This window comes from Sminthopsis crassicaudata, chromosome 2, assembly GCF_048593235.1.
Source record: "Sminthopsis crassicaudata isolate SCR6 chromosome 2, ASM4859323v1, whole genome shotgun sequence".
In the NCBI taxonomy this organism is placed as follows: domain Eukaryota; kingdom Metazoa; phylum Chordata; class Mammalia; order Dasyuromorphia; family Dasyuridae; genus Sminthopsis; species Sminthopsis crassicaudata.
In genome coordinates this window covers 22,148,021-22,220,109 of record NC_133618.1, presented here as the reverse complement: position 1 = coordinate 22,220,109, position 72,089 = coordinate 22,148,021, and positions in this window count along the sequence as shown.

Sequence of the window (72,089 nt, the reverse complement as noted above, 5' to 3'; positions counted from 1 at the left end):
TAACAGAAATAACTACATTATTTTCCTGTTTGAGACCTGAATTTATGGACATAGGAAACTTCTAGTAGGGAGTTGTTATTTATTCCTAATTGCAGATCTAGAATAGCTTTTCAATTCTGTTATCTGGATCACTGAAAGATGAATTAATTTGCACAACACTATTGTAAACTGCCAAAATGTTGGTAGTGAAACAAACTTAAAAGGGTATATGTATTAAAAATGGATATCAGAAACAACTGTATTTTGGACAACCATGTCCCTCTCCTCAGGAATCATTGCCCCTCTAGGTCCCAGCTGCAACTGGCTAAGGCAGGGGGAAAGGGGAAGTAGTTTTCATGGCCGATAAATATTTTTAATACATATTTGACTTTTCCAATTATTACTAAATTAAGAATTCATTATGCAGTGGAAGTTGACTTAATCCAGAATAAAAACAACCATAGTATTGGCATCTCAGTAAATGCAATTGTAAGCAGACAAAAATCCTCTCCTCAGCATATCTGCCCAACAGTATGACTTTGCTTGAATTCTCCCAAGTAAAAGAGGGCTCATTGTGTCTTAAGTTCATTATCTGTTTAGAAAATTCCAGTTATCAGCAGGTGATTTATTTTGTCAACCCTAAATTCATCCATTCTCAACATCCACTCATTACTCCCACTTCTTATCCTTGCAACAAAATCTCACCATCCAGAGCCCTCTTCCATGAGGTAATCATTCAAGACTTTTTTCCCTTTACCAGGTAAAACATGACATATGCTTCAATAGATCATTATATTCATGACCTTGAATATTTCCCTCATCTTGGCTGCACTTCCATGTATTCTCTCCAAATTTTCAATAACCTTCCTAATATGTAGTGCTCAGAACTGAAAGTCCTCTTGATATGGTCAAATTAAAAAGAGAGTAATAGAGAAATGACATCCAAAAATATTAAAAGCATTAGAAAACTGGTATCTATCTTGAATTTGATGAAAATAACTTATTTCAATAAACTGTGTATGTAGTAGGTTATTATTAAATGTTTATTTAGATGAATAAACTATTTCTCTTTCACTCCTTAGTCCATATAGGCCAGATCCTCAAAATTTGGAATAAAAACGTGGGTAGTAAGATGTATAATCTCTATCATTTGTATTTGGAAATCTCCATTCTACATATGCTATTGAATTTCTGTTTTGGGAGATTACTGTGTACAACTCTGTCACCATCACAGAGTAAGATGTATTATCAATTATAAAGACAAACAATTCAAATGGAAGAGGTAATAAAATATGTTGTTTTAAGATTTAGAAAGAATTTCATGGACTACATACTCCAAAATGTATTTGCAGCAGGATACAGCTGGAAGAATGTTGAATGTGAGGTCAAGAATAATCTTCTTTAAAACCTACCCTCTAATGTTTGATATTTATCTTATCACGCGAAAGACATAATTTCTTTGAACTCCAGTTTTCTTATTTGTATATTTGGCCATGTTATTGCCATGGAGTTGCCCCATTTTACCCTTCATTTTCTAGTACTGTTTTAGTTCCCATCCTGGAGCATTCTGAATGATAAAAGTTTACCACTTCTAGTTAGTTTCAAACATACTATATTATAATTTAGTCATCTTCTTACCTCATTACAATATAGTTTCTCTCCCTTGATCCTCCATCTTTTACTATTTAAATAGTAATAGAAGGGAAAGGGACCTGTATGTGCAAGAATGTTTGTGACAGCCCTCTTTGTGGTGGCTAGAAACTGGAAACTACGTGGATGCCCATCAGTTAGAGAATGGCTGAATAAATTGTGCTATATGAATGTTATGGAATATTATTGTTCTGTAAGACATGACCAGCAGGATGATTTCAGAGAGACCTGGAGAGACTGACACGAACTGATGCTGAGTGAAATGAGCAGGACCAGTAGATTGTCGTATACTTCAACAACAATACTATACAATGATCAGTTCTGATGGACGAGGCCATTTTCAACAAGGAGATGAACCAAATCAACTCCAATAGAGCAATAATGAACTGAATCAGCTATAGCCAGTGAAAGAACTCTGGGAGACGACTATGAACCACTACATAGAATTCCTAATCCCTCTATTTTTGTCTGCCTGCCTTTTGGATTTCCTTCACAGGCTAATTGTACACTATTTCAAAGTCCGATTCTTTTAGTATAGCAAAACAACTGTTTGGTCATGTATACATATATTGTATTTAATTTATACTCTAGCATATTTGACATGTATTGGTCAACCTGCACTCTGGGGAGGGGGAGGGAGGGGAAAAATTGGAACAAGGGGTGTGGCAATTGTCAATGTTGTAAAATTACCCATGCATATATATCTGGTAAATAAAAAAAAAAAATAAAAAAAGAAAAGTAAAGATGTATATGTTTTGAAAAAAAAAAAAAAAAAAAAACTTAAAATAAATAAATAAATAAATAAATAGTAATCACAATAGCATTCTTCTTATGGAAAACTATGTCAATTTGTGATTCTAAGGCCCTAATCACAAACTCTGTGTTTTCTCAGGGCAACATACCTCTCCCTTGCCAGTACTCTCCTAGATATATTTCATTCTTTTAATAGAATGCAGACTCTTTTCTGTATTTAAATTTAAAGTATTTAGCACAGCACCTGGCACACATTAAGCATTTAAACATATAGTACCTAATTTACAAGATTGAAATGAACATAACATGAAAAGATGGCTATAAAGCTCTTTGTAAACTTCAAAGTACAACATAAATGTCAGTTTTTATGTATATGTTTGGAAATTAAATGAATTCACAATGTGACAGAATTGCCAAATGTTCATGACCTGTGAGGTTGAGGGAGTCATGAAAGTCTTGAAAATGTTAAGAAAGGATGATAGGAGGCCAATCAAGTTCTTGAAATTCTTAATTTGAAAGGAAGTGAAGTAGAAGTAGGAAGATTTTATGTGTATATGTGAATAAGGGACGTGTGTTTCATTTCTTTTGCCCCTTTAAAAGCATCTGTCTCTTTCCCAAGATAGATTACTTGCAGCCAAAACAGAAGCAGGGAAGAGTGTGCTTTTTATTTATTTTTTTACCTTGACACCTAGAGATTGAGTCATTTTACTAAAAATTCTTTGGGAAAGAAACAGATCCAGGTGATATTGATTCATGGTACACTAATATGGCTGGCTTCACTGAAGTCTTAGCAACTTTATCTTTTAAGATGTGTATTTTAATGTTTGCAAAGTTTGCATTCCCTTAGGTGCTAAGTGTCCTGAAAGAACTCTGCTGATACTAGATGTGAGCTAATCAATATCTTGATACAAAAACAATGAAGAAGTCTGCAGTGACAGTCCTGACTTCTAAGAGCAGTGACAGGTATATGCTTAACATCATCTGAGCAAATCCTGGAAGTCAGAGGGCCTAGAGATCAGAGAATCTCATTTTCAAAGATTTGACCTAGAAGGAAATTTACTTCATCCAGTCCAAGCTACTTGTAAAAATGAGAAAACTAAGTCCTACGGAGTAGAAGTGAATTACTCACCGTTATATTAATGATAAGTAACAGGGGCAAAAAGTGGTAAGACATCTAGCATTGGAATACACTCCCCCAAAGACCTAATATGAATTTTGCTGCATTACTGACAATGAAAGCCTTGGCAAGTGATTTAATTTCATTTTCTTCACCTGGAATAAAGATAATAAGAACAACAAGAACAATAAGAATACATAGTATTGTTGTGAAAATAAAAAAAAATGTATATATAAGTGCTTTAGCTAGGCTTGGTGATGCAAGCCTGTAAGACTTGCATTTGGTAGAGAGAAGCTTGTGCTTTATTTGAGTTTTGGAATTTTTAGCTACAGAATCATTAAATCTGACCGGGTAACTATTCTCAATTTACCACTAAAATGATAAAACCCTGGGATTCAAGGTTCACCAGGTTGTCTAAGGAGAGGCAAATCAGCCTAGGTGGGAAACAGAATAGCCTAAAACACCAGTGGGATTAATATTGGGAAGAGGCTAATGAGTGACCAATGAATTTCCAGGCTGGTTGAGAGAGCAACACAGTTTTTAAAAAAATATAAAATTCAGTGGTGATAGTAGTAGTAGTAGTTGTTGTTGTGATAGTAGTAATAGTTGTTGTAATAGTAGTAGTAGTATTTGTAGTTGAAATAGTAGTAGTGGTTGTTATTGAAATAATAGTAGGAGCAGGAGGAGTTGTTATGATAGTAGTTGTAGTAGTAGTAGCTGTTGTAGTAGTAGTATTAGTAACAGAAGTTGTTGTTGTTGTAGTAGTAGTAGTAGTAGTAGTAGTAGTAGTAGTAGTAGTAGTAGTAGTAGTAGTAGTAGTTGTTATAATAGTAGTAGTGGTTGTTGTAACAGTAATAATTGTAACAATTTCAAAAACTATTAAATTAGGTAGTCATAGTGATAGCAACATTAGGAATGACTATAAAATATTACTAATTTTATTAGCACCAACAGAAATAATAAAAGGAGAAGAAGAAGGGGAAGAATAACAGCAACATAAAATTTGAACCCAGACATTCTCACTTCAAATCTAATTGTCTACTATACTAAATGAAATTAGATTAAATAGACCCTGACGGTTATCATAAGTGTATTTCATGAAGAAAATAGATTCTACAAATAAATATTCCTTCTCCACTAAGTAAACTCTTACAATGAAGTCTAAAAATAATGAAATAATAGTTCATATTATTTTTGTTGTTTTTTGTTGTTGCTGTTGTTGTTTTCTCCAAAGAAATAGCGCCTTACATTTCTACCATTTTCTTTGAGTAAATAACCATTTTGTCTTTGTCTCTTTCTCTGGAAAATTTCTTTGTTCAGCAGAGAAGTCATCCAAGCACAACTTATCACATTCATGAATTCACATTGACAAACATTCCAGCAGAGACCCATATTAATATCCTGACTTTTCTATTAAGAGAAAGCATCACCTGAATTTCTGAAAATGATCCTGAAATAAGATGCTCACTTATCATATGCCCTTATCAGGGAAAATCAGATACATGACTTGTGTTAGAGCTTAAAACAAATGCAACAAAACAAACTGCACAAATCTCTTGTAGTTCTTTAGATGAAGCCTTCCTAAACTCAGGGCAAGATTCATTAAAACAAACTCCTACTTCTCAGTAGGCTGTTTGCAGGCACAGGGAAAGTAGTAGGCTACTGTTGGGTAACTATACAGATTTTAATGTTCAAAATATCATGATGATAATGATAATTGACATTATCACAAAGTTTTATAATTTGTTTTCCATAGAACATGATTTGTTATTTTTCTTCCCATTTCACAGATGAGGAAAGTCAGATTTAATTAACTAGGTAAATAGCAGAGTACATATGTATCACTGGCAAAACTTAAATTCAAGTCCTCCTGACTATTCTATTACCCTTTCCAAAAACTCTACATTGCTTTAAATGTGTCATCTTCTGTACAAGATTGTCAAAAATTGTGTATTATCTATGGAACATAAGAAAATAAATCAAGAAATCAGTTTCTGTGATTAAGGCCTAGTATTGTAGGAATATTGATTTAGAGAATTAGAAGGAACCTAAGAATTTTAATTATCTTATTTAATGGATAAGGAAACTGAGGCTGAGAGAAGTCAATGATTTGCCCAAAGTCACAAAGTTGGTAAATTGTCTGAGGTAGGACTCAAAGCAAGATCTTTTTAACTTCTAATCTGAGGCATACTATATGCCTTGATCTTATAAAAAGATAAAATGAAATAGTCATGATCTTTCTGAAATTAAAGATTTCAATTATATTTGGTCTTGAGGTCATATGGCTAAGTCAAGAAATGGCATCAACAATTTTGATGTATCCAACTCAAGATAACCAGAAAACATCTGGTCCGGCTGCCAACCTTCACATGTAAAGACTAGGAGCTAGCTATTCATGCTTCATAACTGGTAGATTTAGAACAAGAAGGAACAGAGGTTATCTAATCTAACATTTTTACAAGTGAGAGAAGACATAGGAAAAATGCCTTCTTCAAAATCTCATGTGTAATATTTCAATTTGGGAATCAAATTCAGGCCCTGGGACTTCAAATCTAACATTGCCTATAGAAAGCTGTCTTGCAGAAATATCTATATTCATTAATAATTCATTAAGGAACTATGCAGCATGAATCTGTCTGTATCCATTCAATCTGGAGCATCAACCACCTTTCAAGGTAATGAATATAATACGTCAAATGAGATTATGCACCATATGTTCAAGCACTTTGCAACATAAAAGTGTAAACAGTAATGTTTTGAAAGATCAGTGTTTTGATAAAAGTGGGAAACCTCTCCAACTATCATAGATATGAACACAGATCCATCTGTTCCAATGACCCAAAATCCCATCATTCCTTAATGATATCTTTTCCCCTTGATGAGTCTCTGAATATTTAGCTAAGCTGACTAATGGTAGACAAATGATGGACAGATAATCATAAATGAGAATTTTCATCGAAGAGTTCTTTGTCTTAATATATAATGATTCTGACCCTATTATCTACAGTGATATATCTGTGTAAATACTAGTTTTTCCTACAGTTTTAGAATATTTTTTTTTTCAGAAAAAAGACTTTTAGCTTATGAAAGTATTTCATATTTTTTTTTTATTGTGAAAATTTATTTTCTTTAAGTTACCTAGAAAATTACTATAGCATAGGTGATAAAGAGCTAGCTCTTGAGACAGGAAGATTTGGATTTAAATCTTATCTTTGACAAAAATTGTCATTGTGACTTTAATAGTCTCAAACTCTCTGGGACCTCTCAGTCAGGTCTCTGGGAATATTAAGTTATAAGCCAGAGATAAAACTGAACTAATAGAGAGAGCTTTATTTTTGAGAGTAAAATATCAGGTTTAAACTCCAGCCTAAAATGTATAATGCTAGACAGATAGGTAGGTAAGTTGGTATAGATTTATCTATTTAATATATAGATAGACATAAATTTATCAATCTTTATTATACTATACTATATTACATTATATTATATATTAAAGAAGGCTTTATGTTCTATAATATAATGTGATAGGAAAAAACAACATAAATAACCTATTTTATAATAGCTCATATCAAAATATGGTCTAAATGTATATAAAATTTAAAGCCATCTGTTACCATATACATATTATTCCATCTTATACTCTTAATAGCAAAAGGAGGGAGTTACTATTTTTCTTCTTCTTTTAGAAATGAGCATCCTGAGAGTTGGAACTCATAGGTGTATTGCCCAAGGTCAGATAGCAATGATGATGATAATGATAAAAGTAATGTTCACAAAGCCCTTCAAGATTTGCAAAGCATTTTATTTATTTAATCTCACCTGATCCTCACAGGTGAAATAGTTGCTACTATTAGGTTCTGATTAAGTGACTTGACTAGCATCACAAAACTTTTAAGTATCTGAGATAGGATTTATCTGTTATATCCATGCCTTATTGAAATCCAGTTCTAAACAATTCAAGGTATCATCTCTGTGAAGTCATTGATTATCTTTTGAAAATGAAGCATAAGTAACCATAATTTCAATATCTATGAATGTTACACACACAGAGGCAGAAGGACAGACAGATACATGTGCACATGCATGCCTATATATGCCTTCACATGTATTTGAAGATGTCTAAAATCATTACAAATATATGCATATAGACACATATACAATATGTATCTACAATGTACAAACACACACATGTTCATATGTGAATACACAAGTATATGTGCATGGTTACATTCATATAATGGCTTTAGATATCCACATGTGTGAATAGAAACATTTGTGTAAATATGTACATATATATTTACATGTAAATATGTTTATTATAAACATATGTACAGGTATAAATGTGTGTAGAAGTGTAAAGGGCTGAAACTCTTAAAAAGTGTGCTTGAATCACACAACTGAGCACTTAAGGCTAATTACCTATTGGACAATGATTCTATTAGCATATGTTTGGGAAAATGGCCCTTCTCACTGTTTCATGCTGGCTCCATGTTTGGTATATACAGATAATCATAGGAGGGATTTGACGATGGGGTGAGACAAGCCAGACTCACTTTTCGACAGGATGAGGAGGCGAAAGGTTGGTGGCGACCCTGTGGCAGTTTGTCTGTCTTCTTCACTTCTTCCCCTAAAGACCAAGGACTTTTACTCATCCTGACTCCAGCTGTTCCTGAGGCCTTCAGGGAGATAGTCCGGACTTTACATATAAGTATATGTGCAGGCATGTGTTGTGTATCTTTACAATTGAGGCAGATATTTATTTACAAGATCCACAAAATACCATATTTTACTTGCATAGCCAAGGTTGTCCAAAAGTATTAAGAGCTATAAGCTATGAAATGTACATACTATATTTGTTAATTATTTATCTATGTACATGATACTTTCTTCTATCTCTTGGTAGAATTCCAATTTTTTTAAGACGGGGACTTTTTTTTTTAAATTTTTGATTTGTTCCCACAATATAGAGAACAGTGTTTTTTTTAATGATTTAAAAAACTAAATATTTATATATTTAAATATTTATTCAAGATATTGTTCTCAAATTCTTGATCTTTTATTTTATTTTTCAGTCTTTCTAGATTGAAGAAAAAGCCCAGTTTTTTAGCTTGTCCTCATCTACTTGGTCATTTTCATAGTAATACTCTCTAACAATTATGGTCCAAACTACCAAGCTAAAGAAACAAAATAAAATAGACATTTTTTTGGTCTCTAGGCATTTTCTTCCTTATATTTCCATTTAAATTTAGAGCACTTCCTGTTTAGAGTGAATGATGTTTTCTTAAGCTAGAATGTATTCTGTACTCATCTCCATCTATCTATCCTTTAAGACCCAGCTTCATTTTTCCCCTTTCAGAAAACTTTTCCTTGCTACTGCAGTCCTCATTAACCCTTCTCTTCTCTGAACATCTATAATGACCCTGCCAATACTTTTTTTATTTTTAAATTTTTTTATTAAAGCTTTTTATTTTCAATACATATGCATAGGTAATTTTCAATATTCACCTTTGCAAAACCTTGTCTTCCATTTTTTTCTCCTTCCTTCCTCACACCCTCTCCTCTAGATGGCAAGTAATCCAATATTTTAAACATATGCAATACTTCTATACACATTTCCATACTTTTCATGATGCAGAAAAAAATCAGATCAAAAAGGTAAAAATGAGAAAGAAAGAAAAATGTAAGTAAACACTAAAGAAAAAGGTGAAAATACTATGATGTGTTCCACACTCAGTCCCTCAGTCCTCTCCCTGGGTGAAGATGGCTTTCTCCATCATAAAACCATTGGAACTGGCCTGAATCGCCTTGTTGTTAAAAAGAGCCACATCTGTCAGAATTGATAATCATATAAACTTCTTGTTGCTGTGTACAATATTCTCCAGGTTCTACTCACCTCACTCAGCATCAGTTCATGTAAGTCTCTGCAGGCCTCTCTGAAATCATCCTGCTGATTGTTTCTTATCGAACAATAATATTCCATAACATCCACATACCATAACTTACTCAGCCATTCTCCAACTGATCCAACAGAATGATCCATTCAGTTTCCAGTTACCACTACAAAAAAGGCTGCTACAAACATTTTTGAATTTGTGGATTCTTTTCCATTTTTATGATCTCTTTGGGATATAATCCCAGTAGAAACATTGTTGGATCAAAGAGTATGGATAGTTTTATGGAAAGTTTTATATTCCTTTGTGTATAGTTCCAGATTGCTCTCCAGAAGTGTTGGATCAGTTCCCAACTCCACCAACAATGTATTAGTGTTCCAGTTTTCCCACATCCTCTCCAATATTCATTATCATCTTTTTCTGCCTTCTTCACTAATTTGAAAACACCTCAAAGGTGTCTAAATTTGCAGTTCCCTAATCAATTGTGATATAGAACATTTTTTTCATATGACTAGACCGTTTTAATTTTTCCATCTTAAAGTTGTTCATATCCTTTTACCATTTATCTATTACTAATAATACTTCACATAGTCAATGTTTTTCTATAGCCATTAAAAACTATTCATTCCTTTGTTCAACAAGCATTGATAAAAGTGCTAAATAGTGAGTATTTTATTCACCAAATGGGGCAAAATGGACTTGAAGAAATTGTTCTCCTACCTCTTTACAAAGTCTTTTATTTACATATAATATCATCAGTGATAATTCCAACAATGCAATGAGAGGATTAGGGAACTTATGATTCTTCTCATTTGATATATGAGAAAACTCAGGTATAGAGTGGGAAAGTTAGTTTCACATGATTACCCAGTGGGATTCTGCCAATATATTACTTACAATCTTACTTCAATTCCAAAGTTCTTTTTCTTAGTCATATGTTATTTTACCTAAATCCACCAATCACGTAAGGGGCCAACCTGAAATAAGATCATAGGCCATTTGACTCTAAATCCAATCCTCCTTTCAATGATCACAGCTACCTCCCACTATAATTATTGATTGCTTGGCACTTAACAATCTATAACTTGGATTGTAGCAAGAGAATCATATCAGGGTATGATAGAGGTCTGATTTTTGAGAGAGCTCTGTGTTCATGTCCTGCCTCAAACAAAACTGAACTATTTGAGCATGTTCAAGTTGCTTTACTTCTCAAGAAAAGGCACTTGAAGTTTTGAAGACAGAAATGATACTTGCCAAAGATGGGATTTGAGAAGCCTTTTAAGAATGTCAGAGATACCAAAAGGCAGAGGTTGGGAGAGAGAGTCTCCGGTAAATAAAAAGGCAAAAAAATTGGAATTTTTCAGTTATTATATATAGATCAGGGCATGGACAAATCAGAAAGTGAGAGGACTAAAAAGTTAGAAAGGCAGGTTGCAAGGGCTTTTAAAATCCAAGAAGAGGATTTTATATTTGGTCTGGGATTCAATAGGGAAAAACAGATTTATTAAAAATATGACTTACACAGACCTGTAATTTAGGGACATCTCTTTGGGAGCCAAATAGAGTGGTTTGAAGTGGGCAAAGAAAGGAACTAGAAAAGTATTGGTATAATCAGACTTCATATTATGAGCTAGATAATATATGGAAATGATGAATGAAAGAGATGACATGAAAGAAAATAACTCATCTTTTGCCAATCATATTAATTTATGTTGAGTAGTGTGACTGAATTGTTGTGCATGATGCCAATATTTTGAACCTGAATGATCCAAAGATGTTATTTTCTAATTAATTATAGAAAAATTTGGAAGAGGAGAAATATAAAGAATAAAGAAAATGAGTTCTCTTCTGGACATTTGAAGTTTGATTCATATATAAGCATAATGGGGGTATAAACCCAATAAAAATCCATTCCTTTAAGCAGGGTCTGGCAGTTGCCAGCTATTGTTAGTATACCTGGAAACTTTGAAAAACCAGTTTTAGACCATGCTGGTTCAGGATTAGTAATATTCAATAATGCAGATTTTTCTAATTAGCTACAATACTGGAAAAACAAATGACTCAGGAGTGACAACTTTCTGGTGATACCAAAAATTAATATATATTTGCAAAAACCTTCTTTCAAATGATTTCAGGAATGCTAATAACTTGATTTTCTCAGAAAAAAAACTGCAATTTCTGTGTAATTTCTAAATGGAAACTGCTGCCTGAAAGTGAGGGGGTTATGTTTCTGGACCTAATACATAATTGTATTGATGTAATTCTTTTTAGAGAGAAAGAGAGGATATTTTTAAAATATGGGTCCATATGTGAACTTGTCAAAGTGATTCTCCATGAATAGCCCCCAAATACATTGAAATCTCAACCCAATTCTGACTTCTTTTTGTGATGAATCCCTTCCAGGTATTGCTTCAGAATGGCAAGGCCTTGACTGCATTCAACTGAGGTTTCTGACAGCCAGAATATGTGTCAATTTAATTAGCAATTTGCTTTGACCTTTTTGAAATGTGCAAGTGCATGTAGAATTTTTGAAAGCTATATTGAAGTTCAACAAATAGGATGTCTGCTTATTTATGTGGGTGGATTTTAAATGATCTGGAGAATTTGATTATAAGGAAGGAGAAGTAGATGGGAAAAGAGTTTTGAATGTCAGATTTTTGTGGTGGTAAAGAAATGGAAAAAAGGGTAAATGTCCATCAATTGGAGATTAGTTAACAAGTTATAGAATATAAGAGTAATGCAATATTTTTTCTATACAAATGATGAAAAACAATTTTTGGAAAGGCCTAGAAAGATTTATATGAACTGATACTGAGGAAAACAAGCAGAACTAGGAATACATTGTACATAGTAACAGCAAAATTGCTTGATTATCAATTATGAAAGACTTGGGGCTTCTGAGCACTTCAGTGATACAAGGGAATACCAATAAATTATGGATGGAAAATGCATTTAGAAAGAGAACTCTGGAGGTTGTAAATCAACACATGATACATTCATTGTTTTTTTTTTTCTTTTCTTTTATGTATTTTCCCTTTTGTTCTGATTTTTATTTCCTAACATGATTTGTAAAGAAATGTGTATTTAAAAAGTTAGCATACATCTATAACCAGAAAAAATAAAACAATTAATTAAAAAAAGAAATTCTTCATAGAAAAAAATACAATCATAAAAAAACAATTTTGTCATTATGGGGCAGTTAGAAGGAATACTTTTAAACGGAACATACAGTTGTGAGTTAAATACGAAAGAATGATATTTAAATTAAATTAAGTTCAATTAATGGGTGACAGTAGAATGCATTTGGGTTAAGGGAATGAGCAAAGTAGGATGGAATAAATTATCTCATATAAAATGGGGGATGCAAGGCGAAATAAGTGAACCCTACTCTCATCAGAATTGGCTCAAAGAAGGAATAGCATTTACATTCAATTGAGTGTAGAAATCTATTCTACTCAAAAGAAAGTAGGAAAAAGGAGGTAAGAAAAGGGGCGATAGATTTTGGGAGAGGGCAGTAAGAAGCAAACCACTTTTGAGGATGGGCAGAATAAAAGGAAAAGAGAATGGAATAGCCCAGAGAAATGTTAAATAAAATGAGACAAGCTTCTCTGATAAAGGCTTATATTCTCAAAAATATTGAGTCAAACTTATGAAAACCATATACATTCCTCCATTGATAAATGATCAAAAGGTATGTTTTCAGATGCAACAATTAATGCTAACTATAATAGTTATATGAAAAAAATTCTGTGATTATTGATTGGAGAAATGCAAATTAAAATAATTCTCAATCACTACCTCTTACCTATCTGATTGGCTAATAGGATAGAAAAGGAAAATGACAAATGTTGGAGGACAATGGGGAAAATGAGACTTGAATACCCATTGATGGAGTTGTGAACTGATTCTACCTTCTGTAGAACAATTTGGGATTATGTTCCCAGTGCTATCAAACCATGGGTACCTTTTCACCTAGGGGAAGCAGGAGAGCTACCACGAAGCTGATGAAGATGGAATGACTCTGAGTCCCAGAGCTTGAGCTCCAGCTTATGTACTCTATTACAATTACATCCTTACAGCATACTGAGCATAAAGCAATCATTATATCATGAGGGAATCATTATTTGTTGCAAGATGCAATCAGTCATACTGGACTAGGAGAATTCACATGCTAAATTAGATAATCATTGTATTATCAATTCCACTGAGTTAACACCTTGTTTAAATCAATCATACTGAGCCTTAAATATATTTCTCCAAAGTTCCTGCCCTTCACAGGTATATACATACGGAAACATACATAACCATTTTTTTTTCTGGTGGCAAAGAATGGAAAATAAAGAGAATTCTTATCACTTGGGGAATGGCTGAAAAAAAATTGTGCTGAGCGATTATGATGGAACAATATTAGGCTATAAGAAATGATAAGTAGAATATTCTCAGAAGAAACCTGAAAAGACTTCCATAAGATGAAGTGAAATGTACTTTGTACAAAGTAACAGAAATATTAGAAGATGATCAGATATGAATGATTTAGCTGTTCTAAGCAGTAAAATGATCCAAGACAACTCTGATGGATTTATTATGAAAAATTGTATCCATACGCAGAGAAAGATAAGGTGTTGTATGAAAACACAGTTTGAATTTACTTTTTTACACTTCCTTTTTTAAAAGTATTTTTTGGTTTATGTTTTCTTTCACAATGTGACAGATTGGAGGAAAGTTTTTTTGAAAAAGGCTAATATAAAATTTTTTTTTCATGAATATATATATATTAATCCTATATCAAATTGTTTGCATTTTCAATGAGGGGACAAGAAGAGGGAGGAAACGAGAAAATTTGGAACTCAAAATTTCAAAAATGCATGATAAAAGTTATTTTTACAGTAATTGGGCAGTATAATATTAATTTTAATTAATGAAATTAATATCCTCTCCCTCTTCCCCTTTACTGTAAAATATTTTTCTTGTCTCTTTTTTATGGCAGGTAATTTGCACTATTTCATTTTTCTCCTTCCTTATCTTCTAGTGCATACCTTTCTCACCCCTTAATTTCATCTTTTAAAAAATGATATTAGATCTTTATATTCAATCTATACCCATGTCCTTTATCTTTGTTTCTGTCTCTGTCTCTGTCTGTGTGTGTATACTCCTTCTAATTGCTATAATAATGAGAATATTTTAATGAATTCCAAGTATAATCTTCCTATGTAGGAATGTAAACAGATAAATGATAAACATGAACTCCTTTATGATGTCTCCTTATCATCTCCTCATATTTCTCTATAGTCCTACATTTGAAAATCAAAATTTCCATTCAGTTCTGATCTTTTTCTCATGCATTCTTGAAAATCCTCTCTTTTTTGAATGACCACCTTTTCTTCTAAAGGATTATATTTACTTTTACTGGGTAGGTGATTTTTGATAACAATACTAACTCCATTGCTCTCCAGATCATCATATTTCACGCCCTCTGGTCCTTTAATGTAGAATCTACTATATCTTGTGTTATCTTGATTTTGACTCCACTATACTTTCATTTTTCTGTAATATTTTTGCCTTGACCTGAGAGTTCCAGAATTTGGCTATACTATTTCTGGGAGAATTTTTTGTTTTGTTTTGTTTTGGTTTTGTTTTGTTTTGTTTTGTTTTTGTTGTTTTTTGTTTATTTATTTATTTATTTATTTATTTACTTACTTATTTTTGATTTCTTTAAATTTCCATTTAACCCCTTGATTCTACAATAAAAAGACAGTTTTCCTTGATAATTTCTTGAAAAACAATATTCAGGCTTTTTTTTTTAAATTTTGATTTTCAGGTAGACCAAGAATTTTAAAATTCTCTCTTTTGTATCTATTTTCCAGGTCAAATGTTTTTCCAAAATTTCACATTTTTTCCTAATTTTTTTTTTCTTTTTCTTCATTGTATCTTGATTTCTCATTAAGTCATTAGCTTTCATTTGCTCAATTCTATTTTTTAAGGAATTATTTTCCTGAGTTGGCTTGTATATCTCCTTTCTCATTTGGCCAGTTTTGCTTTTTAAGGCATTCTCCTCCACTTTAGCTTTTTGTATTTCCATTTGTACCTCTTTCAATTCTTCTCTTAGTTTTTCCTTTCCCTTTCATACTTGATTTGCAAAATTCCTTTGAGCTCTTCCATGACCTGGACCCAATTCTTATTTTTCTGGGAGGTTTTGAATGTAGGAAGTTTGATTTAGTTATAATCTTCTGAGTGTGTTTTGATCCTCCTTGTCACCATAATAATTTTCAATGATCAAAAACTTTTTTTTCTGCTCATTTCCCTACCCTAATACTCTGCTTTTAACTCTTTGTAAAGTAGGGCTCTGTTTTCAGGGTAGAGGGTGCATTATACCAAAATTCAGAGGTTTTCTATAATGATTTTCAGAAATCCTTCAAGTAATCTTACCACAAGCACTCTTTTCCACCATGGAGCTGTTAAGTGTATCTCCACTGTTGCTGTCAGATCTAGAGTGCTGGCTGGGGCTGGGGCTTTACCAAACATTGACTGGAGATGCACTGGGATTCCCAACCCATTGCCACAAACCCCTGCCATTGATCTTCTGAATCCTCCCTGGTGTCTCTGGGCAGAGAGGTCCAAAAGCCTAGAATTGCTGCAGATTCAGAGGTCCCACCTCGCTATTGCTGGGGCTTTGTTTGAATTTGGGGCTATGTCTAGACCTGCACTGATATTGTGTGCCAGGTTCCCACTCTTGTTCCATAGATCTTTTCTGTTGATTTTCCAATTCCCTTTTGGTGTCTCTGATCTGAGAGGTCTGGAAGTCAATAATATTGCTGATTCAGAGGTCCTCCAGGTTGGGCCTAAGGGCTGGACCCAGGGATGAATGCTAGACTCCCAACTTTTCTATTGACATTCTAAATTGCCTTCAGCTGGAAAGTGTTCTACTCCATCTTTTTCAGTGTTTTGATGCTCTAAAATTTGTTTAGAATGATAATTTAAAGGAACTTGGAGCACTTTGGGGGAGAGATTGGGCAAGTTTCTGCCTATACTCTTCCGTCTTGACTCTGTCTCTGGAGTTTTTCTTATAGGGGTATTTTTAGTCTTGGTTTCTTTCTCTAAATATTGCGTACTCATATCTTTTGATTATCAATTGAGAAATGGCTCTTATTTTTGTAAGTTTGACTTAATTTGCCCATATTTTGCAACTTTATAATAGAAACTTACTAATCTCTTGATTTCCTGATTTTTTTTCTGATTTTAGCTGCAGTTGCTTTCTTTGTGCAAAAGCTTTTGTTCCTGTTTTTAACTTTATATAATCAAAGTTATCCATTTTATCTTATATGAATCTTTCCTCTCTTGTTCTCTTACTTACAAATCTATCTCCCCCATGTTCTACTGACTGTTTTATTATATCACCCTTTATTTTTATTTCTAAATTATGCACCCATTATTTTATTTTTATCATATGATATGAGATAGTTGTCTATGCCTTGTTTCTACTTTAGTGCTTTCCAATGTTCTTAGCAATATTTGTAAAACCTGAGTTCTTGCCACAATAACTGAAATCTTTCATTTTATTAAATAGTAAATTATTCTATTTCTTTGCTTCTGTATATTGTAACCCAGTCTGTTCCACTGACAATATATAAATGGAAAGAAATCCCCTCTGCAATACTTTAGTGACTATGATACTTCTATTTATTACCCATACTGATGTGAAATTCATTATCTCATGCAAAATGTTTAAATTGTTTGGAAGATTTTACTTCTACAAATATGAAAATTGTTTTGCAAACAACTTATAAACAATAGTTTGAGTTCAATTTCTAGTTCTGCCTTCCAGAGCTAAGCACAGAAAATATAATCTCTCTGCAAGATTGAAATATTTGAACATAGCTACCATGATCCTTCTGAAGTATTCTTTTCTTCAGAGTAAATATTAAAAGTCCCTTTGGTAGATCATCCTATGGCACATTTTTGTAGATCCCTCAATTACAAGTTTAACAAACTTGTGTTCCTAAAGATAATATTAATGTCTATTCTTTAATGTGATCCTTACAGGTCAATAGAAAACTTCAAATTTATTTGAAAAGGCAGAATTTGTATAGGACAATACTAATTTTTATCATTTTATACTAATAATTGATATAAAAGTTTATTCATCTACATATGTGTATATATGTACATCTAACATATTATAGAATACAAAATAGTATCTAAACCAAAAAATCCCAGGCTAAGAGAAAAACAAAACTATTTTCATACACACACATATACCTCTTTATACATACATTAATATATTTGTATTTGTATTGTAATTAGATTATATATTAGATTAGAAAATGGTATATTCCGATATACGCATATATTTGTATATTGAGCAGTTAGTGGATAGAGTGCCAGGTCTAGAAGCAAGAAAGCTTATATTTCTAAAAGTTCAAAGCTGGTCTCAGATACTTTCTATGTGGTCATGGGCAAGTCACTTGACCTCATTTGCTTGTTTCTTCTTTAAAAAAAGACATCTGCATCTAGAGAGAGGATTGTGAATTACAACATAGCATTTTCACTTTTGTGCTGTTGTTTGCTTGTATTTTGTGTTCTTTTTCATTTTTATCTGATTTTTCTTGGGCAGCATCATAATTGTAGAAATATGGAAGACAGAGCTACACACGTTTAACATATAGTGGAATATATTGGATTACTTGATGTCTAGGAGAGGGAGTAGAAGGAAGGAAGGAAGGGAAAATTTGGAACACAAGATTTTGCAAGGGTGAATGCTGAAAATTATCTATGCATATGTTTTTAAAATAAAAATCTCTAAAGATAAAAAATAAAAATAACTGACTTTGAAAATAGATATAGGAGATATCATTTAAAAATTAATAATAAAAGCCTAGACATAAACTTTCAAGAAATTATCAAGAAAACTATCCTAATATTCTATAACAAAAGTGTAAAATAGGCATTAAAAATCCATTTATCACCTTCTGAAGTAGATCTCAAGGTGAAAACTCCCCAGAATGTTATGGTCAAATTCTAGAACTCCCAGGTCAAGGAGAAAATGTTGTACACATCCAGAAACAAACAGTTCAAGCATAGTGAAGCCAGAATAAGGATCCCAGAAGATTGGCTCAAAGATGAAATAACAAACGCATTCAAAAGGGGTGTAAATGAGAAAAAGGGGGTATGAGAAGGGGAGAGAGTCATAGCAGAGGGCATATTGTGGCATGGCATGGTTGGGAAAAAAACCATTGTTGGAACGTTTTCAATGATATATCTCTGGTTTTCATTATTAACAATTCTCTACCGAATTGAATATTAATAATAAGTATTAATAATACTGGATTTAATATAAGTGTATAGCCAGTTCCTTAAACAACCTTATTGTATTATAAATGGAGACAAGGGGCAGCAAGGGGGCATAGTGGAGAGAGCACTAGCCCTAAAGTCAGGAGGAACTGAGTTTAAATCTGGTCTCAGACACTTAATACTTCCTGTGACCTTGGGCAAGTCCTTTAACTGAAGTTGCCACAGCAAAAATAATAATAATAATAATAATAATAAGCAAACAAACAAACAAATAAGTAAGTAAATAAATAAAATAAAATAAAATAAATCAAGACAACACTCCTCTATCATCTCCACAAAAATATAAGAAAATTTATAAAATGCCTTACTTGCAAGCCCACTAAGTCCATGGAATTCTTCTGACCCACCATCCCAGCAATATTTTTACAAGGAAATGAGATAAGTAGAACATTATCTATTCTTTATGAAACTGTGTTATCCCTATGTGTTCATCACTTTCTTTTCTAAATGCTGACAAAACATCCTTTTAAATAATGCATTCTTGAATTCTGCCAAAATCTCAACTCAATTTCATTGACCTATATACTATTTAAAGAAATCCTTTTTTTAAAAAAAATATGAAAATCAGAAAACTAGCCCTGTTTTAATCTTATGGCACCACTCCTATTCTTCGTAGTTTGTCAAATATCATTCACCCCAGTTCAGTAATCACATTTGCAGAGAGTTTCATTGTACTGTGATATAGCCATCCTTTTATCACCAAGTTTCACCATGTATCTAATAATTTGGATTCTTTGTGTGTAAGCTCTTTTTGCTTCCTTCTTTTTGAAGAGTATCAATGTCCAATTATTTTACATGATATTTCTAAGACTGAATGTAATTCTCTTCATAATCTTCATCCTCCAATATCAGCATTCCATAAAGATCTATGGAATTGTGTAATGTTCTGATCGTCTCTCAGTTGTGATCCTTCTTTGGGAGGAGGTTTCTTTTCTGTATAATCTTTTCCTCTATGAGCAGATTTCTTGGGAGGTTTCTGGAGCCTCCAGCCAACCTCTTCTTCTTCCTGAATCCTGGCTCTGAATCTCCTCCAGCTCTTGTCCTTCCCCAGTCCAGACTGCTTGTCCAGGCCCAATGTTGTCTTCTTTTATCCTCCCAGAGAATGGGCATGGGATAATGCAAGGGCTTCTGGGAAGAACCACTTCAACCAATGAGCTTGCTCCTCCTAAGCACTCAAGCTCTTCCTTAGGAATTCACAAGTCAAACTACCAGGAAAGGCCTGAACTAGAGAATTGTTAAGTACCGATTTAGCACTTAGTAAGAACCTAATATCTCATTATCTCATTAGCACTTAGTAAGAATCTAACAGGATTGAAAATTAATTTCATTCCTTTTTAAAAATTACCATCTTTTAAAAATAGCTTTGAAAAGGTATCTCCTTGCTTTGTTTTGCTTTTAGCATTGTTTGCTTCAGTTGCTTTCTAAGATTTAGAACATCTCTAATATTTTAAAGAAATATTATTAGTTATTTCTTTAAGCATCAATCATCTGGTCTTATTTCCTCTTTCTGAGTGTAACTATACAAACATGTGGATTATACACACACACACACACACACACACACACACACACACATATATATATATATAAACACTTGCATATTTATTTGTCTATGCCATTCTCTGATTGATAGTCAAAGGATAGGAACAGTTTTCTTTTTTCTTTTTTTTTCCCCTGAGGTAATTGGGGTTAAGTGATATGCCCAGGGTCACACAGCTAGGAAGTGTTAAGAGTCTGAGACTTGATTTGAACTCAGGTCCTCCTGAATTCAGGGCTGGTGCTCTATCCACTGTGCCATCTAGCTGCCCCCCATGAACAATTTTATTTTTATTTTTTTATATTTTTGACAGTATATATGCATGAGTAATTTTTTTTATAACATTATCCCTTGTATTCATTTTTCCAAATTTTCCCCTCCCTCCCTCTACTCCCTCCCCCCGATTACAGTCAATCCCATACATTTTACATGTGTTACAATATCACCTAGATATAATATATGTGTGTAAATCCCATTTTCTTGTTGCACATTAAGTATTAGATTCCGAAGGTATAAGTAACCTGGGTAGATAGAGAGTAGTGCTAACAATTTACATTCACTTCCCAGTGTTTCTTCTCTGGGTGTAGTTATTTCTGTCCATCATTGATCAACTGGAAGTGAGTTGGATCTTCTTTATGTTGAAGATTTCCACTTCCATCAGAATACATCCTCATACAGTATCGTTGTTGAAGTGTATAACGATCTCCTGGTTCTGCTCATTTCACTCAGCATCAGTTGATTTAAGTCTCTCCAGGCCTCTCTGTATTCCTCCTGCTGGTCATTTCTTACCGAGCAATAATATTCCATAACCTTCATATACCATAATTTACCCAACCATTCTCCAATTGATGGGCATCCATTCATCTTCCAGTTTCTAGCTACAACAAAAAGAGCTGCCACAAACATTTTGGCACATACAGGTCCCTTTCCCCTCCTCAGTATTTCTTTGGGATATAAGCTCAATAACAGCAATGCTGGGTCAAAGGGGATGCACAGTTTGATAACTTTTTGGGCATAGTTCCAAATTGCTCTCCAGAATGGCCGCATTCTTTCACAACTCCACCAACAATGTATCAGTGTCCCAGTTTTCCCACATCCCCTCCAACATTCATCATTATTTGTTCCTGCTCATGAATAATTTTATAAGAAAGAAACTTAAAGTATCAATAGCTCTTCTCTCTCTCTCTCTCTCTCTCTCTCTCTCTCTCTCTCTCTCTCTCTCTCTCTCTCTCTTATATATATACATACATACATATATATATATATATGAAATCAGTTATGATTAGAATAATGCAGAATAAAAAATGATTTTCCATCTCACACCCATTAGATTGGCAAAGTTGATTGGAAAAGAGAAAGAAAAAGAATTACAAATGCTGGAAGGGCCTTTGGAAAATGAGTAGGTAAAGGCACTGTTATTGAAACTCCAAACTATTTCAACCATTCTGGAAATAATTTTGGAACTATGATCAAAAAATTTGAAACTGTTGGACAACATCCAGGGATATCATTACAAAGAAATATACTCTAAATATATCAAAGAAAGAAAAAAACAGGATCCAAATATACAACAATAAATTATTTTTCCTGTAGTGGCAAAGAATTGAAAATTGATTAGATACACTTCAGCTTGGAAATGACTGAATGAGTATGATATGTATTGTTAAGTACCATTGTGTTTAAGAAATGATAAAGAGGATGGTTTCAGAGTTATGTGAAAAGTTTTATATGAAATGATTATAGAACTAATAGGGCTATTTGTGTAATAACATTATAAGGACAAACAAATTTGGCAAATTTAGGAGCACTGATAAATGATGGGAATAGTTACAATTTCAAAGAATCTGTAATGAAGCATGATCCCCACCTTATGCTAAAGAAGTGAGGAATCAAAGTACAGATGGAGACCAAGACGTTCTGTTGTTGATAATCGTGATGATGGTAGCAATTTAAAGTAGGAATTTATTTTGCTTGACTATATATTTTTGTAGCTAGTTTTTATTGCTTTATCAATGAGTAGTAGAGATATAGAATGTTGAAGATGAATTCTCATGTAAAATTACAAAATAATGTAAAAACATCTCAAGTGCCTCACTGAATTTCATGTTCATTAATAAGGATGCATGATATATTTAAACAGGTTGTCATTTTCTTCTTCATTGTGTTTGCTTATACCTTGGGTGTTTTGAAATTCATTCCTTTAAGCTAAAAAAGGAAAGAAAGACAGAAAGAAAGAAAGAAAGAAAGAAAGAAAGAAAGAAAGAAAGAAAGAAAGAAAGAAAGAAAGAAAGAAAGAAAGAAAGAAAGAAAGAAAGAAAGAAAGAAAGAAAGAAATGGAAAGGGAGGAGGGAGGGAGGGAGAGAGGAAGGAAGGAAGGAAGGAAGGAAGGAAGGAAGGAAGGAAAGAAGGAAGGAAGGAAGGAAGGAAGGAAGAAAGAAAGGAAGGAAGGAAGAAAGGAAGGAAAGAAAGAAGGGAAGGTAGGAAGGAAAGGATTTTTGAAAGATGCTCATTAAATAGAAAGGTTTCTGAATTAGTTGTCAAAAAACCTAGACTGACTCTACTAGGTAATAATTATGTGACATTGGACAATTTACTTAATCCTTCTGGGACTTTTTTTCATTTTTGTATTACATCATCATGATGATCATTTACTTCTTTAAATCTGAGCTCTTTTATTACTAATTCATTGATTTATTGATTGAATTGATAGACATCACTTTTTTCAGCTTACCAAATGTTTTTTGGATTTCTACATTATGTCCAGCATTTGAGGAGAAAAATCTGGAACCATGCTAAGAAGCCTGATCTATATTTTTAGAGAAATATCTTTTAAAGTAATTTGTCATCTAGTGATGTTAATTTATTTTTATTGTTCCTTTATTACTGATTATATCATCATTGGTAATGGGGTGAAAATATTCAAATCATCTTAGAATTATAGCAATGTTTTCTATTTTCAGCCCCCTTAATATGGGGAGACTGGTATGAGAAATATATCCTTTGCAGATATATCAATATATATTATTATGTTAAAATAATATTCAGATATGTGTGTGTTAGGTATATAAGGACATGACATATATTATTTCACTGTTTGCTTAGATATCATTGAAAATAATTTGACAAAAGATTGAATTACCATTTTATCCTTTTTCTTAAAGGCATAAAATAATAAAATGTTTGTCCCATTATATGTCTACTTTTACCAAAAGTGAAATGGTTTCTATGCATGGTGATTAGAAATGTTACATTCATGCAGCAACCAATTTCACACATTATTATTAAATATAATTTTATACCAATGTTTTATTTACTATTAGGTATTTGGCTTCAGAGTCAGGAAAACATGAATTCAAATTTGACTTGTGAGGTTTCTGCTTGACTTACCCTAGTGATAACTCCCAGTATTCCAGAGAATTACCTTAGGCAATGAATTTATAGTATATATAGATCAGTAATCTACATGGGAGAAGAGATTCTCTCAATGGGAGTTTCACATATGTATGAAAATAGAATTTATTCCAACGTATAAGATATTGCATCAGATGAAGCTATATTGTACATAGGCCCTGATCTCAAGGAGGTTGTAATCAAAGTCTAATCACATAAACATGATGAAAGGAAGAGTAGATGGTAAGGAGATATATTGGCCAAGGTCTATGATAAACATAAAAAAGGTTACTTAAACGAAGAAAGGACTGATATTCATATCAAATTTCATGGATGTGGAGGCATTTTGGTTTAGTAGAATGACTACCTGTGCTAATATGGCATTTTTTGGTTTTTGTTTTTTAAAATCCAAACAAAGTGACTCACAATGATTATTAAGAGCAACAAGTTCTGGTTTGATCAGAAATAGGAAGTTTTTCCCTCATACCTCTGTGGAAACAAAGGAACATATCACTGGAAAAATCACCAAGGGGATCGTTTTTTTTTTTGTTTTTTTTTTTTTTTTGTTTGTTTGTTTGTTTGTTTGTTTGTTTTTGCTTAAATTTCATATGTGTGTGTGTGTGTGTGTGTGTGAGAGAGAGAGAGAGAGAGAAAGAGAGAGAGAGAGAGAGAGAGAGAGAGAGAGAGAGAGAGAGAGAGAGAGAGACAAAGAGAGAGAGAGAGAGAGAAAGAGACAGAGACAGACAGAGAGAGAGAGACCACTAGATAGATTAGCTGGGGGGGGGGCGGAATAGAGAACATATTCATGTAAATACTTCCTTTATTCTGTGTTGCTCCAAGAAAAAGCCCCATTTCTACCTTCTCTGTCCTTTTCTCTATTTACCAACCTGCCACTTATTTTGAATATCTTAATTAGACAATATAACTTGCTTTTCCATTTATGAACTTATGTGTTTTTATATATAGGATCAAATTCAAAGAGTTACTTCTTGAATTTTTATTTTTTTATAAATCAGTAAAATACATATGCATTTTTTTCTTTTTTGTTGTTATTAAGTAGTTTTCAATCATATCTGAGTCTTTGAAATCACATATTATTTTTGTTGTCAAAGATACTAGAGTGCTTTGTCATTTCCTTTTGTAGCTCATTTTACTGATGAGGAAATTGAAGCAAACAGGGTCATATGATGTGCCCAGCTTGTAAGTATCTGAAGCTGGATTTGAAGTCAGGTCTTCCTGACTCCAGACTTAGAATTCAATTTATTTTTTCATTGATCTATTTCAAAATTGCTATGAATAAACATGTAATTTGAACCCAAATATGCAGAGCATAATGGATTAGTAGTCAATTATCTTAAGCAGTTGGCTTTTATGGCATAATAATAAATAGCCTTGCCATCTTCTAATAGGATATTATGTTGTGGAAATTAAGTGCATCCTCAGCTAAGTAATTCACAAGACCTGCCTGTCTGGGAAAACTGTTCAGAAACTGAAATAATTTCTTCATTTATGGGGTAAATCCATACCTACAATATTAGTGTTACATCTGAGAGTTCTACTTAGGATCATAAATCCAAAGCTCTAAAGAAGGACTAGCCTTTCCTTTTCTCTTTCTAACAAAATGTTGGGGAGATCTTTGATCCGGTTTTTCATAGACCAAAGATATAGTTCTAATTATAGTTATAGTTTAACTATAGAACTATAATTTTAGCCTGTTACTATTTTATCTCATTATGACAAAGAATTTAACATCCACAGAGGCATAAAATAAAAGCTGCTTTTCTCTTTTATCTGCTTCAACATAGTCTTTTAATGGGACAAAGAAACAGAATATGTGGTTTTGAGGAAAGGAGAAGATAGGCTGTGATCAGGCTTCTCAGTGGTTTTAAGTTGGACATAATAGAGAGAGAGACAAAGAAAGAGAAAAAAAAACAGGATGATAAGCAGAGAGAGAGAGAAGAGAGACAGGGACAGATACAGAGAGAAATAGGCAGAGAGAGACAGAGACAGAGAAAGACAGAGAAAGAGACAGAGTTAAAGAGACAGAGATGGAGGGAAATGATGTTACCAAAAAGTAATATATCTACTGAGAGATTATTTTTTTCTTCATGAGGCCTCCTTATTGGTCAAGAAATAACTAATTGAAATGAATTGTTAGATAACAATGGTGGATCAATTTCCAGACTATTGGTGGTTCTAGCATTGCAAATACAAATGGGAGAATTAGGGTTTGACCTCACATGGGGTCAGTGATGGATTGAGTCAAAGATTACTTTTTGAGCCAATTAATTTACCTCTTTACAATAGTTTTACTAATTGTTACATGTCTGTATTTTATGTTGTGTTTTTTTTAATCTCGTGCAAGATAAGACTTATTAATAGTCATTAAGAAGCATCCTTCACCTAGATACAATGGGAGTTAATTTTAGTTTAATTTAAAAATCAAAAACAATTATCAACAATATTGTATGAATAATCTTATATGTAAGAAGAAAATGGGTTAAATATTTTTAATTACTTAATGGCCAAAAAAGGTATTGGAGAAATCCACTTTTGGTGAACACAGGCATCCTCATTTAAAACAAGGAATCATTCAAGAGGAATGGATAATGTCTATTCCTAGAAAACCCCAATAGTGGGGAAAATACTCTCCGTGATGAAACTATGTCAGGATATGAGTAAGTCTCATATGATGGCAATATATGAATGGTTATGAATGGTCACAGCAATGTTGTCATATACCAAAATGATTAAGTGGATTTTTATCCATTCCCAGTGTTTTTTTTTTTTTTTTTACTCCCAGTAAACTTTTAGCTTTTATAATTTTTTACATATACATGATAGCAATAACCTCTGAAACCTGTTTCTTGATCCCTATTGGGCAAATGAGGAAGCTTGGGCCAAAGTGTGAGGTAAAAAGCTCAATGTCATTTGGTGAATCAGACTACAATAGCTCCTGTATCCTGCCTTACGTTACTCTTCCATGCCACAAGTATAAAACAAAACAAAATAAAAAAATCAATATCACAATCTGAATTTGACAATCACAGAATTTCAAAAAATGGAATAAAATATAGAGGTGAAATCTAATCTAATAGTTTAAAAACTTTTTTTCATAAGTGTCCTCTTTAGAAAAATAAGTCCCATCACAATATATATTCACTGAAAATACTTAAATGCTTATAATGTATGTAGATTTATTTTATATTTGCTACTTTACTAAGGGACATGTAGATATTACAGTGAATGGAGTACTAGGCCTGGAGTCAGTAAGACTCATCTTTTTATTATAAATCTAGCCTCAGATATTCACTAGATATATGACCCTGGATAAGACATTTAACCTTGTTTGCTTCAATGCTTCATCTATAAAATTGAACTAGAGAAGTAAATGAAAACCAATATAGTAACAGTGCCAAGAAAACCTCACATGGGGTCATAAAAAGTCAGACAAAACTGAACAATGAAAACAACAAATTTTGTTCAAATTATTGTTTAAATATTTTTGTTGCTCTCTAAAGCTCTCTATGTAAATCATTTCATCTGAAAAAATCCTATTTGTCTATCATTATTTATTCATTTTTTCTTATCTATTTCAGCTATCATTGATAACACTGCATATGGTATTGATGATGATTGATGGATATTCTTGTTTCAGACTTATTCTTACTGGACAGGCTTCTAGTTTATCTTCATTTTATAGATTTTTGGCTTTTAATTTTACATAGATAATACTTAAAGTAGTAAGGAGGTGTCTATTAGATTGTTTTTCTCCCTGAACTGAGTGTTACATTTTGTTAGAAACTTTTTTTCTGAATATAATAATATATGTGTGATTTTAATTGTTCTTGTTTAATGAAAAGCAGAATCAAAAAAATACATACTTTAATAGTAGCATTATATAAATAAACAACTAAGAAAGACTTAAACACTGATTACCCCAATGATCAACCATTATTTTAGAGTATTGATTATGACATATGAGAAATACATATAAACATGTACACATACACACAAAGGAAATTATGAAGATGGACAAAATACATAAAATGTGACATGTTTTCTAGGTATGGCCAATGAGGGAATTTGCTTACTATTTCCATGTTTGTTACTAGATTTTTGTTTAGTTAATTAATTTATTTTGCTTTATTTTGCATGGAGGCAGTGGAAAGAAGAGAAAATATTATCTTGCTAACTGAAAATAAAGTCAAATTAAAATGCCACAAACTTGCCCATTATTTTAAAAAAGGGGAAAAAAGGGGCAGCTAGGTGGCACAGTGGGTAGAGCACCAGCCCTGAATTCAGGAGGACTGGAGTTTAAATCTGGTCTCAGACACTTAACACTTCCTAGCCCTAGCTTTCCCTGATCAAATCACTTAACCCCAGCCTCAAAAAAAAAAAAAAAAAAAAAAAAGCTCTTTGATATTGGGAATTTTGTTTTTCCTTTTGTCTTTATATTCCTAGAGCCTCCCAAATAATGTGACATATAGCAAACTGTATGAATGCTGATAAATGATTCATTCAGAAACATATTTAAATGTATTCATATTTTATTAATTATAGAATTTACATATTCATTACAATTAACAATAAATATTCATCCTATGGAATATATATTTGCTATTTTGTTGTACTATTTTGTGGTTTTAACTCCTTGAAATACTTAGGTACCTTGGTCTTTGGAAAACAATGATATATAGACATAGTTCATTTTATTGTACTTTATTTTATTATTCTTCACAGATATTTTTCCCCATTTTAACATTGAAAGTTTGTGTCAACTGTCTTTTAAGCAAATATCTATCAATATCATTTTTCCTTATGCACACATGGTATCTCCATGTCACATTTTTGTAATTCTTATTCTTCAGATAGTTTCATTATTATTAGATTTGTTGCTGTGATCTTTGATCAGTGATACTACCATGAACCATACTTATATCAGGAAATTTAATGATAAATGTGTGTTCTTACTGCTCCAATGATCTACTCCTCTTCCTTAGGCCTCTCTATTCCCTGAGATGCAACAATAATGAAATTACTGCAGTTAATAACCCTAAAATGGCTTGTAAGTGCTTAAGTGAAAAAATGTCAATTAATGCATCAACCTTCATTGTTGTTTCATTTTAAGCAATTTTCAAAGCCACATCAACTTTCAGCAACCTCCACTATACTCAGTCAGCAGCCATTTGCATAATAGCAAGATCATACATGAGGGAAAGGGGAAAAAATCATGTTTTTCAGAAGGCTTAGGTGATGTTTAATATTTTAAAGTAATAATAAGTTTTCAATTAAGGTACATACTTTTTTATACATAATTTTATAGTGTACTTAATAGAATATACTATTGTATAAAATAACATTTATAAAATAAAGTAAAATATGCAGGGGCAGCTAGGTGGTGCAGTGGATAGAGCACAGCCTTGAATTCAGGAGGAGCTGAGTTCAAATCTGGTCTTAGACACTTAACACTTCCTAGCTGTGTGACCCTGGGCAAGTCACTTAACCCCAGCCTCAGATAATATATATATATATATATATATATATATATATATATATATATATATATATATATATATATATACATATATATATATGCATAGATATTTATACAATTTTGGTGCTGAACAAGAAAAATTAAATCATCCTTCGCAGGCGAATTGTACACTATTTCAAAGTCCATTTTTTTTTTGTAGACCAAAACAGCTGTTTGGACATGTATACATGTATTGCATTTAATTTATACTTTAACATATTTAACATGTATTGGTCCACCTGCCATCTGGGGTGGGGAAGGAGGGACAAAAAGTTTGGAACAAAAAGTTTGGCAATTGTCAGTGCTATAAAATTACCCATGCATATATCTGGTAAATAAAAAATATTAAAAGAAATAAAAAAAAAGAAAGAAAAAAAGAGAAATCAACCAAGGAAAAAAGAAGCAAAATAAAGGAAAGCAAACAATAACAAAAAAAGTGAAAATACTATGCTGTGAACCACATCAGTTCCCACAGTCTTTCTCTGGGTATAGATAACTCTCTTCATTACTGAATAAGTGGAACTGGTTTGAATCATCTCATTGTTGAAGAGAGCCTTGTCCATCAGAATTCATCATTGTATAGTCTTCTTGTTGCCGTGTATAATGATCTCCTGGTTCTGCTTATTTCACTGAGCATCAATTCATGTAAGTCTCTCCAGGCCTTTCTGAAATCATCCTGCTGGTCATTTCTTACAGAACGATAATATTCCATAACATTCATATACCATAATTTATTTATCCATTCTCCACCTGATGGGCATCCACTCAGTTTCCATTTTCTAACTACTATAAAAAGGTTGGAATCATATCCCATTCCATCCTGAGCTCTTCCTCTACAAAGACATAATATATGTTTATTGCTACAATTCTCATGGACATAAAACCATCATTCTTTGGTTCTAGTGCAAGAAAAGTTCTTAGATCTGATCTTATGCACCCCCAATTTTCTAGAGGGTGAAAATGAGATCCAATGTGATTTAATGATTTGCCCAATGTTCTAAATCATGAAATTAAAAGTTTCAGGAATTGACACAAAGCAGAAATTCATAACTCCATTCTTTGATTTTCACTATGGTATTCATGTCACAAACTATCTTCATCCTAGAAGATTTATGAAATGACAGATCTAGAAAGTACACATTTCCTCTATCCATGCAGTATTTGAATTATGTGAATAATATTAAATTTTTAAAAATAATCTGGTTCTTTGATTTGATTATTGTCAGGAATTCTGTGTATAGAAACTATCTTGTACAAAGCAATTTAGTCACTGCATTACAATTTATAATCTTATGGAGTTACTACAACCACCATCACAACCACAACAAAAACAGGAAAGATGTATTTTAATGTTTTGTCATTATATGGACTTTTCTGTGCTAACTGAAAGTGGCTTTCTACTTTTCTCCAGAAGCAGATGGTTCCTTAGATATAGTGACACTTTATAATGATGAATTAATTAAAACATTATTTAATCTCTGATCCTGCATTTAATCTAAACCAGCTCTTCAACCTTCTAAGAAAATATCTACCTCCATTAACTTCTTCTCTGTCTCTATTTGTCTCTATTTTGTATGTCTATGCTTCTATATTTGTCTCCTCTTTCTTAAAATCAGATTACAAAGAACACATTCCATAATCTTCCTTGTTAACGAGTTACATGAAGAGTGTTCATAAATTCAAAAGTACAGGCTCTGAGATTTGGGAAGGCTATTTATAGCAATCTAGTCCAATTAAAGAGTAATCAAGTACATTAAATGGTAGAAATGTGAAAATATTTTCAAAAAGTAAAAGCTCTTACATTCTAATATTATCCAATCCCCAACCCCAATTCACATCACACCCACACCCACAACTATTCTAAGAAACTTAATATTGTCCTATTAAGGACTTTTAGACAGGATACATTCAAAAAAATGAAATTGCATCTCCTCTGAGATAAACTACCTTGTTCACTATCTCCTTTCTAACTTAAAAATGATGATACTTTGAAAGAAAAAAAGAAAAAAAAAAAGAAAACATCAGAGTATATAGACAAAATGTGCAAGTTAACTTACCTCTTTTTTCCACTTAGTACATTGGGAATAGCTTTTAAAGTAGTTTGAAGGTTGATTTTTTTCTTAAAACAAGATTTGCCATGGGAGTTTTAAAAATCTATTTTCCCAAATGACTTGAGAAGTGATGTAGATAATCCTGAGAAATGCTTTTCAGAGATAGTGGACATAGCCTGATGACTTGTCAAGATGTGAATGGTAAAATTCTTTTAAGTTTCTCCTCCACAATTTACTAAGGTTTCAGTTTAAAATGCTATATTAAGGGAAATGTGTTATAATAAATCAAAAAGTAAGGTTTCTGAAGATTGTATTTAACCAATGCAATCATTATTTTTCCACCAATTAATCCTTATAAAAATAAATGAATGAATGAATGTACATTCATTGAAGTTAATGTAAAAGGATTAGATGAAAGTATGTAATTTCTAGTTTATGACAGAAAGAAATTTTACTAATAGACAGGTACTTTGACACAGGGGATATTGGATCACTGATAAAAATATAGAAACCTTATTTTTATTTTTATTTTCTTTATTTTGGGGGAAAGACAGAAAGAAACCAAAAAAAAATGGGAGCTGCATATTTTTTTAAAAAATTAAATTTCTTTCTCTTTATTTATATACTCTGTTTCTTTATTTCTATGTTTTTAATGTTTAATGCATTGTAATGTATTAAATGTATTTATGTAGTAAATGTGTTCACATGTATTAAACATTTTTAACACATTGCTTTATGAATCATGTTGGGAGAAAAAAATCTGGGCAAAAGGGAAAAATCATGGCAGAGAAAAAAAAGAGAAAAAAGAAGTGAACATAGTATGTGTTGATTTACACTCAATCTCCATGATTCTTTTTCTGCATGCAGATAGCATTTTATGTTCAAAGTCTATTGGGATTCCTTTGGATGTCTGAACCACTGAGAAGAACCAAGTCTTTTTCTAGTTGATCATCACACACTGTTGCTGTGTACAATATATTCCTGAACCAGCTTGTTTTGCTCAGCATCAGATATTGTAAATCTTTTTAGGCCTTTCTAAATCAGCTTGTTCATCTTTTTATAAAAAAATAATATTCCATAACCATCATATCCAAAACTTGTTCAGCCATTTCCAATTAATTTACTCACTTTCAAATTCTCTGATATCACAAAAATAACTGCTACCAATGTATTTTCACATGTTTTCTTTTCCCTTTCTTTCAGATTTCCTTGGATTACAGAATGAAATCTACCTAATGATAGATGACAAGTAGAGCCTGAACAGTTTGGAACTGGCAAAAGTTGAGGCCCAAAATGTAGCAGCCACATGGAATAAATTCTAAATAAGTCTTAATAGAAGACAAAGAGAGATTAGATTAATTAGCTGTTTAGAATGTTACATGAAATTTGTGTGACCATCTTATTATAGGGCTATTCAAGTGAGTTAACAATGATAGGCGGTCACTAAATGATTTCAATATGTATTTGTTACATTTTGATGCAGTCAGCACAATGCCATGCTCAAGTAAGTGAATAAGGTGCACCTCACTATCTATTAAATTTTTTTTTCTCACATGTTGAGATTTATCTGTTCAATGGCAATGACAACTATTTTTAGTGAATGTATATCTAGAATGAAGGTTTTTATATGAATTTATGGATAAACTCATGGACATATTGAATTAAATAAGTAAATATACACATTTTCACTAGTATCTAACAGAAATTAACATTTACTTGAATTATTTTTAAAAAGTTCTGAAAATGGAGCCATATATTTCCTTAGAATGCTAAATTGTTCCAAAATATACTCATAATTTACAAACCACTGGTTCAATGAATTACCTGTGCTATTAAAGTTTTCAAGGAATCTTTCATAATTCCTTCATAACCTTGTGAAGGAGAACTTTTAACATTTTTCCTTTACCTTTATCTCTCTTAAATAAAATGCTTTAAAAATACTCTAAAATCAACAAGAACAGTGGGATCTTCTAGTCTCTCTCTCTTTGTCTCTCTCTCCATACACACACACACACACACACACACACATATGTATATATATTTTTTTGGTTGTTGTTGTTGTTGTTGTTGTTGTTGTTGTTGTTATTGTTATTGTTACTGTTGAACCAATTGGTGTTAAGTGAATTGCCCAGGGTCACATAGCTAGGAAGTATTAAATGACTGAGACCATAATTGAACTCAGGTCCTCCTGACTTCAAGACCAATGCTCTATCCACTGTGTCATCTACTTGGCTCTAGTTTCTATATCTTTGAATCAAATGTGCGATGATATATAACATGAAATTTTATTTATATTTTCTTTTGTTTAATTTTATTTGCAATATCTCTTATAGAGGCCTATTTACTCTTTTTCAATAAATTCACCAAAAACACTTTTGATTAATATATAAATTTTTCTCATAAATTTGTACATATTTAAAAAGTAGGCACATAAGGTAGTCATTAAAGATAATCCCTACTTGTATATTTTGGATAGTAATTATATTCAAGATTTGTTTTAGGTATTTTCTATATACCATTGTTTTCATCATTTTTTTCTTCCTGAATGGACAGTTCCTGCTTAAACATTTCTTATCCAGATACCTTTCCTACTGTTGTTCACTCTAGCAAAATTTCTTTTCCTATTATAAGCTCATTTGCAACCATGGATTTAAAATTTACATGGGACAATAATTGTTGATGGTGATAATTTATTTTTTTAAATTATTATCTTTTGTCTTTTTGTGTTATTCTTCCAATTTCTCTTTTCAATGAGCTTGAGAAAACTTATCAGGGTAACTCCTTGCCTAATTTTCTTTAACTTAGTATTACACTACTTTTTGGATGATATATCAAATGTTTTTAATATTATATCAAAGTATGACATTTACAGTCAAGTTTTCATTAAAAACCAGTGTTGTCTTTCATTTTTATTCATCGACTTCAATTTATTTGTCAAGAAAAGAAAATATTTGGTGATCAATAACCTCACCTATTGGTACCGATTATATGTTGATTTAATTTGTTGGGCCATGTTAAAATTTTCTCTAACTCTTCATCCTTGAAACAGATGTTGGGGTATAAGTTTTAATTGCTTTCACCATAGGCTGTTTGTGATTGCTTAAAATGATCATTGGTATGCAAGGTGACCAAATGACTCATAAAATGTGTTTTTGGTGTGGTTGTCTAATAAAACATTTTTTTTTAATCTGCCATTACAAGAAATATACACATGCATATTTTCTCTTTGTCTCTGTTGTGTGTCTGTCTCTCTGTATGTTTATATAATGCATTTCTATTTCTATTTAATTGCATTTTCCTTCTGGATTCTTATTTTTAGAAATGAATGTAAAGATCATTCCTTGGAACTCAGCAAGTAGACTAAAACCTCCAGCTTGAACTACAGAGCCTGTACTTTGGCAACACTCTTCTGACCTAATCAAACTCATGGGATCATAAGCCAGTATGTTTCCATCGTTTATTCTCCAACTAAGGAAATAAAGAAGAAACAGAAACAAATCACAGTAGCACCATCTTTTATTTATCATGTTGTAAAGAAACGGGTGTAGAGTTAAGTCCTTAAAGCTTTATTAAGGGCTTCCAACCAAATCTGCTTTCTTATTAGAATGTAAGTAAGTAGAAAAGAGAAAGTATTTTTTGTTTCCTAGTGATTGTGAATGTTGTCTCAGTTTCAGCTTAGTTGAAAATAAACAAGAACACTTAAGAATTAAATAAGTAATAATCTCTTCTCGACAAGGTTAAGCAAACAGATAGATGATAGATAATTAGACATATAAAGACACACATACAGGGATATAGTCTTGGACTTGGAATAAGAGTATGATACATTTAGATACAAGAAGGATATTAGGGCACATCTAGTCTATTTCCCTCCTTTTAGAAGTGGGGAAACATTGGCCTAGAGAGCTAAGGTGATTAATTTAGGATCACAAAGATATATGTGGCAAAATTAGAATTTTAAATTCATGCATACATATACAGAGAGAGAGAAATAGTGTGAGAGACAGAGAGAAATGCAGAGCTACAAGGAGGGAAGAAGGAAGAAGGGAGGGAGGGAGAGTGATCTAGAGAGAGAGAGAGAGAGAGAGAGAGAGAGAGAGAGAGAGAGAGAGAGAGAGAGAGAGAGAGAGAGAGAGAGAGAGAGAGAGAGAGGTTACAATTAAGGTTTAAGTTACTTGTTCAGAGTCACAAAGTGGCTGAGGTTAAATTTGAATTGAGATCCTCTTGACTCTAAGGCTGGTTTTCTTTCTCCTGTATCACCTGCAGTATGATTCTAGGTAAGTCATTCGACATTTTTGTGTATAGGGTAATTCTCTAACACTTAAATTCTAAGTCCTAGATTGATAGAGGAATGCATTAGTTTAGCAAGTTTCCACTGGGATCCATTTATATCACACACACACACACACACACACACACACACACACACACACACACACCCCTACACACAGATATGATTATCGTATACATCTGACATAGACAAGATGTGGATGATAACACAATTACTGCTACTATTTAATATTTATATAGTTATTTCTCTCCCCTTAAGTTCTACAAAATGCTTTGCATACATTACCTTATTTGAATTTCATAAAAACCCTGTAAAATTGGCAGTTCACCTGGGTTGCAATTAGTGAGAATAAAGAATCCCCTAAAGTGGTCCTATTATTTAAATTCACATGGCATATTTCCAATTACTATATTTACATAATTATCACTTCACATAATGCAAATCTAAATACATGTAACCACTTCAGAGGATTCATTATTCTCATTAATTGGTACCTCGTTGATCTGGCTTTATTATTCCCATTTTATAGATGAGGAAAATAATATACATTGAAGCAAACTGACCTTCCTAAGGTCACACAGAGAGTGAGTGTCAGATATGGAAATTGTATATAGATTTTGTCATATCCCAGACCAAGACTCTCTTTGCTGTGTAACAGTTGACATTAAAACAATCATGATGGTATATCACTTCTAAAAATACATTGATTTGTGTGTCTCTGGAAATTAATTGATTTGTATGGGTTCAGTATTTTCATTTTGAGTTTATCAGGGCATTGATGTATAATGCACAGAGGAAAGTCACATGGCAAAATTGTGTGTGACTTGCAAAACCAGCTGCTTATGATTTTCTGAGCTAGTAAAAGAGGTAAACAAGGTAGGAAATGGGCTCAAATTGGCCATTATGTGAAAAATATGAAAGTAGCTTTCATTTCCTGAACAAGATACATTCTTATCCATTTCATGAATTGGATTTAAATCCATATGAGCAGGGAAATCAGCTGTAACCACAAAGTTCAACAATAGACAGTACTGATTTGAGTTATCTGAATTGAGAACTATGTGGGAGAGATGTTGGTTTCCTCACTTGCATGCATCTTTTTTTTTCCATTAGTACTCAATTCTCCTTCATTGTCCATGAGGAAAGTTTGGGTATGGGAGACTAAGGGAATTTTATTCAATGAGAAGCCTTTCTTAGTCCCCCTTAATTCTAGTCCCCTCCTTCTTTTGGTTATTTCCAATTTGGCCAGTATATAACATATATTTACATAGTTATCTGTTTAATATATCTCCCATTAAACTATATGCTCTTGCAAATATGGAATTTCTTTTTTTCCCTCTCATTTGTTTATATTTTCAGTACCCAGTGCACTGCCTGACACTAGTAGACACTTAAATGTCTATTAGCAGAATGACTGACTTATAAAACAAAGAGAATATTTTATAATTTCCTGCCATAAACAGGATGGAAAGATGACTTTAGTATCTATATGTAGCCCTAAATCACCATGTTCCATTTTCTAAACTGTGAGATAACTATATACAAAAATCTATAATGTAAAGATACCCATAAGGTCTATTTATTTCTTCTTTCCTCACATTTTTTTAATAGTTTTCCCCTAATCCAAAAATGTTAAAGATCAATATAAGGCAGACCTTCTCCATGAAGCTTTCAATGTCTTTTTCCCTTTTTCCTACACAGTTTCCCCTTTCTACTAATAAAAATTTTATATTCTAAAATGTATGACTTATTAGGTTTTTAAGGGCATTTATGTATTATATGATACTTATATATCATCTGTCTCTGTACATATATGCATATGCAAATATGTATTTATATGTTTAATTCTACATGCATAAATATATGTGTATGTTTGCCATAACACAATGCCAATTAAGTAATTTAATAGATCAAAATTATTCTTGAAGCACAGGGAGACATTTTCAGAAATATTTTTAAGAGTTGCATAAGAAAGGAAAGGGGGCTACAAGTTAACAGAAAATAAGAGTTCTTGAAACATGGTTTTGTTGACATAGAAAGCGTTATTCTAAGAAAACTTCTAGAAATAAAGAATGGTGTGTTGTTGTTGTAGTTTTGCTATTGTTATTGTTGACTTCTCTCCAATTTACAGCCAATGGCAGCACCTAGTGATTAAATAGCTTTTCTCTTTTCATATAGCTGGAATATGTCATGATCAAGATTTCACCTCAAATCTTCAAGTTATGAAACCAACTTTCTATTCATTATTTAAATTTACTGAGTTAAAAGGAATAGTAGGACATGTGTGACTAAAAACAATATATTTTAATTTAATTAAATCATCACAAATTTCTCTCTATATAAATATAAAGATGTAGATACACATATTTTGGCATATAAGTGCATCAGTTATTATCAGTAAGAGGAATTCAATCCTTATTTATGGAATATGTTTTATGGGCCTTTTCTTGTTTTTTGTATTATGCAGAACTCAAGAAAAAAATAAAAAGAACAACAAAAAAAGAATAACATTTCTAAAGTAAATTCCAAAGTGGTGGGGGAGATCCTTCAGTATTTCAAGAATATTCTTTCTCATGCAGATAGGAATCCTCATCATGCTTTATCTAAGGATGAGCCTTCTTCATTTTCACTAGCTTTGTCCTTATACAAAGTTGATTTTTCCACCAATATACTTGCATTCAGGGCCTTTCCAGCTTAGTAAGATTTGTCAGGATTTTCTCTTTACTGCATAAACTTCAAGAACAATATAAAGATAAAGCACAGAAAGACTTTATTTGAGGGTGGAATTAGCAATGAAATAGAATTTATTAATGGATTTGTGATTTATTTAGATATAGGCATTCCTTTATGGATATATATCCCTACCTTTTCATTATCTATAACTATCAATCATTTTCTTCCATATATATTGCACAAAAGAGCCACCCAACAACATGAAGAACTTTCTTTAAAACAAAACAAAACAAAAAACCTCTCTTTGTATACTAATGAAGCTTGTAGGCTGTACATCTCTGTTATTACATGCTCTCAGTATATAACTAGCCCACCTCTTTCAGTAATTATGCATTTTCTTTATATCTTTGACCTATAAATCTTCAATAGAATTACATTACATTCCACATTGCTCCACCTTGAGTCTCAAAATTGCCTGGTGGATCACATCCAATATTTTTTCTTGGAAATTTTTGATGTTCTCAGTTTTGCAATAATCCATCAGATTATTGAGGTATTTGCCTATTTTAACACAAATCCAGAACATGTAATTTTGTTAAAATTATTTCTAAGTGGTATGTGTGTGTGATCCATGAGAAGCTTATCTCTTAGTAAAGACAGGATGTATAAAATATGAACATATTAATGTTTCATATGCATATATATATGCATATGAAACATTAATATATATATATATATATATATACACATCTCTGTGTCTCCATACATGAATAAAGACAAACAGACAGACAGACAGACAGATGGATATGGAGAGGGAGAGGGAAAGGGAGAACGTTTAAACAATAATTAAACATTTATTATATGCCAGAGACTTGCTAAGCTCCAGGGATAGATGTGAAAACATTCTTTAGACTCCGTGCAAGACATGATAATTATATGATGCTATAGATAAGCATAAATATATATAGATATAGATATAGATATCTATATCTATATATATGTATGTATATTGATATGCTATACAAAAGATAGTTTAAAACAGCACTAATATTTATAATATATAGACATATATGCATTAACACATATATACACTAGATTTGAATTACTGATGTTCTTTATATGTCTTTATATTGATATTTAGCATAGATTACACTGATATGAACTCTACATGAGATGATCCCCTCACTCTTCACTCTAAATAATTTTCTTTATTAAGTTTAATCTCTTGGTTATTTACTTTAAAGGGCAAGTTTTGATATTCCCTTATTTTCTAAAATGAAATTATTTTAATTGCACAAATACGCACATATATATGTTTATGTTTTTAATAACGAATGTGTATCTTAACAATAAATATAATGATTTAAATTGAAATGTGTTCTCTGTCACATGATTTATTTCAATAAATGCTGCTTAATTCTCAGTAACTAGCAGTTCTTTAATTTAAGCAATGTATATTGTATATGTATGTATATACATGCATTCATATATATATATATATATATATATATATATATATATATACACACACATAAATATGATAGTGATTCCTTCCATCATTCAATTATAGCATTAAAGTCCACAGCCTGAATTTGAATCCAGAGCATCACTACTGCAAAGCAAGCAGACAGCAATATATTATACTGAAATAAATGTGATATGTAGTAGCATAAATATAATTTGTGTATTTTATTTTTTTAATTGACTACCTTCACCCTCTGAGTACATAGATGAAGATGAAACATAAAACCTGCAATACATAGTTGCAAAATATGGCAAAAAAAAAAAACCCCATGGTAGTCAAATAAAAAAACCCAAAATTTTTTAATATACATTTAAGTTCATTATCTTTTTTAACAGAATATTAGGATTTTTTCATCTTTATTCCTTTATATCTGTAGTTGACTCTTCAAAGTAATTTTTTGTCTATATTTTTTTAACATTGTCCTCTTAATTCTCTTGAATTCATTTAATATCCATATATAGAGATTTCCCAATTACTTCCAAAAATGTCCATTTGTCCTTTTTATGTCACAATAATATTCCATTACATTCATATAATGCAATCTTTCCTGAACCATATCTCCAAAATTAAGAAACATCCTTCATTTGAATTTGCTTTACTATTTTAAAGGGTTATTACATACATGTGTAAATATTTACAACCACATTCATACACATGTGTATATCTTTACCCAAGTATACATGCAAACACATACACATATATGTGTGCATAAGCATATACAATATACACATTCACATTATATATGTATATTTTATACATACCCACACCCACACACACCCACCCCCCCATATATATATACACACACACATCTATATATATATATATGTACATATATACATATATATGTATATATATGTACATATATATATATATATATATATATATATATAAATTTTGGGGGGATTATAGGCATAACAGTGGTGTCTCTAGGTAGAAAGTATATGTGCATTTTATTAACTTAGGGATAATACTTATTCATTTTACTTATTTAATAAATTAGGAGAAGCTTCTAAGTTAGAAGATATATATGATTGTATACACATATGCCCTTATATTCCTATATGTAATATATTTATATGCAGGTATACACTCATATATACAAGTATTTGTATGGTATTATATAACAATATAGAACTTATGTAAAATATACTCACATGCTTTTTTATACAATGTAGCCTATAAGAACTGTGTAATTGCAAAGGAAGAAGAAGTGAGTATAAACTGTAATAATTTAGGGGGTCTTGACAGATGGACTTTTTCAGCTAGACAGTGAAGTTTGTGTGTAAACCTGATAAATTTCACTTGGATATTTGAATAACTTATCCCTGAAGATTTCACTTAAGAAGTACTGGAAAAAATGAAAATAGAAAGAAATTTTTAAAAGAAAATTAAATCTTCAATATGGCAATGGAGATTTGATTTGGCTGTTGTGGATACTCCTTCAATGATTCCTAAATGATCTTTGTATCTCTTTGTCATATAATTTCTGTCTGTCCATGTAAAATACTGATGTATATCCTGTACAGAATAACTATATTATATACTGCTAGCAGGTATTTCTACATGGTTAAAATGAGACTTTTTTTTACTCCTGCTACATGGCTAATACATATTTTGCCAATGAGATATATATATTTGGATAGTATCCGTTATGATAATTTTGCATATGAATTTTATCATTGAAAAAATATTGCTGTCTACTCTTTCTCTCTTCATTGCCCTATAAGTACTTTGAAATTATGATGCTATTAGGGTTAATGGTATTCCATGGTTCATAGAAAAAAGTACATGACAGAAAAATACTTTGAAAACCATGTTAATCATCATTTGCTCCATGACTCTTTTCTCCTTCATAAATTTAAGAAAATATATCCTTCCTCCACTTATCCAGGTAGACATAACCTCGAAACACTGTAGCTACTATTGACACGGGTGCATTCGTCTTACTTGACTTACTAAGGTGGTTTCCTTCAAAGGCCAGTTGCCAGACGACCTTCAGTGATACACCAAATCCATCATCCACCTATTGTTTTTATCTCTAATGACCCAAAGTGATACTTCACACTGAAGGGTAAAAGGGAAAGCAAGGTAAGCTCCCTGATTTACAGTTTTATTAGGTTTCTGATTGGAAACAAAAGACTCAATGTGGCCTCACTACTAAAATCTCCCATCTTTCACCTCTGAAGGTTTCACATCTAAAGTTGGTGACTGATTCATCCAACCTCTGTCAGGCACAGTAATTGCACAACCAGTTTAGTCAAGGTAAAGACAGTGAGCGGAGGATGGGCAAGAAATTCAAAGGAGTTGAAGCAATCTCATTTCTACCATTGTGTTAAGAACTGTCTCTTGAAGGAGATGCAGCAGCTGAACACTGGCAATTTAAAGATGGGATTTGCTGAGTGACATTGTGCAGGATGGATAAATGACAGTCTCTTGGATGAGACCCTGGCATGAGCTCATAGATACTGTCTGATGCTGTTGAAGAAATAAAGTACAGGTCTAGGAGTATCACTTTTTTGTTCAAAAGCAGGTTCCATGGCTTAACATTACCATTAGAATAACTTTAATAATAAAAAGGCTTTATTTATTGTAAATTGCCAGGACCAGTCCTAGGCCCTGAAATAAAAATACAAACTCAGACATGACCTCCATCCATGAAGTCCTGACCCAAAATGGCTCTTATTCCATTGGGTAAAACATAAAAATATAACTTAATATTTATGCATATAAATATACACATGCACATATACTGTATATCATACATATTATATGTAATATATTATATATGTTTAAAGGTCTTCAGGATTTGATTCCAAACCTTCTTTACAGAATTACTAACTACTCTCTCATAATTAATTTTTGGTAGCAAAGTAACCCACTTGCTGGGTTTTATTGATGGCATTACATCACTGCCACTATGTCTTTTCCTAGACTGACATCCATGCCTGTAATGTTCTCTTCCTCACTTGCATGTCTTGTAACCTCTAAATTCATTTAGGTTTCAGCTCAGGTGCCATATTCCACATGAGAGATTTTCTCATCTTCCCATTTAGTAAATGAACTTGCTTGACTTCTACAGCTAGAACACTTATATATCTTGAAGTCCATTATATCTATTCAAAACTTTTTACCGTTTCTCTATGTTGTTGTCCCTAGTTTTCTTTAGATTATTTGTTCATTTTTCCATTCTTAAATATTCATTTATTCAATGAAACTGTCCATAACTGAGGAAGGAAAAGGAAGGTAATAAACATGTTTGTAGTACTTTTATGTTGTAGGCAGTATGTTAAACATTTTAAAAACATCCCATTTGATTCTCACACATGCATTGAAGTGGGTACTATTATTATTATTCCCATTTTATAATAGAGAAAACTGAGGCAAACAGGTTAAGTGATTTGCCTATAATTACACAGGTAACTAATGTCTAAGCCTGAATTTGAACTTAGGTCTTCCTGAGTCCAGTTTCATAGTAATAGAATTATGGATTTCTATTATTACCTAATTATCTCTCCAGTAATTGACCCTTGCAGTCTATTCATTTAGCCTTCCTTTAAATTTTCCTAGCACTTTATTACCTATACTGCTTCTCTGAATATGAAAGAACTGAGAAAATGCAGAACTTTGAGTAAATATTTGATCTTGGATTTAAGTTATGTCTCTATGATTAGTCATAAAATAATGAACCTCTCTGAAGTATCAATTAATTAATAAAGATAATATCATCAAGTAACCACTTGGCATGATTATTAATTATCAAAAATCTTACAGAAAACCTGATTTTGTGGACACTCCTTCAATGATTTCTAAATCATCTTTGAATCTCTTTGTCATATAATTTCTGTCTGTCCATGTAAAATACTGATGTAAATCCTGTACAGAATAACTATGTTAGGTATTCCTAGGGGATATTTCTAATGGTTAAAGCATGACTCTATTATTTTTTTTACTCCTGCTACATGGCTAGTATATATTTTGCCAATTAGATATATTTTGGCTAGTATCCATTATTAGGTTCTCTATAACTTACTACCTCTGTGATTTTAAGAAAATCACCTAAGATAAGTGTGTGACTTCTAGGTTCATACAAATAGTTGTCAAAGAAATAGAAAATAGAGAAGAAAGGGTCAAATAATAAAGAGGAAGAATTGTATGCATAAAGTTGAGGTGCTTGGACTGATGAGGTAAGTCAGAGATTAAATTTAGTGGAATTTTGGACACATTACAGAAAAAAAAATCGCTAGGGCCAAATACTGATTTAAATCCTACTATATAAGATACAATATAAATTCTACTATAAAATGATTGATAGAAGAGGAAAAGGAGAAGTAACAAGGACATTTAAGGAGGATAAAAAGGAGCAAAGCTGGATCATAAAGGGTTAGGGAATCACAAAATGAAGATTCAAGATAGAAAAGAAAACAACGGTAAATAAGACAAGGAAAAGTATGTAAAAAAGATATGTAAAAAAAAAAGTTACTTGAGAGTATAGGAATCTTGAGAGTATAGGAATCTTGAGAGTATAGGAATAAATGGACTATTCCTTAGAATAATCAGGAACATATATTTAAGACCTTCAGTAAGCATAATATGCAACAGAAATAAACTGCAACCTTTCCCAGTAAGATCAGGAGTGAAACAAGGTTGCCCACTATCACCATTACTATTCAATATAGTACTAGAAACACTAGCCTCGGCAATAAGAGCCGAGAAAGAGATCCAAGGAATTAGAGTAGGAAATGAGGAAATTAAACTATCACTTTTTGCAGATGACATGATGGTATACTTAGAGAACCCCAAAGACTCTGCTAAAAAGCTACTAGAAATAATTCAAAATTTCAGCAAAGTGGCAGGATACAAAATAAATCCACATAAATCCTCGGCATTTTTATATATCACTAACAAAATGCAACAGCAAGAGATACAAAGAGAAATTCCATTCCAAACAAATGTTGAGAGTATAAAGTATTTGGGAATCCATCTACCAAAGAAAAGTCAGGAATTATATGAGAAAAATTACAAAACACTTGCCACAAAAATAAAATCAGATTTAAATAATTGGAAAGACATTCAGTGCTCTTGGATAGGCCGAGCGAATATAGTAAAGATGACAATACTCCCCAAACTAATCTATTTATTTAGTGCTATACCAATCAGACTCCCAAGAAACTATTTCAATGACCTAGAAAAAATAACAACAAAATTCATATGGAAGAATAAAAGGTCGAGAATTGCAAGGGAACTAATGAAAAAAAACTCAGAGGAAGGTGGTCTAAATGTACCTGATCTAAAGCTATATTATATAGCAGCAGTCACCAAAACCATTTGGTATTGGCTAAGAAATAGACCGGTAGATCAGTGGAACAGATTAGATACAAAGGACAAAAAAGGATACATATATAGCAACCTAATCTTTGACAAACCCAAAGATACCAACATTAGGGATAAAAATTCATTATTCGGAAAAAACTGTTGGGAAAACTGGAAATTAGTATGGCAGAAATTAGATATGGATCCACACTTAACACCATATACCAAGATAAGATCAAAATGGGTCCATGATTTAGGCATAAAGAGGGAGATAATAAATAGATTAGAGGAACAGAGGATAATCTACCTCTCAGACTTGTGGAGGAGGAAGGAATTTATGACCAGAGGAGAACTAGAGATCATTATTGATCACAAAATAGAAGATTTTGATTACATCAAACTAAAAAGTTTCTGTACAAATAATACTAATGCAAACAAGATTAGAAGGGAAGTAACAAATTGGGAAAATATTTTTAAAAACAAAGGTTCTGACAAAGGTCTCATTTCAAAAATATATAGAGAACTGACCCTAATTTATAAGAAACCGAACCATTCTCCAATTGATAAATGGTCAAAGGATATGAACAGACAATTCTCAGAGGAAGAAATTGAAACTATATCCACTCACATGAAAGAGTGTTCCAAATCACTACTGATTAGAGAAATGCAAATTAAGACCACTCTGAGATACCACTACACACCTGTCAGATTGGCTAAGATGACAGGAACAAATAATGATGAATGTTGGAGGGGATGTGGGGAAACTGGGACACTAATACATTGCTGGTGGAGTTGTGAAAGAATCCAGCCATTCTGGAGAGCAATCTGGAATTATGCCCAAAAAGTTATCAAACTGTGCATACCCTTTGACCCAGCAGCGCTACTACTGGGATTATATCCCAAAGAAATACTAAAGAGCGGAAAGAGACATATATGTGCCAAAATGTTTGTGGCAGCTCTTTTTGTTGTAGCTAGAAACTGGAGGATGAATGGATGTCCATCAATTGGAGAATGGTTGGGTAAATTGTGGTATATGAAGGTTATGGAATATTATTGCTCTGTAAGAAATGACCAGCAGGAGGAATACAGAGAGGCTTGGAGAGACTTAAATCAACTGATGCTGAGTGAAATGAGCAGAACCAGGAGATCACTATACACTTCAACAACAATACTGTATGAGGATGTATTCTGATGGAAGTGGAAATCTTCAACATAAAGAAGATCCAACTCACTTCCAGTTGATCAATGATGGACAGAGGTAGCTACACCCAGAGAAGAAACACTGGGAAGTGAATGTAAATTGTTAGCACTAATATCTGTCTGCCCAGGTTGCATGTACCTTCGGATTCTAATGTTTATTGTGCAACAAGAAAATGATATTCACACACATGTATTGTATCTAGGTTATATTGTAACACATGTAAAATGTATGGGATTGCCTGTCATCGGGGGGAGGGAATAGAGGGAGGGGGGTAATTTGGAAAAATGAATACAAGGGATAATATTATAAAAATATATATATAATAAAAAATTTAAAAAAAAAGTTAGAAAGTAAATCAATACAGTGGATTGATCTGTGGACCATTTTGGTGAAGAGGACGTGAGGTACATGTTAGAGAGATTTTTAAGATTAAAGGGTTTAAAGAATTAAGAGGTGATAAATAGGTTTCTGTAGCTCAATCTTCATAGAATACTAATTTAGAAACCAAAGACACTTATACAAGTTTTACTGATATGAAAGCTGAGGCACAAAGAGGAAGTTAAGAATACCTTTCAAGATCATATAACCACTAAGTGTCTGACCTCAAATTTTAAGTAAAATCTTCATAACTCCAAGTCAAGCACTTATTCATTATGGTGAATATTAGGTGTCTCCTAATCCACCTAACTGACCTCTACTCCTACTAAATACCAAAGTGATTTGTGTTTGAAGTGGGGACAAAAGTAATCCAGATATAAAAGACTACACATTGCTTATGGGGAAAGTACGGGAAGTGGGGTGTGGAATGACTTGATTATGTAGTATATTTGTTATACATATCATTATTATCTATATTCCAAGGGAAGAGATTTCCATTTGAAACTTCATATAGAAGTTGAGCTTTAACTTAAAGAAAGACTAATTTTATGATGATGAGGGAGTGTATTTCACTAAGGAAAGTTGGTGCAAAATTTTGGAGATAAGAAATGGAATATGAGAAAATGTGAGAAAAAAGATCATGTAGATAGGGAGTAGTTTATAATGATGGTAGAAAGATCACTTCTTCCCAGTTTATGAAATTCTTTAAAAACTAAAGAGAATAGTTAATATTTTATCTTATAGATAATTTGTTTGTTGTTCTTTGTTTTCGAAGAGGATAAAAATGACATCACTATGTTAGTCAAATTGTAGTGTGCCTGACTATAACTGATCAGACCAATATGAACTCAAAGTCTTCTGCCACAGGTTATACACAACTAGTTCATAAATAGATAATGATGAGCTCCTGAATTTGATTGGAAAAGAGAAAGTATGATAAAAAAAATTTTGGAAACTATGTGCAGAACACATTGGAGTTAAGAAACTAATAAAGCTTAATTAGTAATTAGTCTTGCATTGCAATACTATTTTTTTTCCTTTTTATCTTATTTTTCTTGCACAGCATAAAAATATGGAATTGTACATATTTAATATATATTGGACTGCTTTGTGTCTCAGGGAGAAGGATCAGCTGGAAGGAGTTAGAACAATTTTGAATATAAGATTTTGCAAAGGTGAATGCTGAAAACTAACTTTGTATATATATTTGCAAAAAAATACTATTAAAAAGTTAAGAGGGACAGGAATTAGAATGAGAGCTGTGGAAAAAGAAACAAGGAGCTATTTGCAAAAGATAAAATGAATGAAGAAAAGAGACGATTAAGGAAATGATTGGATATGTAAGGTAAGTGATGGTGAAGAGTCCAAGATCATGCCAATTTGGGCAAAAAAGAATACCTAACTTTGGATATAAGTGAGACAAATGTAGAAAATGGTTAAATCTGAAGGGAGATATGATATGTTTTAGTTTGTACTTGCTGAGTTTGATATGTGTATGAGTTTTCTAATTGGAAATGTTCCAAGAAAATTTGTGTTACTGAGAATCAGGGTAACATAGATTTGGGAGTGAATGGCATAAAAATGATTATACTCATGGGAAGAGAGATTAAGGAAAGAGACTTTTGCAAACTTCCACAGTTAGGGGTTATTATAAGAATGTTCAACCTTCAAATATCACTAAGGAGCGGACAAATAGAAAGACTAATATGAGAGATTAATACTAAGAAAACCCATAGAGGAAAATCAAAAGCATCAGATGCAGCAAAGGTCAAGCAATATGGAGAAAGAAGTATGATCAGATTTGGCAATGGGATCAGAGGTATAAATCATTATTTTTCACCTGGGCTATCACAATATAGCCTTCTAATTATTACTTTAATCTCATATATCTTCAATTTTATTTATCCCCTCCTACATGGTGGTCAACTAAGTTTTCTAAGGCATGGTTCTAACCATCTCAATTCCTTATTTAATGAATCACTGTGATCCCTATATGTCCAAGATAAAATATTTACGATTATGTTGGGTACTTGAAACCTTTCATAAATTTGCTTCTTTTATATCTTTCCAATGTTCTGATACTTATTTTATAATCCATCTCCACTGGTTTATTAACTATTCTTCACACAAGATGTTCCATTTCCCTACTGTGCATTTACTCTGGCTATCCTAGTATCCCAAATACTTTCCCTTTAACCCTCACATCGTATTTTATATTGATTCCTTGGAGACAACTCAAATGTGTCAATTCAGTTGAAGAATCAACTGAATATCCTGGTTTCCTCCTCTCTAGAGACTGCTAGTGCCTTCTTTCTGATACTATCTCACTTTCACACTTCATATGCACACATGTATATGGAACTTATATGTACAGCATTTGTATATTGTCTCCTAACTTAGAATTTGAGCTCCTTATGAACATGAACCTTTCCTTTTCATCCTCAGCACCTAGCACGAGTCATATGCAAGTATTTAATACATGCATATTGGCTGTTAAATTACTAGTGAAATTGAAGTGAGCATTTTCTTTTGAGTTTTAAGTTCAGATGTAACTTTGCAAAAGGTTAGAGAGTAAGCAAGAAAAACTGAAGTGAGGGCAGTGTCTGTAGACAGTTCATTTTAAGAATTTGACTAAGAAAGAAAGTGAAAATTCGCATCATAATTGAGGTGAATGTTAGGGTGAAATTATGATTTTATTTTATTTTTCTTTTTATTGAGGATGGGAGAAACTTGGATATATCTAAATGGAGAGTGTAAGGAATCAATGAGCATATGTTAAAATTATATTGAGGGAGAAATGATCTTGGGAGAATTTGTGAATAATAGAGAAGATGGCATCAAGGGTGTATTTGGAGTGGTTGGTCTTAGAAAAGAACAGGGTAATCTCAGTATCAAAGAATATAAGGAAGAGGAGATTACAAAGAACTGGGGAATAGTGTCAAGGGGTTTTGAGATAAAGGAATCAAAAAAAGATAGCTTACAGTAAATGTGCTCACTTTTCTAAAGTAAATAAGAAGCAAGATTCTCAGCTAAGAGAGGACAGCAATAGTAAGCAGTTGGAGTTTTGAAGTAATTGGAGAAGATATGAAATAGCTTTGATAGGGAGTAAAATAATAAATCAAATAGGAAGGTACAAATATATTTTTTCTGCAGTTAGGACTCAGCTGTAACTACGTATCATGAAACATAAAACAGTCTAATGATTAGAATTTTGAACCAGGAGATCATTAGACACGGCAACAAGACGATATTATAATCTTTCTAATGGACATTGTTTTCTCCAACAATGAGTGATTGAAACTAGTTTCAATTGTTCAGTGATAAAGAGAGACATCTACACCCAGAGAGAGGACTGTGGGAATTGAGAATGGATCATAACATACATAGCACTTTCATTCTTTTTGTTGATATTTGCTTGCATTTTGTTTTCTTTCTCAGGTCTTTTTTTTTTCTTGATTTGATTTTTCTTGTGCAGCAAGATAAATTTATAAATATGTATAACTATATTGGATTTAACCTATAGTTTAATATATTTAACATGTATTGGACTATCTGCTATCTATAGGAGTGGGTAGGGAGAAGAAGGGGAAAATTTGGAATAAAACGTTTTGCAAGGGTCAATGTTGAAAAATTACCCATGCATATGTTTTGTAAATAAAAAGCTTTAATAAAAATTATTAGTAGTTTGGTATTGGAGGTAGCAACAACACTCCTTTTTCCTTTTGTGCCTAAGAGTGTTCAATGTTTGAAGCTAGATATAAATTCAGAAGATAACAGACCAGTTCTTGTTGGACAGAAAGCTAGATATCATTAGGAGGTAACTTGGTGGTGTAAGATATTAAATCTGATTTCCTTGTGTTCACACATATCTTCCAAAGATAAGGTAAGAACAGATCAGTAAATAGCAGGAGTGCTAGATTTCCCAAATTGGCCCATTACAGGCCAACTGAATTTTGAACTAAATTCAGAGCAAAAGAATTGTGACTTATGTAATTATAGGACAAAAGCAATTAGTTGTAAATATGATCAATGAGAAAATGAAACAGGTTCAATTTTAATCTTCTCAGCAATGATCATGAATGTCATTTGTAATCAGTTCTGCTTTCTCAAAAATCTAATTCTTCCATGAACTTGTCTTCATTTACATACCCATCTGTTTTTTTTTACTCAGTCTTTTACACACCCAATCCAATCCCTTAATATCTTCCTTATATGCTATTATAATAACTCCCTAATTGGTATCTTTGCTTTAGGTCTCGTGATATTTTTATTTATTTTCAATAAGTTAAATATTTTTTCCCTGAAGAATAATTCAAATATATCACTCTTCTACTCAATAAATGCAAAGGGATCTCAAATGCTTCTAGAATCACATTTCAATATTTCTGTTTGGTTTTCAGTGTCTTTAATATCCTGGACCCAATATATTAGCATCCCTTTTGCTTTCCTCACATATGATCCTTCATAGTTCACATCCTCAACTTTCACTAATTGTTTTCCATTCCCGAGATATGCTTGCAACTCTTCTCTGTCTCCTCTTAAAGTTGTTGTCTATCTTCAAATTTCTGCTCAAGTGATTTCAACATGAAGACTTTCTTGGTGTCTCCAACTTCCGGCACTTTCCCCACCAAAATTTCTTTTGCATTTTTATTGTGTACACAAACTATATACAAAAATACAAATTAATAAAAATACAAGATTGTATACAATACAAAACATTTTATATATTACTTGTAGGCATGTTGTATTTACTTATAAAATGTAAATACCTTGATGGAGATATTCTTACCTCAACTTTTACCACTTTGTAGCACAGTCCTTGGCACGTAGCAAGATCTAATTAAATGCTTATAAGTTAACTGAATTATCAAAACATATTTCTCCAGAATTTAAAAACTTAAAAATCCATTCTTCAAAATGATTTTCTGAGGCAGACTGTATAAGTTTATATCTATTTTAAAGATAAGGACATTTACTTGGATGTGAGAACTAATTCTCTTGTTGCCTGGATTCTGGATTTATTACCAAAAAGAAGAGCAGTTGGAAATTGCAATCAGCCAAAACAGTTCAGTGCTTTTTGCTGCTGTCTATTTCTTGCCTTAACAGTTGCTGTTCCATAGAATTTCCTTCTTCCCACCCCATGATCAAAATTATGTAGGGATTGTACTATATGACAGCCAAGATCCCTTCCAAATCTCAAATAGTGTGGATTAGACTAATTGCATTTGTATCATTTAACAAAGATATACATTTGTCAACCCATATAATTCCCCTCCCCTTTCTGCCAAAAGAGCAACATTTCAGTTGTAATTGCATATAATTGATGTGATTTCTCTCCCTACCTAAACTCAACTTCCAGCACAGCAGTTAATTCCATTATATTGTAAAAGAAGGGAATATGGGAAGGAAAGTTTACCACCTCAAAACAAAACAGACAGAAAATAGAGGGAAAAAAATTATCCAACATCCTTTCCTATTATCTCCTCCACCAATCTTGTTCAAAGCACTCTGGAAAATGTGTTTGATCACAAGAAAATGAGAAAGTAGGTCACTTCCTTTGGTAGCCTTTAATATAATGGAAGTATTTGTATAGGATCAACCTAGTATTTAAGCAGAGTGGAAACAAACAACTAGCTACCTCTATAGTGTGTTCTGAAGGATTTCACTAAGATCCAACAGCAAATTGCTTTGTGGTAAATTTGCATATTCCAAGATCTCCCATTTAATATGAATATTTTTCATAGAATCATGGTGCAGTTGAAGAAGTTGGAAGCTTTCAAGCCTCCCCTATATGTGGGACTCTTCCCCAGATGTGTTCTCACCAGAGTAGAGTAAGAGTTAATATCATATCTCTTACTCTGTATACTCTACATAGTTCTAAGTAGTTATGATATGATGTCTATCAGAAATAGAGAGAATGAAAGTTGTTTAGCAAACAAAAATCTATGCCAAATTGCATGACCAAGGGACATAAAACTCAAAAGGTATGTTAGACTTGTGAATATTTTCTATTTTCCTTTAAATGCAAAATGTTTATTGTCAAGAACTGTATACTTAACACCTTTAAAAATGGAATATTTAGCTATCTTATTATGCACTTTATTCCATAATATTTCTCTCACAGTACTAGAAAGCCTCTTCCTAAAATCTCTGATGGACAACCTTGATTACAGTTCCAATGATTCACATAAAGACTTCCAGCTCAGTCTGACTCAACAACATAATGCAGCAACCAAAAAAGTTAATATGATCTAGGGTTTATTAAGAGTTATGAATGATAGGAATAAGGAGGTAAGAGTCTTACTGCTATTTGTTCTGGTCAGATTATATCCATAATGCTATTTTCAGTTCTGGGAAATATGGTTAAGAAATGACCTTAGTAACCTGAAAAAATATCCAGAGAAGATTAACTAGAATACTAAAGAGGCTCAAATCTATGCTATTCAAGGATCTGTCAAAAGAAAGGGAGTATTTAAGTTTGAGAAAATAAAACTCCAGACTAACATGATAATTTCCTGCATGTTTTTGAAGAACTCTCATCAGAAGAACAGATGAGATTTATTAAGATTGTTTCCAAAAAGCAGAAACAAAAGTAACGGGTAGAAATTTCATGTTTTGAATAATTTCATATGTGGCTTGTTAATGGGGGTGGAGATGAGGTGGAAGGGGGAGAATCTGGAATTCAATATTTTAAAAACAAAAAAAAAATATTTCATGTAAGGGGGGAAAGCATTAGAAATATTTTAAAAAAGAAACATCACAAGCATATTTAGGCCTGATGAAACAAATACAACCCTCCGAGTATATAATGGCCCTCTTTGGAAAGCAGTAGGTTCCCCATCATTGGAAGAAATTTAAGAAGAAGTAGAATAAATGTTGAATATGTCATAATGGGAGTTCCTTTCTGGTATGATCCAGAATAGATGACTTCTGGGATGTCTTTCAAGTTTTTGTCTCTCTCTTTCTGGTTCATACATATGTTTATACACCCATATGTTTGCATATATACATATTGTGTATACATGTATACATAAACATACTTGCATGCATACATGCATGTGTGTATGCCTTTTTACATTTATTAGATCTTTTAGGGTTATAGATGTAAGGTAAATATTAATGGATCAAATGATTTTTGTTTTGTTTGACTCTATATTTGTTACATGGTTTGTGTTTCTTTTTTCTTTTCCTCCCAAATAGATGAGAGAAAAAGACAACATATCTTTGTAAATTAAGCAAAATTGTTAGAATTGCTCTCTTAATTATGTCATCTGTGATAAAACAGGGAAATTCATATAGTATCAATTTTTGTCTTGCATTTGACAACTCTTAAAATACCTGAACAAAACTAACATGTTCTACTTACTTTTTTCCTACAGGCTAAACCTTTTCATATTTGAGATCTCTGATTTATAATTGAAAGGGACCTTAAAAATCTTTTGACTAATACTTTTATTTTACAGATGAGAAACTGAGGCCCACAGAGACAAAGTGACTAGTTCAAGTTCATTAAGTGTTAAATGGCAGAATTTATATCCCGATTCTCTAAATTATTATTCCACACTGACACATGTGCCTTTTCATTACTATGAACAATTGTCATGTAACATAACCTCTAATTGCCTTACTATTTTGTTCACTATCTTTCTACACAGTAGAATTTAACAATTAGTTTAAAAATATACATACAATATGGCAATCAAAACTAAAAACAGTAATTTGATGTTATCTGAACAGAGCAGAGAATATTAGAAATATTACTTGGGCCAGCTTATCTTCCCATTTTACAAGGTGATTTTTGTCTACTTGAAAATTAATGCATACATACATGCACACATACATGTTTGAAAACAATTGAAATAATAGCTCTTAGAAATTAATGGTTTGTATCAATAAAAAGGATGGACTGAGGGGAAAGAGAGTGTGATCATATTTGATTGACCCTGAATGACTCAAGCTCATTGAATTACTCAAGCTTTTTTATTTTGACTTTTCTAAAGCAGTGAAAATAATTTGTTGACATTGATTCAGGACTTTGTCCTGAAGTTTGAAGTCTTTTAGATTTTTTCAGTAGGGAAAAATGAAAATTTGTTTCTGTTGAAGCAAAGTTAATTACCTTCTTTTGATCATCTCATAAAGAGGCTTTTCCCATTATCTCTCCTAAGTATCTCCACAAAGTACAGAATGGCTCAAAATCATACGTAAAATAAATCTGTTTGAGCATCCCCCTTTCCCTTAATTCATGGGAGGTTTGAGAATAGTCTAGGGAATAGATACACTTGAAATGCTAGAGTAGATATCACTGAAAAAGCGAAAACCCTTGGGAATCTTCTACGGTCAAACTTTGAAGCACTTGCTGTCATCTAGAAGAAACTTTTTTTTTTTTTTTCCAAGTAAACTCAATTGCTGTTCCCCAAAGAAAATTCAGTAGGGAGAAGTTTATGAGGAAGAGCTTAAGAAAGATGATGTATTATAATACAAAAGTTCTGATCAAGCAAAAAATGAAGTTCTAGGTTGTTCCTTATAGTTAATTACTTTTGTCCAGTCTACTGCTCCAATGTCTGTCAACATTCTTCCCTTTCTACACTCAAACATTCTGCTATAAGCCCTTATCACTTTTTCCCAATGCCACTCAAATACCTTCTCATTTATTGACCAGCTTCTATTCTCTCTCATAATAAAAATTTCAGTTTCTCAATTGCTACCAACTTAAAATTCCATAAACATAAATCTGATTTTCATCCAAAAAGGCATGATACCAATCATCTGATCAGTTAGCTAAGATGATTACCAATTGTCGTTTTGCGAAAAAAAATTTAAAAAGAAAAGAAATCATGTCTGCTATATAAATCCCTATATATTTCATCTGCAAGGTAATTTTTCATTGTGTAATGATCTATTCAAACTTTATTATTTCCTAATTCTTGTGTATATTTCATGTCCCACATCTTGTTCTTTCTTTAGGCCATCTAAATGCTTAATTCACTATTCCCACATCCTCCATTTATTATCATAAAAATCATTCAAGGCTCATATAAAGTGTCTACTTTGGCATATGGCCATAATTTAATGTGAATATATTACACATATATATGAAAGTATGAATAGATTATAATAATTAAATAAACAAATACTATAAAGGAACAGAAAGTTTACTAGAATTCTGATTAAGTTGTCATAATGTTTTTAAAAGAAACTATGACATTGCAGGGTGATATATGGACTTGTACACGAATTGGATTTAACTGAGACAACATTACTGAGCTGTGGTCACTTTCATGATAAAACTTCTTTGAGCTATAAATGACATTGGGTGACAAAGGATAATGAGCATCTCTGAAAGGGATTAGCATGTCTTTACAATGAAAGTGCTAGTCCTCCATGAGCACACTATACACCCCTGAATTTTTGTTTTAATTATTTATTTAATTAATTTTAACAAAAATTTTATGCATAGGTAATTTTTTAGCATTTACATTTGCAAAACCTTTTGTTTTAACCTTTCCCCTCCTTCTCCCCACCCCTTTCCCCCAGATGGCAGGTTGACCAAAACATGTTAAATATGTTAAAATAAAAGTTACATACAATATATGTATACATGTCCAAACAGTTATTTTCCTGTTCAAAAAGAATCAGACTTTGAAACAGTGTACAATTAACCTGTGAAGGAAATAAAAAATGTAGGCAGACAAAAATATAGGGACTGGGAATTCTATGTAGTGGTTCATAGTCATCTCCCAGAGTTCTTTCACTGGGTATAGCTGGTTCACTTCATTATTGCTCTATTGGAACTGATTTGGTTCATCTCATTGTTGGAGAGGGCCACGTCCATCAGAATTGATCATCATGTAGTATTGTTGTTGAAGTATTTAATGATCTCCTAATCCTGCTCATCTCACTCAGCGTCAGTTCATGTAAGTCTCTCCAGGCCTTTCTGAAATCATCCTGCTAGTCATTTCTTACAGAACAATAATATTCCATAATCATATAGTACAATTTATTCAGCCATTATCCAATTGCTGGGCATCCACTCAACAAAACATGTTTCAATATTGTACAACCCAGAATTGTGATGGAGGCAACATGGTAAAGGAGTTCTTAAGTTATAGTGTTCAAAAACATAAACACATATTTGAGGGTACATAAATATAAAATCATACACACGCACATGCACATGATTATACACATGTTAACATTGTTCATGTGCTATATATTTACATATATTGTGTACTTATTTGGTATATATGCAGATAGACAAATTGATATTAAGATATAGATATTTTATTTATTTATCTCCATATAGTTTACCTTATGGAATTTAGGTTCTCTTGGAAGTAATGAGGTATCCTAACACACAATAAGTTCTTAATAAATTGTGGTTTATGAATATTTAGTTACATTTTATGTTTAAATGTTCTCTTCCAGTTGACTTCAAGCTCTTTGAAGACAGTACTATATTTGTTTCTATTTTGAGACTCAGTTTAACATGACCTTCAATAGACATTAGTTTCTGATCAAAGGGATGCACAAGCTCCCTCAAGTCATTTTGCCTTTCCAAATTACTCTTTCCTCATCTGACAAAAAGTCATAATTTCCATTGTACTTACATCAAACTCTCACGACCCTCAAATACCCTTTATGCCATCTCCAAAAAGACAAATGAAAGTTGAAGGGTAGGTCTTATTGAAGCAATGCTATGAAAAAAAAAAAAGACTTTATTCCTATTATTTCCCATAGAAAACTATAAATGGCTAGGTAGGTGACACAATGGATAGAGTGCCATCTCTAGAAACGGGAAGATTTTAGTTCAAATCTTCCTTAGATATATACTTGCTGTAAGATCCTGGTCAAATAGCTTAATCCTGTTTGCCTTAGTTTCCTCATTGTGACTGGAGAAAGAAATGGCAAACTATGCCAGTATCTTTGCCAAGAAAATAAAAAAAAATGTTATCATAATGAGTTGGAGATAATTGAATAGCCAAAACAATGAAAAACAAAACTCCAAAAGAAATCTTCACTATATAAACCTTGGTTCTTCCTCCTGAAGACAATTTCTCTTAGTTTTTGTGTCTTGTTTTCTTTCAGCTTCTACTTACTAAGTGTGAACACTAATTCCTTATCAGAACAAAAAAAGTTGGTATCCTACATACATCTATCTAGCTACATATCTATTTATCTATCTATCAATGTATCAATCTATCTATCTATCTATCTATCTATCTATCTATCTATCTATAATCTTAAATGCAATACTGACATTAGGCATCTATTTAAATTTTTTTTTTCCTACCAAATACCAATTCTAACTTTCTCAGCTTAGAAAATTTCAGCAATAAAAATGATTCCTTTGGGGACAGTGAGTGTTAAAATACAAGTTATAGAAGGCTCGTTATTATCATAGCCTGCCATTATCATCCATTAACACCTCAATATTAATGAGTTTAGTTTCTGTCATGTTAATTTTCTGTCACCTAGAGGACAGCAGTGATTTTCCTCTCCCTCTACTTTCTTGTTACCTAAAAGTTTTGGTGTCATGGGATTTCAATTGTATCATATAAGCTAAAATCCTGTTATGATAGAGATTTAATTATCTGAGACATTACTTCTATAATCTCAATTTATGAAATACTATCTTATACAGAAACAGAGATGGAACCTCAATATTTAATGCCATACATGATTAACATTCCTATTATATTGACTTAGGCAAATTTTTTTACATTTAAATTTATTTTCCCAGTTACATGTAAAAGTAACATTTTGTTATATATGTATGTTTTTTTTTTATATTTCTTTTGAATATTTGAGAGTAAAATCAGAACAAAAAAAGAAAAACCTTGAGAGAAAAAAAATGGAAAAAAATGAAAAAAGAGTAAATATAGCATTTACATTCTGTCTCCATAGTTCTTTCTCTGGTTGCTGATAGTGTATTTTATCCAAAGTTGAATGGGATTTCCTTGAAGCAGTAAGCCACTGATCCAAGGAATACTCCATTGCTTCCATATACCATAACTTATTTAACCATTTCCCAACTGATGGCCATCTACTTATTTTTTCAATTCTTTGTCACTACCAAAAGAGCTGCTACAAATGTTTTTGTACATGTGGGGCCTTTTCACTCTTTTATGATTTCTTTGGGATACAAACCCAGTAGTGGCACTGCTGGTAGTCACAGTTTGATAGCCCTTTGGGCAGAGTTCCAAATTGGTCTCCAGAATGGTTGACTCATTACATAATTCAATCAACAATGCATTAGTGTCCCAGTTTTCCACATTTCCTTCTATATTTATCATTATCTTTTCCTGCAGTTTTAGCCAGTCTGAGAGATATGAAGTGGTGTCTCAGAGTTGTTTTAATTTTTACTTCTCTAATTAATAATGACAAAGCATCTTTTCATATGAAGAAAATTGGAAGGAAAAAGTGATTAAGTAAAATATGGGTAGGGCCATGTGGGGCATAAAACAATCAGGGAAACCAAGTTTGAGAGTAGAATTTTCAAAACTAAAAGTAAGTTTCCTTAAGGTAGTACTGCCCAATAAATCCCAAAACAGATTTTAAAAAAGAAAAGGACCTATATGTAAAAAATATTTATAGCAACTTTTTCTCAGGGTAAAGAATTGAAAATTGAAGAGATCCACAGCAATTGGGAATGGCTTAATGGACTGTGGCATTTTATTATGATAAAATACTATTTTTTTTGTAAGAAATAATAAGCAGGATATTCTCAGAAAAAAAAAATTTGGAAAGACCTCCATAAACCCAAGCAAAGTGAAATGTACTACGTACAAAATAATAGCAATGTTGTAAGAGTATCATCTGTGAAAGTTTTCTGTTCTCAGCAATAAAATGATCCTAGACCATTCTGAGAGACTTATAATAAAAATATTATCCATATCAGGAAAAAGAACTGGATGTGTCTGAGAATAGATCAAAGCATACTTTTTGTTTTAATTTTAATTTTCATGATTTTTTGGAATAGGGAAGCATTTATTTTTGTTTTGTTTTGCAACATGATTTTTAGAGAAATGTTTGGCATTACTTCACGTGTGCCTTCTCAAAATAAGGGATTGGGGAGGAAGGGAGAGAATCTATTACTCAGTTTTTTTTTTTTTTTTTTTTTCAAAAGTGAAGCTTTTATAAAATTATAAAGAACAAGGATGACTTGAAAGAAGAAATATGAGAGAATGTTCCCACCCCAACCCTTTGCAGAAGTGGAAAGTTCACAGATGTTACACATTGCACATTTTCAGAGTTTCCAATAGAATGATCTGTTGTGTTCATTTCTCTGCCTTCTTTCTTTCTCTTTTTTTTTAAACTTCTCTGTGTTATATGGAAAGACTTTCTGCAAGAAAGAAACTACGATAATGTAAAAAACAGAAGAAATCAATAAAAATGTATTTTTTAAAGAGACTGATATGGTTACACATGCAGCTCATCAACTTAGTTTTAAAATGTGTGTGTGTATGTGTGTGTGTGTGTGTGTGTGTGTGTGTGTGTGTGTATAAAGCAGAAGCTAGGATAAGATCCTGAACAATAATGTTAGGAGTACTATGGTTGGACTATCCATAGACCGCCCCCCCCCCCAGGGTCCTTTCCACCCCTGATACTTATTCTATCACTTTCTTTTTTTTTTTCCCCTAAGGCTGGGGTTAAATGACTTTTTTTTCCCCCTAGGCTGGGGTTAAGTGACTTGCCCAGGGTCACACAGCTAGGAAGTGTTAAGTGTCTGAGATCAGATTTGAACTCGGGTCCTCCTGAATTCAGGGCTGGTGCTCTATCCACTGCGCCATCTAGCTGCCCCTTATTCTATCACTTTCTTTTTTTTTTTTTTTTTTTTTTTTTTTTATTATATATATATATATATATATATATATATATATATATATATATATATATATATATATATATATATATATATATTTTATAATATTATCCCTTGTATTCATTTTTCCAATTTACCCCCCCTCCCTCTATTCCCTCCCCCCGACGACAGGCAATACCATACATTTTACATGTGTTACAATATAGTCTAGGTACAATACATGTGTGAGAATATCATTTTCTTGTTGCACAATAAACATTAGAATCCGAAGGTACATGCAACCTGGGCAGACAGATATTAGTGCTAACAATTTTCATTCCCCTCCCAGTGTTTCTTCTCTGGGTGCAGCTACCTCTGTCCATCATTGATCAACTGGAAGTGAGTTGGATCTTCTCTATGTTGAAGATTTCCACTTCCATCAGAATACATCCTCATACAGTATTGTTGTTGAAGTGTACAGTGATCTTCTGGTTCTGCTCATTTCACTCAGCATCAGTTGATTTAAGTCTCTCCAGGCCTCTCTATATTCCTCCTGCTGGTCATTTCTTACCGAGCAATAATATTCCATAACCTTCATATACCACAATTTACCCAACCATTCTCCAACTGATGGACATCCATTCATCCTCCAGTTTCTAGCTACAACAAAAAGAGCTGCCACAAACATTTTGGCATATATGTCTCTTTCCGCTCTTTAGTATTTCTTTGGGATATAAGCCCAGTAGTAGCGCTGCTGGGTCAAAGGGTATGCACAGTTTGATAACTTTTTGGGCATAATTCCAGATTGCTCTCCAGAATGGCTGGATTCTTTCACATCTCCACCAGCAATGTATCAGTGTCCCAGTTTCCCCACATCCCCTCCAACATTCATCGTTATTTGTTCCTGTCATCTTAGCCAATCTGACAGGTGTGTAGTGGTATCTCAGAGTGGTCTTAATTTGCATTTCTCTGATCAGTAGTGATTTGGAACACTCTTTCATGTGAGTGGATATAGTTTCAATTTCTTCCTCTGAGAATTGTCTGTTCATATCCCTTGACCATTTATCAATTGGAGAATGGTTCGGTTTCTTATAAATTAGGGTCAGTTCTCTATATATTTTGGAAATGAGACCTTTGTCAGAACCTTTGTTTTTAAAAATATTTTCCCAATTTGTTACTTCCCTTCTAATCTTGTTTGCATTAGTATTATTTGTACAGAAACTTTTTAGTTTGATGTAATCAAAATCTTCTATTTTGTGATCAATAATGATCTCTAGTTCTCCTCTGGTCATAAATTCCTTCCTCCTCCACAAGTCTGAGAGGTAGATTATCCTCTGTTCCTCTAATCTATTTATTATCTCCCTCTTTATGCCTAAATCATGGACCCATTTTGATCTTATCTTGGTATATGGTGTTAAGTGTGGATCCATATCTAATTTCTGCCATACTAATTTCCAGTTTTCCCAACAGTTTTTTCCGAATAATGAATTTTTATCCCTAATGTTGGAATCTTTGGGTTTGTCAAAGATTAGATTGCTATAGATGTACCCTTTTTTGTCCTTTGTATCTAATCTGTTCCACTGATCTACCGGTCTATTTCGTAGCCAATACCAAATGGTTTTGGTGACTGCTGCTATATAATATAGCTTTAGATCAGGTACACTTAGACCACCTTCCTCTGAGTTTTTTTTTCATTAGTTCCCTTGCAATTCTTGACCTTTTATTCTTCCATATGAATTTTGTTGTTATTTTTTCTAGGTCATTAAAATAGTTTCTTGGGAGTCTGATTGGTATAGCACTAAATAAATAGATTAGTTTGGGGAGTATTGTCATCTTTATTATATTCGCTCGGCCTATCCAAGAGCACTGAATGTCTTTCCAATTATTTAAATCTGATTTTATTTTTGTGGCAAGTGTTTTGTAATTTTTCTCATATAATTCCTGACTTTTCTTTGGTAGATGGATTCCCAAATATTTTATACTCTCAACATTTGTTTGGAATGGAATTTCTCTTTGTATCTCTTGCTGTTGCATTTTGTTAGTGATATATAAAAATGCCGAGGATTTATGTGGATTTATTTTGTATCCTGCCACTTTGCTGAAATTTTGAATTATTTCTAGTAGCTTTTTAGCAGAGTCTTTTGGGTTCTCTAAGTATACCATCATGTCATCTGCAAAAAGTGATAGTTTGATTTCCTCATTTCCTACTCTAATTCCTTGAATCTCTTTCTCGGCTCTTATTGCCGAGGCTAGGGTTTCTAGTACTATATTGAATAGTAATGTTGATAGTGGGCAACCTTGTTTCACTCCTGATCTTACTGGGAAAGGTTGCAGTTTATTTCTATTGCATATTATGCTTACTGACGGTCTTAAATATATACTCCTGATTATTCTAAGGAATAATCCATTTATTCCTATACTCTCAAGAGTTTTTAGTAGGAATGGATGTTGGATTTTGTCAAATGCTTTTTCTGCATCTATTGAGATGATCATATGGTTCTTATTAATTTGATTATTAATATGGTCAATTATATTAATAGTTTTCCTAATATTAAACCAGCCCTGCATTCCTGGAATAAATCCTACTTGATCATAGTGTATTATCTTGGAGATGATTTTCTGAAGTCTTTTTGCTAATATCTTATTTAAGATTTTAGCATCAATATTCATTAAGGAGATTGGTCTATAATTTTCTTTCTCAGTTTTCGATCTACCAGGTTTAGGTATCAGTACCATGTCTGTGTCATAAAAGGAGTTTGGTAGGACTCCTTCATCCCCTATTTTTTCAAATAATTTATATAACATTGGGGCTAATTGTTCTTTAAATGTTTGGTAGAATTCACATGTGAATCCATCTGGCCCTGGGGATTTTTTCCTGGGGAGTTGATTAATAGCTTGTTCTATTTCTTTTTCTGAAATGGGACTATTTAAGCAATTTATCTCCTCCTCTGTTAATCTAGGGAGCCTATATTTTTGGAGAAAGTCATCCATTTCACTTAAGTTATCAAATTTATTGGCATAAAGTTGGGCAAAGTATCTCCTTATTATTTCTCTAATTTCCTCTTCATTGGTGGAAAGTTCCCCCTTTTCATTTGTAAGACTATCAATTTGATTTTCCTCTTTCTTTTTTTTGATCAAATTTACCAAAGGTTTATCTATTTTATTGGCTTTTTCATAAAACCAACTCTTGGTTTTATTTATTAATTCAATAGTTTTTTTACTTTCAATTTTATTGATTTCTCCTTTTAATTTTTGTATTTCGAATTTAATTTTTGGTTGGGGGTTTATAATTTGGTCTTTTTCTAGCCTTTTAAGTTGTAAGCCCAATTCGTTAATCTTCTCTTTCTCAATTTTCTTCAAATAAGCCTCTAAAGATATAAAATTTCCCCTTATTACTGCTTTAGCTGCATCCCAAAGATTTTGATATGATGTCTCATCATTATCATTATCTTGGGTGAAATTGTTAATTGTTTCTATAATTTGCTCTTTCACCCAGTCATTCTTTAAGATGAGATTATTCAGTTTCCAATTACTTTTTGGTCTATTTACCCCTAACTTTTTACTGAATGTAGCTTTTATTGCATTGTGATCTGAGAAGAAGGCATTTATTATTTCTGCCTTCCTACATTTAATTTTGAGATCTTTATGTCCTAATATATGGTCAATTTTTGTATAGGATCCATGAACTGCTGAGAAGAAAGTATATTCCTTCCTATTGCCATTCAGTTTTCTCCAAAGGTCTATCATACCTAGTTTTTCTAATGTTCTATTTACTTTTTTAATTTCTTTCTTGTTTGTTTTGTGGTTTGATTTGTCTAAATCTGAGAGTGCAAGGTTGAGATCTCCCACTATTATAGTTTTACTGTCTATTTCTTCTTGCAGTTCTCTTAACTTTTCCTTTAGAAAGTTAGATGCTATACCACTTGGTGCATATATGTTTAGTATTGATATGGCTTCATTATTTATGCTACCTTTCAGCAGGATATAGTTTCCTTCCTTATCTTTTTTAACGAGATCTACTTCTGCTTTTGCTTGATCTGAGATAAGGATAGCTACCCCTGCTTTTTTGGCTTTACCTGAAGCATAATAAGCTCTGTTCCAACCTTTTACCTTTACTCTGTATGTATCTCCCTGCTTTAAGTGTGTTTCCTGTAGACAACATATTGTAGGGTTCTGCTTTTTGATCCAATCTACTATCCGTCTCCGTTTGATGGGATCGTTCATCCCATTTACATTTACAGTTAAAATTACTAATTCTGTATTTCCTGCCATCGTATTATCCCCAGATTATACTTTTTCCCTTGACCCCCCTGATCCCCCTCCCCGATATTTAATTTACAGACCCCCCTTGTGACGCGCAACCCTCCCTCTTTTTTTTTTTTTTTTTTTTTAGGATCCCTCCCCCCTCCCTCCAAGTCCCTTCACTTATTCTCCTTTTCCTTTCCCCTTTTCCTCTCCCCCCTTTTAATGAGGTGAGAGAAAATTCTCTGAAAAAGAAATATGTTAATTATTTACTCTTTGAGCCTCTTCTGATGAGAGTAAGATTCACACAATGATTCTCCCCCTCACTAAGTTCCCTCAGATATGGTGTATTTTCTATGTCTCTTCCTGGGATGTAGTTTCCCTCTTTGTATCACTCCTTCCCCTTTTTCTGAACCGACCTCCTTCCCTTTACCACACCCCCCTTTTTTTCTTTTATATCAGTAAAATCAAATTATCCTTGAGTATTTTTTATATACCCACAACAGAGTTACAGTTCTCAAGGGTTCTGTGTACCTTTTTCTGTTTCTCTTCAGTCTTGTGGATGTAGATCAAATTTTTTGTTTAAGTCTGGTTTTTTTCTTAGAAACATATAGAATTCCTCTGTTTCATTGAATGACCATCTTCTTCCATGGAAAAAGATGCTAAACTTAGCTGGGTAGTTCATTCTTGGTTTCAGTCCTTGATCTTTTGCCTTTCGGAATATCAGGTTCCAGGCCCTTCTATCTTTTAATGTGGAGGCAGCCAGATCTTGGGTGACCCTTATTGTGGCACCTTGGTATTTAAATTGTTTTTTTCTAGCTGCTTGCAGGATTTTCTCCTTTGTGTGGTAATTCTGCAGCTTAGCCACAATATTCCGTGGTGTTCTTTTTTTAGGGTCTATTTCAGAAGGAGTTCGATGAATTCTTTCCACATCTACTTTCCCTTCTGTTTCTATTATCTCTGGACAGTTCTCTTTGATAATTTCCTGTAAAATAGAATCTAGGCTCTTTTTTTGGTCATAGTTTTCTGGAAGTCCAATAATCCGCAGATTATCTCTCCTAGATCTATTTTCCAGGTCTATAGATTTTCCCAGTAAGTATTTGACGTTGTTCTCCAGCTTCTCATTTTTTTTGTTTTGTTTGACTGATTCTTGGGTTCTCTGTGAATCATTCATTTCTATTTGTTCCATCCTGACTTTTAAGGAGTTATTTTCTTCTTTCACAGTTTTTAGTTCTTTTTGTAAATGCCCAATTTCGTTTTTAAATGAATTATTTTGCTCTAATGATTTTTTTTCCATTTCCCTAATTTTTTTTTTTTTGAGAATTATTTTCTTTTTCCAATTCAGAAATTCTATTTTCTTGAGACTTTTTTATTTTTTCCAATTCAGAAATCCTACTTTCCTGCGTTTTTTTAACCTTTTCTAATTCACTAATTTTGTTTCCCTGCATCTCCTGTGAATTCTTTATTTTTTCCAACTCCAATTTCAGGACATTGTTATTCTCTATCATAACTTCCCTTTCTTTTCCCCATTTTTCTTCGATCTCCCTCAATTTTTTAAGAGCTTCTTCTAGGAGAGAGTTATGTGATGGGGGGCAGGAATCGTTCCCCTTTAGGTTGTCATCTGCTGATTCTCTGCTGTTAACTTCCTCGGGGTTGGATACCCGCTCTTTCTCTGTATAGAAGGAATCTATGGTTTTTCTAGCTTTTTTGCTCATACTTAAAAAAAATCTTTTGGGGTCTGTCTCTGGGGTAGGAAATTATTTACTTCTTTACCAGCTTCCTCCCAGACGGGATGGATGCAGCGGCTCCTGAGCCTGAGCTAAGAGAGAGCTCTGGGAGAGAGTTCCCCACCCTCTCCCTGGAAGTGCCTCAGAGGTGATTAGCACTACTGTGCCCCGAGGGCGTAGAATAGTGAAGACAGCAGGAAGCCCAGCCTATGTGTCCGGGTGGGGAGTGGATGTCTGCAGCAGGTGACGTGAGAAGCCCCTGTGCTCAAACTGGAAGTGTCTGCCAGAAACCGAGGTCCCTAGTTCAAAGGTTCCGCTTCTCTGGGACTTCCTGGAGCTGAGTTCCACTCCCTCCAGCTAAGCTAGGCAGTGTGTGTTGCCTTGGGCCGTATCCACCCACTTGTCAGTCTCTTAACTATTCTCAGGAGGTAGCTGAGGCCACACCCCCTGGTGTAGAGATCTGTGCCTGAGTCACCCCCAAGGTTCCCGGGAAAATCTAATCTGAGTTTTAAAATATTTTGGCTTTCTCTTCTGAACTGCTAAATAATTAGCAGAGAAGAGCTAACAGCCTGTGCCAGATTCCTTTACCTCAGTGGCTTCTCTGATCCCAGAGCCCCTCCCAGCGCAATGGGCGCAGTGTGCCCCTACCCCACCGTCTGTGCTGGTCTTTCTTATTCCTCCCCTGAGAACTGACCTTTCCTGTTGAAACTCCAGATTCTCTTCAGCTGGTAAGTCGTGCTTCCAGTCCTTATGGTATCTATCAGTCCTGAGCTAATTTTGAGACTTAATTTATCTAATTGGTTGTGAGGGAGTGAGGACGTTCACTGAGTCGTGTGTTTCTTCTCCGCCATCTTGGCTCTGCCCCCACTCAGTTTTAAAAATAAATGGATTTCTCAATTGATAAATACGGACATGAACAATTTTCAGATGAAGAAATTAAAACCATCTATAGTCATATTCCTTCTCCACCATCTTCCCCTCTCCAATTGTGGAATAATAATCATATCAACTACTTCAGTGTTCCTAGAATTAATGTATAAATTTACTCCCCTATGGCCTAACTATCCCAAAGCAGAGAGGTTCATAAGACTACCTTATTTATTCAATAGAAGTGATAAGGATTTTAAATATGTAAATAACATTGTCTAGACACTGAGATTCCTTTATCAGTTTCAAACACCTCTTTATCTGAGTCAAGAAGGTAGGGAATTTCCTGGCTTAACTAGACAATTTATGCACAATTCAAGGCCTTTATATAATGTCAAATATTTCAACTATTGTTAAGAAAAGTGATGAACCAGTGCAATGGTAGAATGTTATGATTACTAAGTGAGAACTGAGGTTTTCTGGACAATTACAAGGTGAGAACTCAGGTTGACTTGATAGAGGGGGCAAGCTCATTGGCTGGGGTGGTTCTTCCCAGAAGCCCTTGCATTATCCCACGCCCATTCTCTGGGAGAATAAAAGAGAGGACTCTCAGCGAAAGAAGAAGACTCTCTGCATTACATCAGGCCTGATGTTATGATTACTAAGTGAGAACTGAGGTTTTCTGGACAGTGACAAGGTGAGAATTCAGGTTTTCTGGACAATTACAAGGTGAGAACTCAGGTTGACTTGATAGAGGGGGCAAGCTCATTGGCTGGGGTGGTTCTTCCCAGAAGCCCTTGCATTATCCCACGCCCATTCTCTGGGAGAATAAAAGGGAGGACTCTCAGAGAAAGAAGAAGACTCTCTGCATTACATCAAGAAAACCTCAGTTCTCACTTAGTAATCATAACAGTAGAAGATCTGCAGTTTGGACATTTCTTAATATAGATGAATCTCTAAAATGGCATAATTCTAAAGAAGAAGATAAAGTTTCCATTTTTCTTCTTCCCTCCATTGATCATTACATTCGATAAAAGGGACCAGTGAAAAATAAGATACCAAGATAGGAGAGAGAGATGACAGACTAATTTCATTTGTGTTCTTGGATAGCAGAGGTATCTTTCTGAAAGTTCTTACTGTTTGTCACGTATGTTCTCTGCACATGCATCTTCTTAGTCCCTTTATATGTTAACTTTGATTTTCCTTTCCCCAAAGAACTTGTCTATAAAAGGGAATTTTTTTCCTGAATTTATTTCATTTTGCTTGATGTGCAAAGCATGTTTTGTTATTATTGATGAAGTTGTTGTTTTTGTTTTGTTTTGTTTTGTTTTTTACTATTGACCTTCTAAATCCTACCTAATAAATATGTTTTCAAACATTTCAAACATTCTAACTGGATGAGTATAAATAGGAAATATACTAATGGGGGATCTTGACCAATAATAAATGCAAAACAAATCTCCATCATTATCCTTTTTAAATAGCAATAAACTAATATAATTGTTGTTTATTTCAGTCCTTCATTTTCAAAGATTATCAATGGCATCATGAGTGATGGCTTGAATTTCAAATATATTGGACTCCTTTTCCCTTCATTTTTTTTCTTCATTTTCTTTTCTTTTCTCCTGTCTTTTTCTAACTTTTTATTTCTTTCTTTTCTTCCAACTTAATATTTGTCCTTCACTATGTTTGATGCTTTAGGGTGATAGAATTAAAAACAATAAAAATGCTCCTTAGTGAATTGGACCTAGTAGTGCATTTCTCTCTACAAACAAACATTTTCACATATCCCAAATCCACACTTAAACACAGTCAAAAATAACCCAAGGAAGGTTTGTTTTTTTCCATGTCTGGCTTGGATAGATAAGAGTTTGGGCTTAGAAGTATGAGAGGTCACTAAGAGTCAGGTACCTGGAAGCTAGAATCATGGCTTTTATGTGTCCTGTAGAAATGTCATGTTTTCCTATCACTTTATGTTTGCATCTTGTCTTTGATATTTCACTGAAAGTATTTCTAGGACAAAGAACATTCTTTTTCAATATTTTTATACCATCCAATGAACCCCAGGGTGAATTATACCCAATAGAATCTAAAATATTAGTGGATACTGTGAGAGGCAATGTGGCATATTGACTACATTATACAATGTGGTGTCTAGATAAATTGGATTCATTTCTTGCTTTTTATACATACAGACTTTGGTCTTTGGATAAACTACTTAATATCACAATGCTTTTAAATAATATCTTATAAATGAGGAATACTTGTATCAAAAAATTCCAAAATTGTTTAAACACACAAATGCAAACATAAACATGTACACGTCATCAAAAGCTGATTATAAAAATCAGCTGCCCCTAAAAAAACAAAGCAAATGTTGGATGATTTCAACATAAAGCATTAAGTAAGGAACATCAGCATGGAGTGATGAAGAAAACATTCTTCTTCAGGAAACAGTTCAAATATATGACCTTTAAGACTTCCCTGAAGCAACACAATGTTGTGATTCTATAAAATTCCTCCTGAACAAGTTTCTAGTTCTTTCTTTCTGATCTCATTGGGAGAAACAAAGAAGTCTTCTCTTCCCCTAGTTAGAATTTGAAATTTCTGCTCACTTCTTTTTGAAAAAATAATAACTATACTACTATTGTTAATAATAATTAACATAATGAGTAACACCTATATAACATTTAATGGTTTACTAAATCATTTTACATATATTATTACATTTTACAATTCATAGCAATCTTTTGCCACAGATGTTAGTGTCTCCATTTTATGTATGAGAAAGCTGAGGCTAAGAGAAGTTAAATGAATTGCCAAGAGTCATTCAGCTTGCAGGTATCTAAGACAACGTCTTTCTAACTCCCATTTAGAGTTTCATTCTTTATATCCTTTACTTCTCCAAATACAGTTGCTTTTTTCTTTCTGCCATGGATCAAGGGATAATGATGGATTTCATTGACTGGCCCATTTTCTCTTTTACTTCTGATATGAGCAAAATATATTTATTAAAGAAGGCCACCAAACTGTTTCAAATTCTTGAACCTGAGATTCTCTCTTCGCTTTCAGATGAATCCATATTGTAGAGTAAGTCATGGGAAATGGGTCATGCTGATTCCGTTTGTAACTACTTAAAAAAGGACCTTGATTAAATCTATTTAAAACTAGACTCAAACCTATCTAGACTTCCTATTCAATAACTCCTAAGGCATTTGTGGGTACTATGTAAAGCTCACTCAGTATCCTCTTAATTGAGTCCATTCCTAGAAAAGGACATAGTATACATCATTAAATTGTTGTCAGTGATAGATTTCTAAGTCTCCATGCTCCTTCTCATACCAGAAATGTATTCTACAGTGAGAAGGGAAAAATTTGTCAATACATTTTAGGTGCCAAGTAGCACAAATATTTGCAGTCTAGAAAGCCTTTTGGGATAAACTTGAAATTCCATCAGATCAGAGTTTCAGAGACCATGTGGGTCCAATCCAAGCCTGACTTGGAATAACCTTAGCAAAATACTCAACAGTGAATATTCCAAGCTCTACTTGAAAACTTCCAATGATGGGGAGCCTGCTACTTTTGCAGGCATGCTGTGCCAGCTTTAGAAGGCTTTAATCATTGCAAAGGTTTTTTATTGTCTTTTTTCCACTATTACCTTAAATTTCCCTCTTTAATTGTCATTCTTTCTTGTTCACAAGGGTGAAATAAGACAAATTCAGTCTTTCCACTAAATGATAGTACTTTAGCCACTTGTTGAAATCTGAGCTGTCTTACCTAAGAACTACCTAGGTACTATGCCTTTTCTCACTCAGCACATTCTTTTTCCTGAAGCTAACCATCTTTCATTATTTCAAACAATCCTCATGGGCTAATAGGTGAAAAAAAAAAGAAAGAGAGAGAGAGAGAGAGAGAGAGAGAGAGAGAGAGAGAGAGAGAGAGAGAGAGAGAGAGAGAGAGAGAGAGAGAGAATAGTCTTTTTTTCTGATTTTTCATTGCTCATCATTTTGCTTAGTCTATGTGTTCATACCTGACTTCATCTTTCATCATTTGTGTCGACAAATAACATGGACACATACTTTTGTTGTGAAAGAAACTCCGTCACCAGTGCTGGTTTGTTGTTTTTCCTTTTCAGTGGAGTTCATTTAGTTGTTTTCATTTGTATTCAAAACACTTATCCTGCCCCATGCCATTTTCCTTGCCAGCACTATAGGAGAGGAGGTGAATAATAACTTTGAGTCAAACAGGAGTGTCTAAATATCCTAATTTAACTTTGGCCATTTCCTTACTTTGTGCATCTGTGTTTCTCAGGAATTTACTATTAATAAACACATTGGCATTTTGGAATCAAAATATGGCCAAGAAAACACATTTCATATCAGGCTGTTGGCACTAGCCTCTGGTTGAATTGCAGCTAAGTAAAAATGTCAGGAAAGGACCATAAAGTGACAAGTCCAGAAACAGGATGTTAAACCGTTGGAGTCATTTAGATGGTTGGCTGAAAATTATTCCTTTCCTTTCTGCATATAGGATCAGACACAAAACACAAAAGTCATTGATGATTTGGAAATCAATAGCTACATCTGGGACAATATAATTAGGAATAAGAGATTGCATTTTCTATGTGATGGGTATGTATATGTGAATCTAAGTGTGCAGAACATCTTTATCATGCAGAATAGGGATTGCTGTAAAGTGATAGATTAAAAATTATGGGAGACAAGACGTAGAAAAGTAATTTCTTCCAATCCTTTCCCTGTATCCAAGAATTGCAGAATTTCTACATTTAGAAGTCACAACGCTAATCCCATTCAAGCTATAA